Below are 72,089 nucleotides of genomic sequence, written 5' to 3' on the forward strand. Positions count from 1 at the left end.
GAGAGACTGTCTCCCCATAAACGACCCCATGGGGTATTCTGTTATGAGTTATTCTTGGGGGGGGGGGGGGGGCATATCCCATCTGGAAATGACTCAGAATGCATGACTGAGGAGAAATGAGTTACATTCACCAGGTTTTTATTTCATATTATTGATGTAACAATTAATTACTTTAACAGAAAGGCTGAAAATGTGGTTTTAATGATAAATTAAATACACATTTACGTCTAAAAGGAGCCAAAGTGCATTATGGGAAGTGCATTGTGCAAGGGGAGACGAGCAGATGATTTATTGAGTAAAAACCCGCTGATGTGACCTTGTCGTCCATCTGTAAGAGTCATGAACTTCTTTTCTGCAGCGCCATCACGCTGCAGCTCTCTGGTTTCACTGCCGCAGCAGCGCCAACCAAAACAAGTCTGCCACTCAATTCAGCCTCAAAGGAGAGAGAAGTGGCCTCCGGCCGATTTAACCAGGTTCACCCCCCGTTTCAGCCGGTAAATAAAAGATAAAACAGACTTCGGCTGAGGAGGATGAAGACGTTGGACCGGTTTTCTCTGGAGTCTCTGATATAAAGAAGAAGTAAAGAAGGAGGAGAAAGGAGGACAGAGGGATAAACCGATGGAGGTGAAAAACAGCAAAAATAACAGTCTGACAGAGAGAAAACAGGATTTCTGATCATTTCTGCAGCAACAAGGAGATTCCAAAAGAGCTGTTAGCTGAAAACTTGGCATATCTTAGCATGGTGTGCAGTGTGTAAAAAACACAAAATAAAACAAATAAAACACAAAATAAAACAAAAAACACAAAATAAAACATAAAATAAACACAAAACTGAAAAAACAAAACAAAACAAACAACAACAAAAAAATAAATAAAAAAAAACACAAAACAAAACAGAAAAAACACAAAATAAAACAGTCCTGATCAATAACATAACAGACAACTTAGCAAAGAAGCCATGCTGCTCCGCCCACACATCACACATGGCTCCGTCCACACGGCTCCACCCACAATAATAATCCTGATCAATAACATAACAGACAACTTAGCATCACACAAGGCTCCGCCCACACGGCTCCGCCCACACATCACACACAGCTCCGCCCACACATCACACTCGGCTCCGCCCACACATCACACACAGCTCCGCCCACACATCACACTCGGCTCCGCCCACACATCACACACAGCTCCGCCTACACATCACACTCGGCTCCACCCACACATCACACACAGCTCCGCCCACACATCACACTCGGCTCCGCCCACACATCACACACAGCTCCGCCCACACATCACACACAGCTCCGCCCACACATCACACTCGGCTCCGCCCACACATCACACACAGCTCCGCCCACACATCACACTCGGCTCCGCCCACACATCACACACAGCTCCGCCCACACATCACACTCGTTTCCGCCCACACATCACACACGGCTCCACCCACACTTCAAACTCGGCTCCGCCCACATATCACACACAGCTCCGCCCACACCTCACACTCGGCTCCGCCCACTCATCACACACAGCTCCGCCCACACAACAAACTCGGCTCCGCCCACACTTCAAACTCGGCTCCGCCCACACATCACACTCGGCCCCGCCCACACATTACACACGGCTCCGCCCACATATCACACACAGCTCCGCCCACACATCACACACAGCTCCGCCCACACATCATACTCGGCTCCGTCCACACCTCACACTCAGCTCCGCCCACACATCACACACAGCTCCGCCCACACATCACACACAACTCCGCCCACACATCACACTCGTTTCCGCCCACACATCACACAAGGCTCCGCCTACACTTCAAACTCGGCTCCGCCCACACATCACACACGGCTCCGCCCACACATCACACACAGCTCCGCCCACACATCACACTTGGCTCCGCCCACACATCACACACGGCTCCGCCCACACATCACACACAGCTCCGCCCACACATCACACTTGGCTCCGCCCACACAACACACTCGGCTCCGCCCACACTTCAAACTCGGCTCCGCCCACACATCACACTCGGCCCCGTCCACACATTACACACGGCTCCGCCCACACATCACACACAGCTCCGCCCACACATCACACACAGCTCCGCCCACACATCACACACAGCTCCGCTCACACATCATACTCGGCTCCGCCCACACCTCACACTTGGCTCCGCCCACACATCACACACAGCTCCGCCCACACATCACACTCGGCCCCGCCCACACATCACACTCGTTTCCGCCCACACATCACACTCGGCTCCGCCCACACTTCAAACTCGGCTCCGCCCACACATCACACACAGCTCCGCCCACACATCACACTCGGCTCCGCCCACACTTCAAACTCGAATCCGCCCACACATCACACACGGCTCCGCCCACACTTCACACACGGCTCCGCCCACACATCACACTCGTTTCCGCCCACACATCACACACAGCTCCGCCCACACATCACACTCGGCTCCGCCCACACTTCAAACTCGAATCCGCCCACACATCACACACGGCTCCGCCCACACCTCACACACAGCTCCGCCCACACATCACACTCGGCTCCGCCCACACTTCAAACTCGGCTCCGCCCACACATCACAATCGGCTCCGCCCACACATCACACTTGGCCCCGCCCACACATCACACACAGCTCCGCCCACACATCACACTCGGCCCTGCCCACACATCACACTCGGCTCCGCCCACACATCACACACAGCTCCGCCCACACATCAAACTTGGCCCCGCCCACACATCACACACAGCTCCGCCCACACATCACACTCGGCACCTGCACACAGTCTGAGGAGGACCTCTGCTGGTTGGTGGTTCCAAACCAACCAATCACAGGCTTCCTCAGGTCCTTCAGGCTCTTCCCAGACAGACTCCTCGATGCTGAGGTCGGGGCCAAAGCTCATTTCTTTTCAGAACCCGACCTGCTGACCACGAGCGGAGGTGGGTAGAGTAGCCAAAAACTGTACTCAAGTAAAAGTACTGTTACTTCATAATAATATTACTCAAGTAAAAGTACTGTTGCTTCAGAATAATATGACTCAAGTAAAAGTACTGTTGCTTCATAATAATATTACTCAAGTAAAAGTACTGTTGCTTCAGAATAATATGACTCAAGTAAAAGTAAAAAGTAGTCATCCAAATAATTACTTGAGTAAGAGTAAAAAAGTTCTTGGTGAAAAAACTGTTGAGTAACGTCTGATTTATTTATTAACACAAGCATTCAATCAGACAGACAAAAATACTAAATAATCATCTTTAGGCCAATTGGAGATCATCCATTCGATAAAATAAATTAAAATTAATTCATTAGTTACAAAATAGCTTAAATTTAAATAATCCAGGTAAATTCAAGAACTTCAATAAAAAATAAAAGAGACTTAGGAAATGTTTAAAACATATGGAACCCATATGTAACCTAAAAAAAAAATTCATCTATCCATGGGGGAAAAAACGAGTTTAGGAAACTTAGCGCTACATGTTTCCTCAAGTTAGATGTTGAGTTTCTGCTGAAATGTGCGTTTGTTTTGGTTGCCACAGAAGACACATAATGTAGCTGCTGTTTCTCACTCTTTGTAAGGTAAACATGCTTTCAGTATGAGGCCTCGTCTGCGTCTTCATTTCCCACCGTTGGTTCTGACATTTTTCATCTGTTTCTCTGTTTGTTTGCTACGACTGCTAATGCTAAAGCTAACCCGTCCCGCCGCTGAGATCGAGTACGGTCACGTGACCAGACTGCACGGCTGCATCTGATTGGTGGAACACAGTCAGGTGGTAGAGCCTTTGGAGGAAGTCTCTCTCTCTGTCAGAATAAAACATTAAAATGAGGCGTACGCGGGGGGGAAACTCATAAGCAGTATGAGTACAGGGCAGCCATGTTGGCTCTGCCCTCATAAGCAGTATGAGTACAGGGCAGCCATGTTGGCTCTGCCCTCATAAGCAGTATGAGTACAGGGCAGCCATGTTGGCTTTGCCCTCATAAGCAGTATGAGTAGAGGGCAGCCATGTTGGCTCTGCCCTCATAAGCAGTATGAGTACAGGGCAGCCATGTTGGCTCCGCCCCCATAAGCAGTGTGAGTACAGGGCAGCCATGTTGGCTCCGCCCTCATAAGCAGTGTGAGTACAGGGCAGCCATGTTGGCTCTGCCCTCATAAGCAGTATGAGTACAGGGCAGCCATGTTGGCTCTGCCCTCATAAGCAGTGTGAGTACAGGGCAGCCATGTTGGCTCTGCCCTCATAAGCAGTATGAGTACAGGGCAGCCATGTTGGCTCTGCTCTCATAAGCAGTATGAGTACAGGGCAGCCATGTTGGCTCTGCTCTCATAAGCAGTATGAGTACAGGGCAGCCATGTTGGCTCTGCCCTCATAAGCAGTATGAGTACAAGGCAGCCATGTTGGCTCTGCCCTCATAAGCAGTGTGAGTACAGGGCAGCCATGTTGGCTCTGCCCTCATAAGCAGTATGAGTACAGGGCAGCCATGTTGGCTCTGCTCTCATAAGCAGTGTGAGTACAGGGCAGCCATGTTGGCTCCGCCCTCATAAGCAGTATGAGTACAGGGCAGCCATGTTGGCTCTGCTCTCATAAGCAGTGTGAGTACAGGGCAGCCATGTTGGCTCTGCCCTCATAAGCAGTATGAGTACAGGGCAGCCATGTTGGCTCTGCTCTCATAAGACAGCGGTGTAATTCTTATTTTGCTCCTATATGTGGCTTGTTCTTTATGGCATTTTTAAAATGAGTTTTGACATTGATTTTGACGATTTAGGCTGTTTATAATGGGCAGAATGTCAGTTGGGGTGCGCTCCCTCTCTGCGCTCGGAGGTGATTTGTGAGAAATTTGTCAGGCTCAATGAGGGTTACTTTGTGTGAAAGAGGACAGAAATACCTACGTTTTGAGGTAAAACTTGTCCAGATCGGGCAGATATTTTGGACGTGAGAGGCATTTGTTCCAGGATTTATTTTTAATGAATTCAGAGTGAGAAGTTTTTTAGTTTTTGTCCTAAAACTTCTTCCTAAAACGTAAACTGCCGTTGTGTCAAAGCTGTATAATACATCAACAAACCCTTTAGTTCAGTTAAAGTTGAGGGTTTCCCGTCACATTTAAACTTTGAATGATGTCTCTGTGATGCCGTATGGCTGAGTTATGAGGCCTCCAAAATAGGTAGTTTTTTTTTCAAACTGCCCTATTTTTTTCATTTCCCATGCATTTTCCTATTGACAATTTTCCCAGTTTTTCCCATTTTGCCGGAATTCCTTTCGATTAATGAGAGAGAAAAGTCATAGCTCACTATTCCCGGTCGGTGCGCACGCGGCGATGTGCTTTTTGTGTCGGTCGGACCATCGGTGCTAGACTAGGAGCGCGCCGAAATACGAGTCTGGCACAAGAGTAAGACGTGTGCCTCGCCTGTGGCCCCATAATGAGGCGTAGAATACCAGAGAGGTCAGAAAAGCAACCGGTAAGAGGACAGTTTCTTCTGCACAAAACTACTCGAGTAAAAGTAAAAAGTATAGAGATTTAAAACTACTCCTAGAAGTAGAGTGTTTTCCCGCCCCTGACAACACATAATATTATATTATTATATAAGATTTAGACTTTTCTTCTGAACCATTCTTGGTGTTTCTGAGCGGCTGCCTGGAACTTTTACAGTGTGAGAATACGACCCAAACATGAAGAAACCTGAAATGTTCTTGTTGTTTCAACCTTCATTCACCTCCATGTCTGCTGTCATCAGGTCGTCGTGGCGATGACGTTGACTGACAGGGAGATAATCCCCCATCGGCCCGCCCCCCCGACTTCCTCAGGTTTGTTGACCTCGGTCACATTCCTCAACCCGAGTGTTTTCTCTGCTCTCACAGGAGGAACCTTCCAGGTTCCAGGTTCCAGGTTCCAGGTTCCAGGTTCCAGGTTCCAGGTTCCAGGCTCCAGGTTCCAGGTTCCAGGCTCCAGGTTCCAGGTTCCAGGCTCCAGGTTCCAGGCTCCAGGTTCCAGGTTCCAGGTTCCAGGCTCCAGGTTCATTTCTACACATCAAAAAGAACCTTCCAGGCTCCAGGTTCCAGGTTCCAGGTTCCAGGTTCCAGGTTCCAGGCTCCAGGTTCCAGGCTCCAGGTTCCAGGTTCCAGGCTCATTTCTACACATCAAAAAGAACCTTCCAGGTTCCAGGTTCCAGGTTCCAGGCTCCAGGTTCCAGGTTCCAGGTTCTAGGCTCCAGGTTCTAGGTTCCAGGTTCTAGGTTCCAGGTTCCAGGCTCCAGGTTCCAGGTTCCAGGCTCCAGGTTCCAGGTTCCAGGCTCCAGGTTCCAGGCTCCAGGTTCCAGGTTCCAGGTTCCAGGCTCCAGGTTCATTTCTACACATCAAAAAGAACCTTCCAGGCTCCAGGTTCCAGGTTCCAGGTTCCAGGTTCCAGGTTCCAGGCTCCAGGTTCCAGGCTCCAGGTTCCAGGTTCCAGGCTCATTTCTACACATCAAAAAGAACCTTCCAGGTTCCAGGTTCCAGGTTCCAGGCTCCAGGTTCCAGGTTCCAGGTTCTAGGCTCCAGGTTCTAGGTTCCAGGTTCTAGGTTCCAGGTTCCAGGCTCCAGGTTCCAGGTTCCAGGTTCCAGGTTCCAGGCTCATTTCTACACATCAAACAGAAGCTTCCAGGTTCCAGGTTCCAGGTTCCAGGTTCCAGGCTCATTTTTACACATCAAACAGAAGCTTCCAGGTTCCAGGTTCCAGGTTCCAGGTTCCAGGCTCATTTTTACACATCAAACAGAAGCTTCCAGGTTCCAGGTTCTAGGTTCCAGGTTCCAGGTTCCAGGTTCCAGGTTCCAGGCTCATTTCTACACATCAAACAGAAGCTTCCAGGTTCCAGGTTCCAGGTTCCAGGTTCCAGGCTCCAGGCTCATTTTTACACATCAAACAGAAGCTTCCAGGTTCCAGGTTCCAGGTTCCAGGTTCCAGGTTCCAGGCTCATTTTTACACATCAAACAGAAGCTTCCAGGTTCCAGGTTCCAGGCTCCAGGTTCATTTCTACGCATCAAACAGAAGCTTCCAGGTTCCAGGTTCCAGGCTCCAGGTTCATTTCTACGCATCAAACAGAAGTTTCCAGGTGAGTTCAAGGAAAAATCTGTTTGTCTGATTCTTCTCTACTGGAATAAAATGTTGGGCGAGGACTGTAAAAAATATTGTTTTATTTTAGAAAAGTGTGACGCACTTATACATCATACTTTGTTTTTTCACTAAAATCAGGACAAAGCATAGAAAACACAATACAAAACACCAGCACACGTGTTCAGGTTTCCACCCGAGCACGAGGAGCCTTCCACACATTCAAAGCCATTAAAACTCTTCAGAGGAAAACAAACAGCACATTAAACACAGAACCACACACATCTACTGGCTCAACCAGAAACTCCAGAAACAGCTCCAGAGTTTCAGCAGAAATGATTCAAGGAAACACGACAAAGTAAAAACTGAGAAATCTTTTCTGAGGATGATCTTCCGTCTGCTTTTTATACTTTTATATCACATCATGTGACTTTTTCCTTTGAGCTTCCTGAAGATTTCATGTTGGTGCAACTTAAAGTTTCATTTAAACATCTTAAGAACCTGTCGGATAAGAACGAGATAAAAACCTAACAGCTAATCATGAACATCTAAAAGAAAAGAAAAAACATAGATCGTGTTTTCACAGATAACCTGACAGAACCCAGACTGGGCCTTGGAGGGAACCATATTTGTTGGACACCCTTTACCATATCTGCCTAAAGTCCGCAGAACCTTTCTGGAACCCGACAGAAGCTTGTCTGAACCAGGTAGTACCTTTCAGAGGAAGATAGACACGTAACGGAAACATCAGAAGTAAAAAAAGCACTTCCTGTTCATAAACATGTTATCCTCATATGATAATATATATCATACATATAAGAACAGCTCCACATTTTGTCCTTTAGGCTAAAAACACTGAATCAGGGCTTTGATAAAAACTCTCTTCTTCAACAGGTGAACGGGATCTCCTGCACAAACCAGGATCCAGATATTTTAGGTGCAAACTGATGAAGTTTTGTCTGCACTTCACAATCTCTGGGGGAGTCTCATGTGCTTTGTTTGAGCTGATAAAAGAGGTTTTTATCCAACTCATTCTTAAGGAAAGCATGCAAACCCTCTCTCTGACTGGACACGAGGATTTTCAGATACTGTCCTGATTCATCAGTCGGATCTTCTGAAAAACACCACACGAGACAGACTACACATATAGTACGATGCACTAAATAATTACACTCAGGAGAGAAATGTAAACATGTGTGGATATGAAACAGAAGAGAAAGCAGGATGTGTATGATCTGTGCATGTATAGAAAAGCATTTAAATCAAGGGCTCTGAGATTCTACGCCCGACATCCCAGAAGAGCTAACAGAGCAGTGAAGGCACTGATGGGAACGAGCGCTGGAAAACACCAACGTAGCCTCAGGTTACACCACAAACCAAACCTGAGGAGCTTCCTCTGACAGCGTCAGGACACAAACAGAAACCCTTGAATTCAGGATGAAGATGAAATTCACCAAAAAAGTGTAAGATAGAGGTACTCAGCAGTGAAAATGTCCAGAGGTCAGAAAAGCAGGAACTGAAGAGATTGTCCAGAACAAGAAGTAAGGATAAAAACAAAAACAACAAAAAAAAAGACAATGAAAAAGATCAAAAAGTCAAAGTTCACTTCAGGGCCACTCCAAGAGGAAAAAGCAGAAAACATCCTTAAAAATAGACTTCCACGTCTGTCAGCATCTGATCGCCTCCACCTCCAACTGAGCCGGCGGAAGCCACGAGGTGAAAAACTCCTCCTCCTTCCACAAGTCTACGACAAAGGCAGGTTTCTGTGAAGAAACAAAGGCATCAGGGACACTGAGTGGAGTCATCAGTCTGTAAATACCTCAAATTATCCCTTCAGTAAGCCAGTCCAAGTTTAGCCACTGCAAAAAGTACAAAAGATCCCGGACAAGCCCCCAATAATCTTACAACTCAGCTTAACTGAACACAGTTAGTTTGTTTCAATACACAGCTCAGTTGAGCTATAACTAGGCAGTTTAATAGACATTTGTGGTGCCATGTTGTGCAGTGCAGTAAATATAATCTGTGCTGAATGCTTTACTTGTTTTACACATGACATACGTGCTATTCTCTTCAAAAGGACTGGCTGCAGACAAACGTGTCAACTCGCATTTTAACTAAAAGCTCCATTTAATGTTTTTGTAAAAAGAAGACATGTAAATAAATGGGCTTGAAAGGGGAAATGACAGAGAACTCAGAAACTAAAAGTGAAAGAAATTACAAAACGTAAACTGAAAGAATGTTCGGTGAAATCAAAATAATCAAACTTTATCTGCTATAAACTCAACGTCCCATCATCACGGGCCACAGGAACATAGCCCAGTGTTCAATAGAAGCACAAATGTCTTTATAACCATTTTACAGGAGTCGCTCAGGAAGTGTTACCTGGAGGTCAGCGGCTGGAGGTCAGCGGCTGCCGGCGGTTATGTGGTGGAGCTGCCCCTCCTCTCCAGGATTCTGCTCCAACAAACAACAGCAAATTGGATTAGTTTGATGGTCGCGGCTGCGGACTTTCAACGACCACAAACAGCTTCAAACTGACTCTGAAAATCTCTTTATCTCCCAGGGTTTAAGCTCCATCTTTGTCTGCTCGTCACAGGTTAGACTTCCTACAAAATAAAGTTTATAGATAAATGACTGTGTAAATAACCGTTTGAGTGTGCTGCGTCGGAACATGAACAGAGAAATTATCTCACTGTATCTTTTAAATTCTTATTTTTCAGTTCATCAGTTTATTTAGTATAATTTATCTGTATTTCCTTTAAATTTAAACACATTTTATTTAAAGAATAAATAAGAAACACATTCATGTTCATCTTTTAATTTTATTTTATATAATAAATCTTATTTTGTTCTTTTCTGACGTCACATAATACTTTAAAGTTTATCTTTTTGATCATATTTATTTTGAAATCTTTTAAAGAATAAACCTGCCACACAATATTTATATTTTATCCCCTTAACGCCTGAATTTATATAGCTGTATATAAACAAATGTTTTGTGTGTGTTTTAGCCTTTAAGTAGATGGTAAATAATGCTGACATTATTAATTTCACTTTTGTACAAAAAATAAATAGAAATTTTGGTATGTTGCAAATTTGCGACAACAGGCATAATGGTCAATAATAAGATAACAACAACACAGTAATATAACAGAGAAAAAACAATGTTTTTTTATCCACCTTTTTTTTTTTTTTACATATTTATTTATATGAATCTGCAACAGGAAATAAGTCCGTCACTTTGCGGTCGTAGTGAATATGGACTAACCGGCATTGGGGGAATAAAGATGCTATCTCAGCTGGTTGATTGAGTTTGTAGCATATATGCGACAATAGGCGTTAAGGGGTTATTCATATCATTTCTAATTATTTGTATTTTAATGTTTATAATTTGGATTTAAAAGCTGTTTTGTGGTTAAATATTTTTGTTTTTTACACTAATTCTATATAATATAAACTTTGAATGTTAGATCTTGTCAACCAATCCCAGATATTTCCATATATTCTCTGTGATGCTGTGGTATTAAACACGATATTAAACCAGTTTCCTGCAGATTATGGAAGCAGGTGAGATAAAAACCTGCAGCTGGTTTCATGTTTACTTCACAAACAGGAATTAAAGGAACGATACTCACACTTGAGTCTGTCGCACAAAGTCGGCAAAGTGCTGATCTCTGGAGCACAGCTCGATTATTCTGAGACGCTCCTGGACCTCCTGCAGAGAGGTGACAGCATGGTTATGTAAGAGTCCGGGAGGTAAAAATACATAGTATCAGTCTGCGTAGTACACACTGCTGCTGCTGAGCCGAGGAGCTCCGAGCCAAAGAAACGTCACAACAGTCTGAGCTCCAAAGGTCACCTGATCAACACGTTTCCTCCTCCAACAACTGACTCAGCTATCACTTTAACTAGTCCTCCCAGCCTGGTCATCTGCTTGTTATAATCTAAAACCAGTTTCATGCAAACCAGACTTTCAAGGCAAGGCAAGGCAATTTTATTTGTAGAGCACAATTCGTACACAAGGTAATTCAAAGTGCTTTACAGCTAAATCACAAGAAGGCAATAAAATCATTAAAAAGAAATAAAAAATAAAAAACCCATTAAAAATAATCATTAATTCATTCATTTAAAAGTGAAGAGTGCAGATAAAACACTTTCAGGTGTCATATGCACAGCATGCAGACCTTGTTGGGTTGGAGGCTTTGCTGACGCTGTGACGCTTTGCGGTAAGACGTGTTGCATCACTTCCTGTTACCTTGCTCGTGCACTTTGGAATTTCTTGCTCCGCTTGGAGTACTGATAATCACTTTATTTCGATCTATAACTTACACAATTTTGCATAGTTAAACTCTATAGCTTACCGTTCTGTTCTAACACACTCCTACAGATCTTTAATCTTTATTCTCACTTTTTAGCGGTGTGTCTGGTTCTCTAGCATAGCATGGCTACCGGTTCTCTTCCTCCTTCTCCTGCTTTCACCTGCTCCGTGTGTCAGATGTTTAGTTACTCCTCTGCCTCCTTTAGCGATAATGGTACATGTAACAAATGTAGTCTTTTTGTAGTTTTGGAGGCGATGTTATCTGAATTGGAAGCTCGGCTCTGCACTGTTGAAAATCAACCGATAGTGAGCCAGGCCCCTTTTGCCAGTGTGGAGCCACCTAGCGTAGCTAGGTCCATTAGCCGCCCCCAGGCAGAACCCGAGCAGCCGGGATTACATCGTGGCTGGGTGACTGTCAGGAAGAGGCATAGCTCTAAAGTCAAGCCCGTTGTTCACCATCGACCTGTCCACGCTTCTAACAGATTTTCCCCACTCAGCGACACACCCGCTGAGGACAAAACCCTGGTAATTGGCAGCTCTATAGTCAGAAACGTGGCATTAGAGGCACCAGCGGCCATAGTCAAATGCATTCCAGGGGCCAGAGCGGGCGACATAGAATCCTATTTAAAACTGCTGGCTAAGGATAAACGTAAATATGGTAAAATAGTTATTCACGTCGGCGTTAATGACACCCGGTTACGCCAATCGGAGGTCACTAAAATTAATGTTGCATCGGTGTGTGATTTTGCCAAAACAATGTCGGACTCCGTAGTTTTCTCTGGACCCCTGCCAAATCTGACCAGTGATGACATGTTTAGCCGCATGTCGTCCTACAATCGCTGGTTGTCTAGATGGTGTCCAGCAAACAACGTGGGCTACATAGATAATTGGCAATCTTTCTGGAGAAAACCTGGTCTGATGAGGAGAGACGGCATCCATCCCACTTTGGAAGGAGCAGCTCTCATTTCTAGAAATATGGATGAATTTATTTGCCACCCTAAAACATGACATCCCAGGGCTCAGACCAGGATGCAGAGTTGTAGTCTTACACACTTCTCTGCAGCTTCCCACCTACTGCTACCCACCCAATCAATTAACACAAAAGGAGCAAATCCTCTTGTGCAAAAAGAAATTATTAAAACAAAAACTTTAACTGAACAAAAACATCAAACTATTAAATGTGGTTTGCTGAATATCAGATCTCTCCTTTCGAAGTCTCTGTTAGTGAATGAGTTGATTTGTGATCATCATATTGATATATTTTGTCTTACAGAAACCTGGCTGCAGCAGGAGGATCATGTTAGCATCATGTTAGCATCATGTTAGCATTAATGAAGCAACTCCCTCTGACTGTTTAAATGTTCACGTTCCTGGAACCACAGGCAGAGGAGGAGGAGTGGCAGCTATTTTCAGATCAGGGTTACTCATCAGTCCCAGACCCAAGATTAGTTTGAGCTCTTTTGAATCTGTGATTCTCAGTTTTTCCCACGCAAAGTGGAAATCCCAGAAACCTCTTGTGTTTGTTGTTGTGTATCGTCCACCTGGCCCTTATTCTGAGTTTCTGTCTGAATTCTCAGAGTTTTTATCCCAGTTAGTGCTGAGTACAGATAAAGTCATTGTAGTGGGTGACTTTAATATTCATGTAGATGTTGAAAATGACTGCCTGAATATGAACTTTAATTCTATATTAGACTCTATTGGATTTTCTCAGAGTGTTCACAGACCGACTCACTGCCTTAATCACACCTTTGATCTTGTGCTGACTTATGGCATTGAGAGTGAACAGTTAACAGTGTTCCCTCATAACCCTGTCTTATCTGACCATTTTCTGATAACCTTTGAGTTTACATTACTTGACTATACAGTTTCTGAGAAGAAATTTACATATAGAAGGTGTCTATCAGAGGATGCTGTAACCAGATTTAAAGAATTAATTCCATCATCCTTTTCTTCACTGCCATGTGCAGATATGACAGAGGACGACTACCTAAACTTTACTCCAGCAGCACTTGACTCTCTTGTTGACAGCACTATAGTTTCAATGCGTACAGCACTGGACAATGTTGCCCCTCTGAAAAGGAAGGTAATCAGTCAGAAGAGGTTGGCTCCTTGGTATAATTCACAGCTGCGTGCTTTAAAGCAGACTGCAAGAAAGCTGGAGAGACAGTGGCGTTCCTCTAATTTAGAAGAGTCTCAGTTAGTCTGGAAAGATAGTTTAACAATGTATAAGAAAGCCCTTCGTAAAGCTAGAACTGCTTATTATTCATCATTGATAGAAGAGAATAAGAATAATCCCAGGTTTCTCTTCAGCGCTGTAGCCAGTCTGACTAAGAGTCCGAGCTCTGCTGAGCCAGTTATTCCTTTAACTCTCAGCAGTGATGATTTCATGAGCTTCTTTATTAATAAAATTGTTTCTATCAGAGAGAAGATTGATGGAGTCCTTCCCACTATTATCAGTGATGTATCATCAAGTACAGCAGCTTTAGAAGTATCTTTAGAACCTGATTTATATTTAGACGGCTTCTGCCCAGTTGATCTCTCTGAACTAACAACAGCAATAGTCTCTTCTAAACCATCAACTTGTGTTTTAGACCCAATCCCAACCAGACTGTTCAAGGAGGTTTTCCCCTTAATTGACACTTCCATATTGGATTTGATCAATCTGTCTTTGTTGACAGGATATGTACCTCAGACTTTTAAGGTTGCTGTAATTAAACCTTTACTTAAAAAACCTACTCTTGATTCAGAAGTGTTGGCTCATTATAGACCTATATCCAATCTCCCTTTTATGTCTAAAGTTCTTGAAAAAATAGTTGCAGCTCAGCTTTGTGATCATTTCCACAGATATAATCTGTTTGAAGCGTTTCAGTCAGGATTCAGAGTGCATCATAGCACAGAAACTGCACTGCTGAAAGTTACCAATGATCTCCTCTTAGCCTCTGATAGCGGACTTGTGTCTGTGCTTGTCCTGTTGGATCTCAGTGCTGCATTTGATACGGTCGATCACAGTATCTTATTACACAGACTTGAACATGTTATTGGGATTAAAGGAACTGCATTAGGCTGGTTTAAATCATATTTATCTGATAGATTTCAGTTTGTTCTTGTAAATGAAGAATCTTCCTCACACACCAGAGTAAGTCATGGAGTTCCCCAGGGTTCTGTGCTTGGACCGATTCTTTTTACTTTATACATGCTTCCATTAGGTAACATTATTAGACAGCATGGCATAAATTTCCATTGCTATGCTGATGATACTCAGCTGTACTTATCTATAAAACCAGATGAACCCAATAGGTTGGTCAGACTACAAGCATGTCTTAAAGACATAAAGACCTGGATGACTCAGAACTGTCTGCTTCTAAATTCAGACAAACTGAAGTCGTTATCTTTGGACCCGAGCGCTTCAGGGAGAAATTGTCTAGCTATATAGTTACTCTAGATGGTATTTCCTTGGCTTCTAGTTCTACAGTGAGGAACCTTGGAGTTATTTTTGACCAGAACTTATCATTTGACTCGCATATAAAACAGGTTTCTAGGACTGCCTTCTTTCACCTTCGTAATATTGTTAAAATCAGGAACATCTTGTCTCAGAGTGATGCAGAAAAACTAATTCATGCATTTGTTACTTCAAGATGTGACTACTGTAATTCTTTATTATTGGGCTGTCCTACATATTCTCTGAAAAGCCTTCAGTTGATCCAAAATGCTGCAGCCAGAGTTTTGATGAGAACTAACAGCAGAGATCATATTTCTCCAGTTTTAGCTTCTCTTCATTGGCTCCCTGTTAAATTCAGAATAGAATTTAAGATTCTTCTCCTCACATATAAAGCTCTTAATGACCGAGCTCCATCATATCTTACAGATCTCATTGTAAGATATTTTCCTAACAGAGCACTTCGTTCCCAAACTGCAGGTTTACTTGAGGTTCCCAGAGTTTCTAAAAGTAGAATGGGAGGCAGAGCCTTCAGTTATCAGGCCCCTCAATTGTGGAATAAGCTGCCAGTAAATGTCCGGGAAGCAGACACCCTTTCCACTTTTAAGACCAGGCTTAAAACTTTCCTTTCTGATAAAGCTTATAGTTAGGGATGGCTCAGGTAATCCTGAAACATCCCATAGTTAAGCTGCTATAGGCCTAGACTGCTGGGGGGCCTCATCTGTCACACCTTTCCTCACTTTACTCTCTTTATGTATATGTGATATTATTGTGGTCATTAACTCGTGTTTCCCTGTTCCAACAGATATCCTTTGAATGGTGTTACAGTGCCGCCGTCGCGGTGGCCCCCTGCCCCCCTCCCCCCCCCTTTTTCTGTCTTCTCAAACCCCAGCTGGTGGAGGCGGATGGCCACCCTTTCTGAGTCTGGTTCTGCCAGAGGTTCCTTCCTGTTAAAAGGGAGTCGTTTCTCTCCACAGTCGCCTCAGGCACGCCGCTCAGGCCGGGAGATTGGACCGAAAAACAAAAAGTTTTCAGTGCAATCTGTTGGTTTTCTTAGCTAGGAAATTGTTTTTGAATTGGCTCTATATGAACGAATTGGATTATTTTATGAATTATGATTATTATTAATTAATTGAATTCCAATTGGCTTGAATTGGACTTACTATCTAAGTGCCTTGAGATGACATTTGTTGTATTTGGCGCTATATAAATAAAAATGAATTGAATTGAATTGAATTAAATAGAACTGTTTTCAGCCTGGATTTAAACGTTGTCAGGAGAGAATATGAGCCGATGGCTCACCGAACATGTTGAAGAAACTCAAATCTGGGCTAAAAGTTTTACAGAACTGGATCATCAGGACCTTTGCAAACGAACAAGGACTTAAAACGCCCACTTTAAAAGTGGCTTCATCCGTCCAGCAGGGTGGATGTGAGTGGGCAGGACCTAGCAGAGGGGGCGGAGCCAACTTAAGGAGTTATGTACTTTAGAAATGAAAATCAGAAAGGCTCGTTAAATGAGGAACTTTTGTGTTTTTGGGGAGTTTTACACCCTGATATCTGCTCACAGGAACAGGAAGAAAGGATTTTTACTGAATATGTCCCCCTAAGGATCCTTTTCTATCATTACTTTAGGGCTCTTTGTGGTGTTCCACATGGTTCAGTGTTGGGGCCACATTTGTTTCCTTCAAGATTCAAAGGTTTATTATCATATGTGCAGTTAGAAACGTGTTTCCCTGTACAATGAAATTCTTTGCTTTGCTGCCCGCACTGGATGTCCAAATGTAATAAAGATAAGATAAAATAAGCATGCAACAACAATATTATAACAGGGTATTCTTAAAGGAGCCATGGCATGAAATTTTCCCTTTTTAAGGTTGTTTAACATTAATATGAGTTCCCCTAGCCCGCCTGCGGCCCCCAGTGGCTAAAAATGACGATAGACCTAAACCATGCACTGGAAATTATTCTCTGCCTTTGGTAATGTGACCATGCAGATGGCCTGATCGGGAAAGCCGCCGCTTATGATGTGGAGGTTGTTTCCCCCCAGAGCCCATATATGGCTATGCAAAAACTGCCTTTCCCCGCTCACAGCTCTTTGGCCAGCTCATTGCGCTGTACATGGATGTAAAAAATCTGTTTAGAGCTCCTGCATCAGAACCTCTAAAGAGCCAGTGGACAGATTTAGTTTTTTTCTGGAAAAGTGACGACAGAACCGAAGAGATTTGTGTATGTGTGCGCCAAACATTTCACCGACCAATGTTTCCAGAACTTGGGCCAATACCGAGCTGGCCTTGCCGAACGTCTGAAAATGAACCCTGGATCAGTACCAACTCTCTTTGGCCCAACTACAGACCTCGGACAAATAAGTAATTTAACGCTCTATAATTGTGTTGCTTTTCTGTATGTACAGTATAGTTACATAGCTTGTTACCACAAGAAAGGGTTTGTATCGTTAGCTATGCAGCTAATAGCATCTCCAAGCTCTTATCTCTGCCAACTGGGCTGTAGGAGGTGTTTGCATGCCCATGAGATGGTTAGCTCGCTCATTTTAGACCAAAACCCCCGACTTCAAGCTTCCTGAAGAACAATGAATCCGCAAATTCAGTGCATTTCATCAGGATAATGATTCATTCATGGTTCTAGCGCTAGCACTACGTGCATCTTTGGAAACCAGAGCAATCAGCTGAGAATGTCAAAATCCTCACTCCTGCTTTCCCCTTCACGCACCCCTTTTTTTGCTGTGTCTTGTGTAGCACTTGCTTGATGTTTGACTGTGTTAGGAGAGTTGTTCACTAACTAGTTCGTCATATTGTCAAAGTAAGCTCATTTCAACAGGTTTCGCTAGTTTTACTGCATAGGGCTGCCGTGCCATCTACGTGCCATAGCGATTCACAAAACATTTGCGCAAGGTACCATGGGCATAAGTAAGGCCAAACCCCCACCCTCCGCTTTGGATTTAAAGCTGCCGACCCTAAACAGCTCATTCTGGGGATCCTAAGGAAAGCTCATTTTTGGGACTGGCTGTAATTCTGCACCAAGGCAGAATTTTGGGGGAAAAAAACTCAGATACGGTATTAGGGGACCACTAAAGCCTATAAAAATATATAGAAGCCTCCATTTATTTTCATGCCATGGCACCTTTAAAAGTGGCTTCATCCGTCCAGCAGGGTGGATGTGAGTGGGCCGGGCCTAACAGAGGAGGTGGAGCCAACTTAAGGAGTGACGTACTTTAGAAATAAAATCAGAACGGCTTGTTAAATGAGGAACTTTCAAACAAAGGGGAACTAAATAAACACCAGGGTTGTGTTTTTGGGGAGTTTTACACCCTGACATCTGCTCACAGGAACAGGAAGAAGGGATTTTTACTGAATATATCCCCCTAAGGATCCTTTTCTATCATTATTTTAGGGGTGTTCCACATGGTTCAGTGTTGGGGCCACATTTGTTTCCTTCAAGATTCAAAGGTTTATCGTCATATGTGCAGTTAGAAACGTGTTTCCCTGTACAATGAAATTCTTTGCTTTGCTGCCCGCACTGGATGTCCAAATATAATAAAAAGATAAGATAAAATAAGCATGCAACAACAATATTATAACAGGGTATTCTTAAGTAAAATAGAAATATAGAAATAAAAAATAAAGAAATATAACCTACGTACATAAATGTGCAGTATTTTCATATCTTTTCATATCCATCAGCTTGGATGCAACATTAAGATAAAGCAGACGATGCAAAGCTTTGCCCTTTCTTTAAGAAACGATCTGCTCTTTAATCGTCTCACCTCTTTGAAATAAGAACAATAGATAAAATCAGGAGTTAAAATGTGATTAAGTTTGGAGCTTGATTCAAACGCAGCTGAAAATAGGTGTGACTTCAACCTGGACTTAAATCCACTGAGTGTTTCAGCTGATCTGAGGCATTCTGGGAGTTTGTTCCAGACATGTGGAGCATAGAAGCTGAATGCAGCTTCTCCATGTCTGGTTCTGACTCTGGGAACTGATAGAAGACCGGATCCAGATGAGCTGAGGGGTCTGGAAGGTTCATACTGGGTCAGGAGGTGTAATTTGGTCCTAGACCATTCAGAGCTTTATAGACTTCTATCATTACTTTCGGGCTCTTTGTGGTGTTCCACATGGTTCAGTGTTGGGGCCACATTTGTTTCCTCTTCATATCCATCAGGTTGGATGCAACATTAAGATAAATTTGCCCTTTCTCTAAGAAACAATCTGCTCTTTAATGGTCTTACCTCTTTGGTTAGCGTTGTGTTTTGGTAGATGTTTCGTATCTCTTCGCTGTTCGGGTCTCCGGAGGCGTGCAGTGGCGGGGCGGCATAATCACAGCACTGGTGATTCTGCGGCACGCTGCCGTCGTAGTGACGGTAATACTGGGCGCCGACGGGGTCGCTGTCGAACATGGGGTTGAACTTAGCGGTGTCCTGCAGATCTGGAACACTCTCGCCCCTCCTGGAAGGTAAGGAGGTCAAATTCAAATGTTAAAGTCGACCTGTTCATGAGAATTCAGATTCGATACGTCGTTCACACCCAAAGCTGCTGTTTACCGTAGTGGGTCCTCCGTGTCCTCCCCATCGTACTGCTCTCTGAGCGTCCTCGCCAGGAAGAAGATGATCCCGGCGGCCACCACGAGGAAACCAGCCACCGAGGCGATGGCGATGCCCACCACCAACGGCTCCGAGACGTATTCCTCACAGTGCTCACCGCGATACCACCAGTTCTCTCCAACTCGGCACCTGCAGCCAACATCTCAGGTTCATTCACAAGTTTAGTCACAGCTGATAGATGGATAGATAGATAGATAGATAGATAGATAGATAGATAGAAAGATAGATAGATAGATAGATAGATAGATAGATAGATAGATAGATAGATAGATAGATAGATAGATAGATAGATAGATAGATAGATAGATAGATAGATAGATAGATAGATAGATAGATAGATACTTTATTCATCCCAATTTGGGAAATTATTGTGTTGCAACAGCGTACAGAAAAACAAGCAAATAGAATAGAATAAAAATAGAGCGTAAACATCAGCTATAACAGCTGATGTTACTTTACCTTTTTTATTTTGAAAAAATCTGTTCAGGAGCCAAAAACTGAAAATATATCCAATAACTGGTGCCATTTAAAGCTCAATTAGAGTCCTAAACCTGATTATTTAGACACATTTAATCAGAAATGTAATACAATATTGTCAAATATGTAAATGTTACCACAAAAACACTTGATTTTACTTTTTAGTTTGAACATAAGCACTGTGAGTGCTCTGAAGTGATAGTATTTTCAACGCTCTCCCACCTGCAGATGGCGCCCTTTCCGGGGAGGATATCACATTTTCCATCATTGAGGCAGAAGTCGTGTTGGACGTCACAGATACTCTGACATGGCAGCCCGTCCACGCTCAAATAGCCAGCGTCGCACACGCACTCGACCTCGCCCGACCACTTATTCACCATACACCTGGAAAACTCGTTACAGGCCTGGAACTTACAGGGATCTGCCCGGTCACCTGCCAAGAAATACACAATGTTTCAGAGGAAAGTTCAAAACAACGTTTCAGAGGAAAGTTCAAAACAACGTTTCAGAGGAAAGTTATAAACAACGTTTCAGAGGAAAGTTATAAACAACGTTTCAGAGGAAAGTTATAAACAACGTTTCAGAGGAAAGTTATAAACAACGTTTCAGAGGAAAGTTATAAACAACGTTTCAGAGGAAAGTTCAAAACAACGTTTCGGAGGAAAGTTATAAACAACGTTTCAGAGGAAAGTTATAAACAACGTTTCGGAGGAAAGTTATAAACAACGTTTAAGAGGAAAGTTATAAACAACGTTTTGGAGGAAAGTTATAAACAACGTTTCAGAGGACAGTTATAAACAACGTTTAAGAGGAAAGTTATAAACAACGTTTCAGAGGAAAGTTATAAACAACGTTTCAGAGGAAAGTTATAAACAACGTTTTGGAGGAAAGTTATAAACAACGTTTCAGAGGACAGTTATAAACAACGTTTAAGAGGAAAGTTATAAACAACGTTTCAGAGGAAAGTTATAAACAACGTTTCAGAGGAAAGTTATAAACAACGTTTCAGAGGAAAGTTATAAACAACGTTTCAGAGGAAAGTTATAAACAATGTTTCGAAAGAAAGTTTAAAATATTTCAGAGTAAAGTTCTAAACAACGTTTTGGAGGAAAATTATAAACAATGTTTCAAAAGAAAGTTTAAAATGTTTCAGAGGAAAGTTTAAAACAACGTTCCGGAGGAAAATTGATTTTTATGAACATTTCCAAATGTGAATAATCTGTTGTCAAGACACACCAGTTGATTACATTTTTCTGTCATAGAACTGGTCCCAGTCTGCTGTCAGTCTGCAGGGATGACCTACACTCAGAGTTCAAAGAAGGGACTGACCATGAACCAGCCAAAGGGTGTTTAAGGATTAATGAACTGCATCTGAACACAGCAGCTCCCAAACTACAGCACCCGGATGATAACAGTATAAGATTCTAGAGAAAAGCTAGCCTTCTGGGACAGATGACATAATGTCTTGGCCTTATTTTTTAAATTAATCTCCACTTTGGAAGAAATAAGCCCCAGAAAGGGGTAGTTTGCCTGCAGAGAACGCTGAAGATGAGCAAACTGATTACCGTGAGTTCAGACCGCAGTGACTCACTGCTGTAGATTAGCTTTATCGGGCTGTCAGGAGCGCCTATGATTGGCTCAGACAGATTAAAGAGCTACAGCTCAGCAGAGATGCAGAAAAGATGAAGTCATTCCTCAGATGATACAGGACAGAATGTCTATTTTCATCCTAAAGTACCTCCAGCTTCACATGGTGTCAGTGTGTGTCGTTCTTTGGCCTCTCGGGGCTGTAATGCAAGATTTTAAAACAATATGTGACCAATTATTCCCCAATAAAAACCGTAGGCACATCTAGCAGTGTCAATAATTAATAAAGGAGGTTGAGTCTAGGTCGTGAACTCATCATATTTCTTGTTTACGAGTGAAAAACCATCAAAATGTTGACATTAGTCATGTTCAGCAAAGGTTCCTGTGATTTAACATGTATATATTCAAGTTTAAGACTGTAAACATCTGCCAAACGGCACCATCATCCAATCAGAATTATTCTTAATTACATGCAGAGTTCATCGAGGTTTTATTTTCTCTGTCTTTTCATTTGCTAAAACCTCCATTTCCTGATTTTATTCTGACGGCAGCTGAGCATGCTTAGATTTCTGATGGTTTCTGATGGTTTCTGATGATTTCTGATGATTTCTGATGATTTTTGATGGTTTCTGATGATTTTTGATGGTTTCTGATGGTTTCTGATGGTTTCTGATGATTTTTGATGGTTTCTGATGATTTCTGATGATTTCTGATGGTTTCTGATGGTTTCTGTTGGTTTCTGATGGTTTCTGATGATTTCTGATGGTTTCTGATGGTTTCTGATAATTTCTTCTGATGGTTTCTGATGATTTCTGATAGTTTCTGATGGTTTCTGATGGTTTCTGTTGGTTTCTGATGGTTTCTGATGATTTCTGATGGTTTCTGATGGTTTCTGATAATTTCTTCTGTTGGTTTCTGATGGTTTCTGATGATTTCTGATGGTTTCTGATGGTTTCTGATGGTTTCTGATGATTTCTGATGATTTCTGATAGTTTCTGATAGTTTCTGATGGTTTCTGATAATTTCTGATGGTTTCTGATAATTTCTGATGATTTCTGATGATTTCTGATGGTTTCTGTTGGTTTCTGTTGGTTTCTGATGGTTTCTGATGATTTCTGATGATTTCTGATGGTTTCTGATGGTTTCTGATGATTTCTGTTGGTTTCTGATGGTTTCTGATGATTTCTTCTGATGGTTTCTGATGATTTCTGATGATATCTGTTGGTTTCTGATGGTTTCTGATGGTTTCTGATAATTTCTTCTGATGTTTCTGATGATTTCTGATGATTTCTGTTGGTTTCTGATGGTTTCTGATGGTTTCTGATCATTTCTTCTGATGGTTTCTGATGATTTCTGATAGTTTCTGATGGTTTCTGATGATTTCTGATGATTTCTGATGGTTTCTGATGGTTTCTGATGGTTTCTGATAATTTCTTCTGATGGTTTCTGATGATTTCTGATGATATCTGTTGGTTTCTGATGGTTTCTGATGGTTTCTGATAATTTCTTCTGATGGTTTCTGATGATTTCTGATGATTTCTGTTGGTTTCTGATGGTTTCTGATGGTTTCTGATAATTTCTTCTGATGGTTTCTGATGATTTCTGATGATTTCTGTTGGTTTCTGATGGTTTCTGATGGTTTCTGATGATTTCTGATGGTTTCCCATCTCATCACAGACCTGTTGATGCTCCGCTGCCCGGCCCAGCTGAGCTCATTCCTGAAACCTATTTAACTCGCCCTGCAGTGAACACTTAGTGTCAGTGCAGACATGTGGACATGATGTTGATTCAACAGAGCGAGTCACCGTGGGCGGCTGCTCACGTTCCTCCCAGACAGATTATCTGAGGTATTAGATCAGAGTCCTAACGGGCGAAAGGCTGCCGAGACGCTGAAAGGATTTAACCGAGTCTGAGCAGCTCTTTTATGTCTCGTAGTTGGAGCTCCTCGTTTTTTATTCGTTACTGTTTTATGGAGGAAGGCAAAATAATCAGGTTAAGGTGATAAAAGAGTTCTCTTAATGTTAGGGTTACTTAACTCTTGTGCGGCCTTAAGGCGAGACACGGCCGGCCAAAACAGGGATTTTTCATGCAGTGGTTCAATTCTTAGATTTTGGGCCAGTCTACTCCTTCAATATGTGTTATTTCAAAACATAAATTAAAATGTTTATTTCATCACATTTTGTTTAATCGCGTGCGGCCGTACATTTCACCCAAATTGACCAAATTGAATTCCCCTATTTAAATCTTTAAATGCCGTTTTCTCAAAATCAGTTTTTTGTATTTTTCCAGTATCAATATCTCAGCCTATGGAGCACCTACTAACACCAAACTTTCCAGTTATACACTTCTTCAGTAGAAGAATTCTGTATTCTGCAGATATTTACAGAAGGATTTGTTGACAAATCATTCCTGGCCTGATTTATGTGACATTATAATAAAACAATATGGCGAAAATCGATGTTTTTTAGACTATGGGCAGTATATTTTGATTTCCTAGGAAATGAAAGGAGATATCCTGAAATCCCTTTGTAATTTTCTTTTCATTTAGTGTGTAAACAAAATGAAAAAAAGAATTTTGCACCTGGCTTTATCACATGTTCAGATCTATCTTCCGGAAATATATGCAAATGTGCGCATACTTAATGAGACAATGCCTAATTTGCATAATTAAACATACAAATTTCTAAAACTTGTAATACATTTTCTTTTCATACTTGTATAAGTAATCAACTGAGGAGGTTTCATGGTGATATCTATTATCTTAAAATATTACCCTATTCACCTGTAGTGTCTCGCCTTAACGGGTCAGAAATGAGCCGCCCTACCAAAGCCCCAAAATAAAGCAACTTAATTGAATTTTAAATCCAAAATCTATTTTGTATGATGAAACCACCTGTTATTGATCTATTCAACTCAATTCAATACATTTTTATCATGTATTTTTTGTTACACAATACAAAAAGACAATCACCAGTTTTCAGGATTACACTTTTAAAAATTTTTTTTTACCACAAACCAACTGTCAGTTGGACTAACAGTTTTCTTGTTTTCTCAGTTTTCTTTTACATAATGAAGGTTTATTATTGCTATTATATAAATGTGAACTAATTACTTCTGAATTAATTATATTGAAAGGGAAAAAAAACTGAACTTTTTTTTGGTGTTTAAATGTTTTTATAATTCACGGGTCAGAAATGACCCATAAGACAATCTTTGTACCCTAGTGGTGTACAGCCCACATGGAAACATAAACAAAAATAAAGTGTGACTTTTTCTAATGATGGGGTCCCTTTAGGAAAAGTCATAACATTTCAAGTTGGAAAAAGATAGTTTAAGGTATTTTTTCTACAGCTAAACATGGTGGTGGCTCACTTTGGACCCCAGGACAACAGGAAGGGTTAACAAAACTATTCAGATGAGCAGTTTCTGCATAAAGCTCATCGTCTTTGGGACTGAAATACATCAATGTTGCATCAGTCTCAGTGGAATGCTCTGAACACAGAACCATTTCACCAGTTATAGAACAGTCGTTCTGCTTTCTAATTCTTTACTGATGCAGCTTTTACTCACAACAAGACCTCAACTGTCTGGGCAGTTAGTTCAAATGGAGTCAAATGAAGACCGAAGAGCGACTTCTGCTCATACAATCAGTTCGTCTTTCAAAGGTCACATGAAAAAGAACGACTCTTAAAGTCAGTTCAAGCCATTCACCCTGAAAACCTTTCAGTAGGAAGGTCGACCTTTTGTTTTATCCACACAATAATTCAGGGGTCCCCAAACTTTTCCATGCCAAGGCCCCCCAAACAGTATCAGCTTCTGGCCCCCTTTGCAAACCACAGACAATGCTACAAATATGTAAAGAAACATCAACTTTTAGAAGGTATTTTCTTTTTTATTCACGGACAGCAGCTCGCTGTGTGAATGCAGCCTGACTAAATGCTCTTCTTTACGTCTGAAGAAGTCGACCGTTTTTTCGGACTCTGCCGGATGTTTTTGTATCGAGTGACGCTGAAGTTTCGAAGGTTTTGAACACTCATTTGAGAGGGTCTCCAGACAGAGGACGCCATTTTTCTGTACGGCTGTAAAGCCAAACTTAATGTATGCTGCCTCATACTTTCTGATTTTAGTCGGCCAGTTCTTTCAGTCTCTTCCTAGTCAGAAATCTGTCCATTTTGGCTAAGCTAGCTACATGCTAGCTTGAGGAGCAGAGCAGCTTCAGAACAGGCGCAAACCGCCAGGTCTACGATGTTTTGACTGGCAGCCAATCAGAAAGACAAGCATGGCAAATAACATTTCCATATGATATATTATTATAAATTGTATTTTACAATACTGATTAAAAAATGTGACAATATTTTATAATGATGTTTAAAAAAATTTGAATTCTATTTTTGCATTTTTTCCTCATCTTCACTCCAATTTTCTGAGGCCCCCTAGCGCCCCCTGGTGGCCCCCACTTTGAAAACCACTGCAATAATTCATTTTTCAAGAACCCACAGCATGTTCCATGAGGTCTTATCAGTGTGAAAAGGTGACGGATGCAGCTCCACTCTACCTGATTCCACATCCAGAGAATACTTGTCGATAGCCAGGTTCATGGTCTGATAGGCGTTGTTGGCAAAGTCCTCCAGGATCAGGTAGACGACATTGGTGACCCCTTTGGGAACCGGTTTACCAAAGCGCATCCTGCTGTTCACAACGATGCTGCCGTTCCTGAAGTTGAGGATCTCCAGGTTCTGGAAGTTGTTCAGGTTGGACTCCAGGTGTGGTACCAGCTGCAGGGAAAAGACAGACATGTCAGGAGCATGTGGATCTCATAGAATCATGTACCGGGGACCATACAGCAAGATGATTTCACCTTTTTGAATTTTCAATGACCAAATAAAGTTTTAACAAATCATAAAATATGTTTTAACGTCTCTGTACCCTCTTTAGAATAATTCCATCCAGATTTGAGCAGTGTAACTAATGTAGTTTCCATACAGGATCTAGTTTAGGGCGATACGGGCGGCCGTGGCTCAGTGGTTAGAGTTGGTCGTCCAATAACCGGAAGGTTGGCGGTTCGATTCCCACTCTCACCACTCAAAAAAAAAAAAAGACTGGTGGAACTGATAGCTGGAGGGGTGTCAGTCCACCTCCTTGTCACGGCTGAGGTGCCCTTGAGCAAGGCACCGTACCCCCATGCTCCCCGGGTGCTTCATGGCTGCCCAGCGCTCCAGGTTGGCATGTGCATGTGCGTGTCAAATAGGTGCCAACCTGGATGGGTTAAAAGCGGAGGACAAATTTTGTGTGTATGCATGTATGACAATAAATCTGATCTTAAAGATCTTGAATCAAAATGCAGTGAAATGGCCCTTTATGCCCATCCATTTAATTCGCGAATCGGATGCCAACTTCAGCGTCGTGTCTATGGGCTTAATGTGGCGCTCATGTGCCCCCCCTGTAACACCCCCACATTTAAAATCACTGCTCCACCCCTAACCGGGACCAGTTTCTACGAGTTCTCACCAGCTGTAGGAACCGCTGTTCCAGGGCTTTGTACTCTGTGGAGCTCTTGTTGAAGAGGTCCATGGAGAACGCCATGTTGGTCACCCTCAGGCTGAAGAAAACCGTCAGTGCTCTGCCCGGCCGGGTTGGTGATCCAATGGCGTCCGGGTCTGAACCCTGAGCTCCACTGTAGAAGCCACTGGTGTCACCTTCAGTCGCCATGCCGCCATACTGGAACATATCAATACTGACGTCGATGCTTGGCATGTCCGCGAAATCAAGTTGGAAAGGTTGGAGCTCAACCGCAGAAGTGCTGTCATTGACTTTCAGTGGTGAGGAAGTCATTGTGTCAGCCAAGTCCCTGCCGACTTCCCCTACCGAAGGTACCAGTTCCCCTACCGAAGGTTCGACTTCCCCTACCGAAGGTACCAGTTCTCCTCCGGAAGGTTTGACTTCCCCTACCGAAGGTACCAGTTCTCCTCCGGAAGGTTTGACTTCCCCTACCGAAGGTACCAGTTCTCCTCCAGAAGGTTCGACTTCCCCTACCGTAGGTACCAGTTCCTCTACCGAAGGTTCGACTTCCCCTACCGAAGGTACCAGTTCCTCTACCGAAGGTACCAGTTCTCCTCCGGAAGGTTCGACTTCCCCTACCGAAGGTACCAGTTCCCCTACTGACGGTTTGACTTCCCCTACCGAAGGTACCAGTTCCTCTACCGAAGGTACCAGTTCTCCTCCGGAAGGTTCGACGTCCCCTACCGAAGGTACCAGTTCCCCTACTGAAGGTTTGACTTCCCCTACTGAAGGTACCAGTTCCTCTACCGAAGGTACCAGTTCTCCTCCGGAAGGTTCGACTTCCCCTACCGAAGGTACCAGTTCCTCTACCGAAGGTACCAGTTCCTCTTCCGAAGGTACCAGTTCCCCTACCGAAGGTACCAGTTCCCCTCCGGAAGGTTCAACTTCCCCTACCGAAGGTACCAGTTCCTCTACCGAAGGTACCAGTTCCTCTACTGAAGGTACCAGTTCCTCTACCGAAGGTACCAATTCCCCTCCGGTAGGTTCGACTTCCCCTACTGAAGGTTCGACTTCCCCTACCGAAGGTTCTACTTCCCCTACCGAAGGTTCTACTTCCCCTACCGAAGGTACCAGTTCCCCTACCGAAGGTTCTACTTCCCCTCCAGAAGGTACCAGTTCCCCTACTGAAGGTTCTATTTCTCCTCCGGAAGGTACCAGTTCCTCTCCAGAGGACTTTACATCCCCTTCAGGAGATTCTTCTTCCACTTCCAAAGCTTCTACTCCAGCTCCCTGAGGTTCTACTTCCCCACCAGAGGGTTCTACCGACACCTCTGAAGGTTCCAGTTCTACTTCCAAAGCTTGTACTTTGCTTCCAATTCCAGGGGGTTCCATTTCAGCTCCGGAAGCTTCTACTTTGACCCCAGAAGGTTCACCTTCCTCTCTCAAAGGTTCCACTTCAGCTACTTGACCTTCCACAGGTCTTATTTCCTCTCTTGAAGGCTGTAGATCGACTCCCGCAGGTGTTGGTCTTTGGTCTGGTAATGGAGCACCTGGGGCAGCATCAGTTGGACCACTTTCTGCCCCCCCCGGCACAGAGACTTCTGAGGATGGAGGGCTGATTGGGACTTCAGTCCCATCGTCGTGGTTCTGGTGCTCATGATGAAACAGATCTTCGTCCTCTGGTGCAGAATCCGACACTCGAGTGAACGGCGAGTCCTTTTCAGGAGAGAGCTCGATGCTGCTGCTGTGGTCTGACGTTACAGCTGAGGTCGGGACCGGCGTGGCGGTTACCATGGTGACAACCATGACCTGGTCCACAACCATGTCAGGGTCAAGGACTTCAACCGCTGGTGCTGCAGTCGTTGCGGTAAAAGTAGTGCCTAAATGCTGCTCCTCCAAAACCTCGATCTGGTTTTGGGTTTTGGTTTGGTCTGGGGTTTGGTCTGGGGTTTGGTCTGGGGTCTGGTCTGGGGTTTGGTCTGGGGTCTGGTCTGGGGTTTGGTCTGGGGTTTGGTCTGGGGTTTGGTCTGGGGTTTGGTCTGGGGTCTGGTCTGGGGTTTGGTGTTTGGTTTGGTCTGGGGTTTGGTGTTTGGTTTGGTCTGGGGTTTGGTCTTGGGTTTTGGTTTGGTCTGGGGTTTGGTCTGGGGTTTGGTCTGGGGTTTGGTCTGGGGTCTGGTCTGGGGTTTGGTCTGGGGTTTGGTGTTTGGTTTGGTCTGGGGTTTGGTCAGGGGTCTGGTCTGGGGTTTGGTCTGGGGTTTGGTCTGGGGTTTGGTCTGGGGTTTGGTCTGGGGTTTGGTGTTTGGTTTGGTCTGGGGTTTGGTCAGGGGTCTGGTCTGGGGTTTGGTCTGGGGTCTGGTCTGGGGTCTGGTCTGGGGTCTGGTCTGGGGTCTGGTCTGGGGTCTGGTCTGGGGTTTGGTCTTGGGTTTTGGTTTGGTCTGGGGTTTGGTCTGGGGTTTGGTCAGGGGTCTGGTCTGGGGTTTGGTTTGGGGTTTGGTCTGGGGTTTGGTCTGGGGTTTGGTCTGGGGTCTGGTCTGGGGTTTGGTCTGGGGTTTGGTCTGGGGTCTGGTGTGGGGTTTGGTCTGGGGTTTGGTCTGGGGTTTGGTCTGGGGTCTGGTGTGGGGTTTGGTCTGGGGTTTGGTCTGGGGTTTGGTCTGGGGTCTGGTCTGGGGTTTGGTCTGGGGTCTGGTGTGGGGTTTGGTCTGGGGTTTGGTCTGGGGTTTGGTCTGGGGTCTGGTCTGGGGTTTGGTCTGGGGTTTGGTCTGGGGTTTGGTCTGGGGTTTGGTCTGGGGTCTGGTCTAGGGTTTGGTCTGGGGTCTGGTCTGAGGTCTGGTCTGGGGTTTGGTCTGGGGTTTGGTCTGGGGTTTGGTCTGGGGTTTGGTCTGGGGTTTGGTCTGGGGTTTGGTCTGGGGTTTGGTCTGGGGTCTGGTCTGGGGTTTGGTCTGGGGTTTGGTCTGGGGTTTGGTCTGGGGTTTGATCTGGGGTCTGGTCTGGGGTTTGGTCTGGGGTCTGGTCTGGGGTCTGGTCTGGGGTCTGGTCTGGGGTTTGGTCTGGGGTTTGGTCTGGGGTTTCTGATGGCTCATCAGCGGTAGGGCCAAATCCAGAATCCCTGACTGTGATCGTCGGGACTTCTACAGAAGTAGCCGACTCTTCAGGCGGTCCAGGTGCACCAGGGACTTCTTTCTCCTCCTTTTCTTGCACATCTTCTGCTGACTGTGATGTAACCACAACTCTCGTCTCCGTGGTTACGTCCTCATCCTCAGTAGCTTCTCGAAGCTTGCTGCCTGATTCGGTTGGACCTGCAAAAACAGCCGCCTCCTGAGTCCCGGTCTCAGGTTCTGGGGAACCTGGTTCTGGAGAACCTGGTTCTGGGGAACCTGTGGCTGGCACTGCGTATGGCCCGGTCAGGGAGTGGTGCTCATAGGGTCCAGAAGCCTCCACTGTGTGCACAGAAAGCTCCACAGTCAGGGTCTCCTTGGGGGAGAACACGGGGGATTGAGCGGTGGTGGAATAACGGGGATCTGTGCTGAAGTGCGGCGTCACCAGGTCCAGATCCAGCAAAAGTTCCTCGATGAATCCGTCCGATGAGGATTCTTCGACAGCATGAACTTTAGTCATCTGTGAAGTTTCTCTGAATTCTTCGCCTTTTCCAACCGAGCCCTCTTGTTTAGTGTTTGGTGTTTCCATAGGGACCAGGTACTCGTCGGTGTCCACCTCCAGATCAGGTGGCGGGAGAACCTCAAGGCTGCCGTCCCCCCTGCTATAGGTGACGTCCGGCGATGCCGAAGTCTGCCAGAGGTCCGCTTCCTCGTCGTCTCCAGAGAAACCCGAGGAGCCGGATCGGTCCTCAGAGGGCTGAGGTTCGGCAGGTACGCTCGCCGGGGGGGGGTCCTCAGGACGGAGGGCGGGGTCTCCTGGCTCTATGCTGGGAGCGTTGCTGAGGAGAAATCCCTCGTCCTCCATGTTTCCTCGCCCTGTGGAGCAGAGAAGCACATGGTCAGGTTCATGGTTGGGATGAGAAGAACCAGCCTGAGATTAACCGTGTTCACAGGAAACCTGATAGGTTTTAGCTCGGCTTCATTACATCCATCACCTGCTGGAACAGGCGGCAAAGTTCATGGATTTTAAACAGCCATCCAACCAACCAACCATCCAACCAACCATCCAACCAACCATCCAACCAACCAACCATCCAACCAACCAACCATCCATCCAACCAACCAACCAACCAACCAACCAACCAACCATCCAACCAACCAACCAACCATCCAACCATCCAACCAACCAACCAACCAACCAACCATCCAACCAACCAACCATCCAACCAACCAACCATCCATCCATCCAACCATCCATCCAACCAACCAACCATCCAACCAACCATCCAACCAACCAACCATCCAACCAACCAACCAACCAACCAACCAACCATCCATCCATCCAACCAACCATCCAACCAACCAACCATCCATCCATCCAACCATCCAACCAACCATCCAGCCATCCAACCAACCATCCAACCAACCAACCATCCATCCAACCAACCAACCATCCAACCAACCATCCAACCAACCATCCAACCAACCAACCAACCAACCAACCAACCAACCATCCAACCAACCAACCATCCATCCAACCAACCAACCAACCAACCAACCATCCAACCAACCAACCAACCATCCAACCATCCAACCAACCAACCAACCAACCAACCATCCAACCAACCAACCATCCAACCAACCAACCATCCATCCATCCAACCATCCATCCAACCAACCAACCATCCAACCAACCATCCAACCAACCAACCATCCAACCAACCATCCAACCAACCAACCAACCAACCAACCAACCATCCAACCAACCATCCAACCAACCAACCAACCAACCAACCATCCATCCATCCAACCAACCATCCAACCAACCAACCATCCATCCAACCAACCAACCAACCAACCATCTAACCATCCAACCAACCATCCAACCATCCAACCAACCATCCAACCAACCATCCAACCAACCATCCATCCAACCAACCAACCAACCAACCAACCAACCAACCAACCAACCAACCAACCATCCATCCAACCAACCATCCAACCAACCAACCAACCAACCAACCAACCAACCATCCAACCAACCAACCAACCATCCAACCATCCAACCAACCAACCATCCAACCAACCATCCAACCAACCATCCAACCATTAAACCAACCAACCATCCAACCAACCAACCAACCGTGTTCACAGGAAACCTGACGGGTTTTAGCTCAGCTTCATTACATCCATAAAGTTCATGTACTTTAAACAGGACCTTCGTAAAAATGACAGAACTGTCAGCAGACCTGTCTTCTCCATTTTGAGACTCGCAGAGGCCCAAAATTCAATGACTGTCCTTCAGGCTTGATCACCTAAGGCGCTGCCACAGCGGAGGGCGTATGGTGATAAACAGCTGAAACGCCTGCTGATGTTGTGTGACACCACTGATGAATTAGTTCTGAAATTATTAAAGGGGAACTCCGGTATTTTCAATTCAATTTCAACTCATCGGAGTGGTTACTGGTGTGCACTGGTAATCCATATCAAATTTCGTGGCGAAAAGTTGCTTCTGTCGTGTTTTATTTGGCAGCTTGTTCATGCTCGCACTATTTTCTTACCGGTGGCGGAGTAATATCAACGAACATCCAGTACAAAATGTCAAATAAAACACGACAGAAGCAACTTTTCGCCACGAAATATGATATGGATTACCAGTGCACACCAGTAACCACTCCGGTGAGTTGATGATTTTGAAAACGGACGTTTATGGTGCTTTTACGGACCTTTTTGGACATGCGCATGACTTGCCGTTCTGAAGCAGGTTGAGAAGAATCAAAATTAGGCAAATACCGGAGACAGCAGTAAACATCAAAAAAGCGGTGAGGGGGGTTCTAAAACACTGCAGACGACTCAGAAAAGAGGCTTAATGTTGAAAATACCTCAGTTCCCCTTTAATAATAACTAGCTTAGCTTCCTGGTAGAATGGAAATGCAGCTAGCATCTCCAGGCTAACAGCGTTACAAAACCTCAACAAAAGGCCACAATACAGAATTCCAGATTTATGAAGAGGGATTAATCGCTCTCCCAGTGTGCATGCTCACAATCCTGCAAGATAACTGGCTGCTGGTTTCTATGTTCTCATGATACAGGATTACATCACAGGAATGACTTCAGCGACGGGTTCATCCACAGCCAAATGGAAATGACTGACCTACAGTTATCAGATTAAAAAGCTTGTGTGAAAAATGATGACACCTTGGACACTTTTCCACTTTTGACACAGGACCCAGAGGCTTCCAGTTTATTGAGTCAACTGTTTAATAAGTTAATAACTGCAACCAGAATGGTGTACATACATAACCTTTCCCTTTCACTGAACCCTAAGGTAACAGGAACATGTTGGATCACAGGACTACACGCCCAAATTGGGGTACGAGCCCCATTTTGAAAAATGAATTTTGAATTAATATTTTTTAATAAATTCATAATCCCAACAATTGTTGGGATGTATATAATGTATATAACCTTTCCCTGTCACTGAACTCTAACCCTAAAGTAACAGGACCAGGCTTTGTCACAGGACTGCACGCCGAACCATAAGTCGGGATGTACAAGCCACACCAAACTCCATGGTGACTGAACAGGAGTCTGAACTGAAAAGTCATGTAGGAGGGGAGCCACTGAGTTATAAACTCCTAATACCTAACCCTAACCCTAACCCACTGAGTTATAAACTCCTCATACCTAACCCTAACCCTAACCCACTGAGTTATAAACTCCTAATACCTAACCCTAACCCGCTGAGTTATAAACTCCTAATACCTAACCCTAACCCTAACCCACTGAGTTATAAACTCCTCATACCTAACCCTAACCCACTGAGTTATAAACTCCTAATACCTAACCCTAACCCTAACCCACTGAGTTATAAACTCCTAATACCTAACCCTAACCCGCTGAGTTATAAACTCCTAATACCTAACCCTAACCCTACTTTTAAAGTCAGGTAACCCAGAAAGAAATATTTGTAATTTTTTATCTAATTGCATTTCTGGAATCTGATGCAACGCAACCATATGAAGCTCTTTAGTTGTTAAACTGTTTATTATCTTAATGCTTCAGAGCTGGAATACTGGCTGAGACCTTGTGCCGCAGCATTAAACTGAATCCTGTTTAACACTTTGGTTCAGCCGACTCTCACCTGGAGAATATTTCCAGGATTAAAAGACTCTGAGAGGTTCAGAAAAGCTGCTCCGGGCAGTTATCTCCAGCAGACCTGGCGACTGGAACAGAGTATTTCCTGCTCAGGTTCTACAGTTTTTAAAGCTTCAAACGGCTTCTGAACCTTCAGGAACAGCTTTACGTTCTGTCCTCAGAGTCAGAGCCAAACCCGGAGAAGCTGCTTTCAGCTTTCAGGGAGCAGCTAAAGAGGAACAAACTCAGATAACTGCAGGTCGGACTCAACTCTTCTGCCTTTAAATCAAGCCTGAAGACCTCCTTTCTGCCACAGAACGGTTCTTAATGCCTTTATCACTCTGAATCCCTGTGTTGTTGGACTGTGCAGCACAGATTAATCTGTCTGGCCTCAGGCTCACAGCCAGCGGAGCTGAGATGCTGACTGTTTTATAACAGGATGCAGGTGCTGCTCATGACTTCATGGCTTTTCTTTACAGGGAGGTATTATTCACCGTCTTTAGCCGCTGGCTCCAGGCTGAGGGTCTTTTCCGGGAACTCGGCTGAAGGCGGCGGAGCCGTCCTCTCCTCCAACATGAAGACGTCGTTTTCGCTGACATCTTCGCTCTGAGGACCTTTCAACTGGTTCAAGGTGTCGAAGAGAAAGTCTTCCTTCTTCAAGAAGACGTCGCCGGCCTCCGCCTCGTGGCTCGGAGCGTCGGGAGGCTTCTCTGACGCCAGGATGTTACCCTGAAAACAGGGAGGTTACTGGCTTTGTGCCCATTTCACATGGAAGACCACATGTTGGGCTCCTCTTTAATAATCTGACAGTTTTCTGAGGTCTTATTGAGATTTTTGAGACAGACTTTGATCTAAATACCTGTTGGTTCTCTCTGTTGATCCCCGAGGGAAATAGTTTAGCATGTAGCTGTAAGCTAGCAGCAGATGCTATCTTACAGCTACATGCTAAACTGTTGATCCCAGAGGGAAACAGGTTAGCATGTAGCTGTAAGCTAGCAGCAGATGCTATCTTACAGCTACATGCTAAACTATTGATCCCAGAGGGAAATACATAGATAGATTTTATTAAAGACTCGTAGTCCAGATCACATAGAAAAACAATCAATAATAAAAGTACATAAAAAAGAATAAAACAAAATATATAATAATAATAAAAAACACTTTTAGGAGACAATCATACCAATGATAAACTATTGATCCCAGAGGGAAACAGGTTAGCATGTAGCTGGAAGCTAGCAGCAGATGCTAGCTTACAGCTACATGCTAAACTATTGATCCCAGAGGAAAACAGGTTAGCATGAAGCCGTAAGCTAGCAGCAGTTGCTAGCTAGCAGCAGATGCTAGCTTACAGCTACATGCTAAACTATTGATCCCAGAGGAAAACAGGTTAGCATGTAGCTGTAAGCTAGCAGCAGATGCTAGCAAACAATGCTTTCTCATCAGCAGTGATGGACCAAGCCGGAGATGTACGCAGCTCGTAGCATGTGTTAGCATGTGTTAACGTTAATTACTGTGTCAGACACCCTGATAAATGCTCCCAGGAACAGGGAAAAGGCTTCTTTTTTTTTACAGAATACTCCAACCCTCACCTTTAATCTGGATTAAACTTCCATCCATTCAGAGTCGGACAGACCTTTGGAACCCTAAAATCTACTGAAACTACTTTTAGTTTGAATGAATTCTAACATATTAGATCGGTGCCTTTACGGTGGACTCTGCATCAAATCTGTCCAGATGTTTCAGGCTCTTTTGTCTGCTGCAGAAATCGGCCTTTTTTCATGCCGTTTCACTGGGAAAAGGAATCTCTGTGAAGCCGTTAAACAGCTGAGCCTCACCAGGTCCTCGTAGGCGTCGGCCGGCTGACTCGTGGGCTTCACCGGAGGCAACACGTTCTCATCTGTGGAAGGAGGACAGACATGTTGTGGTAATCATTGTGAGGAACATCTGGATGTTGTGGTAATCATTGTGAGGAACATCTGGATGTTGTGGTAATCATTGTGATGAACATCTGGATGTTGTGGTAATCATTGTGAGGAACATCTGGATGTTGTGGTAATCATTGTGATGAACATCTGGATGTTGTGGTAATCATTGTGATGAACATCTGGATGTTGTGGTAATCAGTGTGATGAACAGCTGGTAATCATTGTGATGAACATCTGGATGTTGTGGTAATCAGTGTGATGAACATCTGGATGTTGTGGTAATCATTGTGATGAACATCTGGATGTTGTGGTAATCATTGTGATGAACATCTGGATGTTGTGGTAATCAGTGTGATGAACATCTGGATGTTGTGGTAATCAGTGTGATGAACATCTGGATGTTGTATTAATCATTGTGAGGAACATCTGGATGTGGTAATCAGTGTGATGAACAGCTGGTAATCATTGTGATGAACATCTGGATGTTGTGGTAATCATTGTGAGGAACATCTGGATGTTGTGGTAATCATTGTGATGAACATCTGGTAATCAGTGCGATGAACATCTGGATGTTGTATTAATCATTGTGAGGAACATCTGGATGTTGTGGCAATCAGTGTGATGAACATCTGGATGTTGTGGTAATCAGTGTGAGGAACATCTGGATGTTGTGGCAATCAGTGTGATGAACATCTGGATGTTGTGGTAATCAGTGTGAGGAACATCTGGATGTTGTGGCAATCAGTGTGATGAACATCTGGATGTTGTGGTAATCAGTGTGATGAACATCTGGATGTTGTGGTAATCAGTGTGATGAACATCTGGATGTTGTGGTAATCATTGTGATGAACATCTGGATGTTGTGGTAATCATTGTGATGAACATCTGGATGTTGTGGCAATCAGTGTGATGAACATCTGGATGTTGTGGTAATCAGTGTGAGGAACATCTGGATGTTGTGGCAATCAGTGTGATGAACATCTGGATGTTGTGGTAATCAGTGTGATGAACATCTGGATGTTGTGGTAATCAGTGTGATGAACATCTGGATGTTGTGGTAATCAGTGTGATGAACATCTGGTAATCATTTCGAGGAACATCTGGATGTTGTAGTAATCAGTGTGATGAACATCTGGATGTTGTTGTAATCAGTGTGATGAACATCTGGATGTTGTGGTAATTAGTGTGATGAACATCTGGATGTTGTGGTAATCAGTGTGATGAACATCTGGATGTTGTGGTAATCATTGTGAGGAACATCTGGATGTTGTGGTAATCATTGTGATGAACATCTGGATGTTGTAGTAATCATTGTGAGGAACATCTGGATGTTGTGGTAATCATTGTGATGAACATCTGGTAATCATTGTGATGAACATCTGGATGTTGTGGTAATCAGTGTGATGAACATCTGGATGTTGTGGTAATCATTGTGAGGAACATCTGGATGTTGTGGTAATCAGTGTGAGGAACATCTGGATGTTGTGGTAATCAGTGTGATGAACATCTGGATGTGTGCGGGGCGGGGTTAACGCACCGGTGTCCAGGCTGCTGTTGCTCAGGAAGCCGTCCCTGTGCAGCGCCTCAGTGATGTAGTTACGGAAGTCGGTGATGGTGTAGATGACGGTGGGCTGCTCGGCCGGCCCGGCGTAGTTCCGCTCCACCAGGTTGTTCTGCAGGGTGATGAAGTCCAGCGTGTCGTTGGCCACGCCCCCGCCGCCCACCTCCACCTCCAGAGTGATGGCGTAGTGCACCTGCACCACCAGGCCGCTGGGGGGCAGAGGGGCAGTTAGGGGGCAGTTTGTTTCAGGGGGGAGCAGCAGAGGGGCAGTTAGCTTCAGGACTTTAGGAAAAGGGATCCATGAAAGACCCGATAACAATAATCAGAGAAATGATCAGAGAAATGATCAGAGAAATGATCAGTGAAATAATCAGTGAAATAATTAGAGAAATGATCAGAGAAATGATCAGAGAAATAATCAGGAAAACAACGTGAAGGACCAAAAACTGTGGAAAATAACACAGAAACACTTTTATCAGGACACGATGAAGAAAGAATGGAACGAATAATCTGGAAATAATCAAGAGTTCATTCACAAAATGTAAAGAATCATCTAAAATATTAAGAGATTTAAATATTAAGGAAATAATTAAATAATTCAGAAATAATCCACCAGTTATACGGAAGCCAAAAAGAAGTCCTGAAATCTGATTAATTAAACTGGTTCCAGGAGGCCAGCTGCTGTTCTGATCCCAGCTGCTGTTCTGATCCCAGCTGCTGTTCTGATCCCAGCTGCTGTTCTGATCCCAGCTGCTGTTCTGATCCCAGCAGCTGTTCTGATCCCAGCTGCTGTTCTGATCCCAGCAGCTGTTCTGATCCCAGCTGTTCTGAGCCCAGCTGCTGTTCTGATCCCAGCTGCTGTTCTGATCCCAGCTGCTGTTCTGATCCCAGCTGTTCTGAGCCCAGCTGCTGTTCTGATCCCAGCTGCTGTTCTGATCCCAGCTGCTGTTCTGATCCCAGCTGCTGTTCTGAGCCCAGCTGCTGTTCTGATCCCAGCTGCTGTTCTGAGCCCAGCTGCTGTTCTGATCCCAGCTGCTGTTCTGATCCCAGCTGTTCTGAGGCCAGCTGCTGTTCTGATCCCAGCTGCTGTTCTGATCCCAGCTGCTGTTCTGATCCCAGCTGTTCTGAGCCCAGCTGCTGTTCTGATCCCAGCTGCTGTTCTGATCCCAGCTGTTCTGAGCCCAGCTGCTGTTCTGAGCCCAGCTGCTGTTCTGATCCCAGCTGCTCTGATCCCAGCTGCTGTTCTGATCCCAGCTGCTGTTCTGATCCCAGCTGTTCTGATCCCAGCTGATGTTCTGATCCCAGCTGCTGTTCTGATCCCAGCTGCTGTTCTGATCCCAGCTGTTCTGATCCCAGCTGCTGTTCTGATCCCAGCTGTTCTGAGCCCAGCTGCTGTTCTGATCCCAGCTGCTGTTCTGAGCCCAGCTGCTGTTCTGATCCCAGCTGCTGTTCTGATCCCAGCTGTTCTGATCCCAGCTGATGTTCTGATCCCAGCTGCTGTTCTGATCCCAGCTGCTGTTCTGATCCCAGCTGTTCTGATCCCAGCTGCTGTTCTGATCCCAGCTGCTGTTCTGAGCCCAGCTGCTGTTCTGATCCCAGCTGCTGTTCTGATCCCAGCTGCTGTTCTGATCCCAGCTGCTGTTCTGATCCCAGCTGCTGTTCTGATCCCAGCTGTTCTGATCCCAGCTGTTGTTCTGATCCCAGCTGCTGTTCTGATCCCAGCTGCTGTTCTGAGCCCAGCTGCTGTTCTGATCCCAGCTGCTGTTCTGATCCCAGCTGCTGTTCTGAGCCCAGCTGCTGTTCTGATCCCAGCTGCTGTTCTGATCCCAGCTGTTGTTCTGATCCCAGCTGCTGTTCTGATCCCAGCTGATGTTCTGATCCCAGCTGCTGTTCTGATCCCAGCTGCTGTTCTGATCCCAGCTGTTCTGATCCCAGCTGCTGTTCTGATCCCAGCTGCTGTTCTGAGCCCAGCTGCTGTTCTGATCCCAGCTGTTCTGATCCCAGCTGCTGTTCTGATCCCAGCTGCTGTTCTGATCCCAGCTGCTGTTCTGAGCCCAGCTGCTGTTCTGAGCCCAGCTGCTGTTCTGAGCCCAGCTGCTGTTCTGATCCCAGCTGCTGTTCTGATCCCAGCTGTTCTGATCCCAGCTGATGTTCTGATCCCAGCTGCTGTTCTGATCCCAGCTGCTGTTCTGATCCCAGCTGTTCTGATCCCAGCTGCTGTTCTGATCCCAGCTGCTGTTCTGAGCCCAGCTGCTGTTCTGAGCCCAGCTGCTGTTCTGATCCCAGCTGCTGTTCTGATCCCAGCTGCTGTTCTGATCCCAGCTGTTCTGATCCCAGCTGCTGTTCTGATCCCAGCTGTTCTGATCCCAGCTGCTGTTCTGATCCCAGCTGTTCTGATCCCAGCTGCTGTTCTGATCCCAGCTGCTGTTCTGATCCCAGCTGCTGTTCTGATCCCAGCTGCTGTTCTGATCCCAGCTGCTGTTCTGATCCCAGCTGTTCTGATCCCAGCTGCTGTTCTGATCCCAGCTGTTCTGATCCCAGCTGCTGTTCTGATCCCAGCTGCTGTTCTGATCCCAGCTGCTGTTCTGATCCCAGCTGCTGTTCTGAGCCCAGCTGCTGTTCTGATCCCAGCTGCTGTTCTGATCCCAGCTGTTCTGATCCCAGCTGCTGTTCTGATCCCAGCTGCTGTTCTGAGCCCAGCTGCTGTTCTGATCCCAGCTGCTGTTCTGATCCCAGCTGATGTTCTGATCCCAGCTGCTGTTCTGATCCCAGCTGCTGTTCTGATCCCAGCTGATGTTCTGATCCCAGCTGCTGTTCTGATCCCAGCTGCTGTTCTGAGCCAGGCTGCTGTTCTGATCCCAGCTGTTCTGATCCCAGCTGCTGTTCTGATCCCAGCTGTTCTGATCCCAGCTGATGTTCTGATCCCAGCTGCTGTTCTGATCCCAGCTGCTGTTCTGATCCCAGCTGTTCTGATCCCAGCTGCTGTTCTGATCCCAGCTGCTGTTCTGAGCCCAGCTGCTGTTCTGATCCCAGCTGCTGTTCTGATCCCAGCTGCTGTTCTGATCCCAGCTGATGTTCTGATCCCAGCTGCTGTTCTGATCCCAGCTGCTGTTCTGAGCCAGGCTGCTGTTCTGATCCCAGCTGTTCTGATCCCAGCTGCTGTTCTGATCCCAGCTGTTCTGAGCCCAGCTGCTGTTCTGATCCCAGCTGCTGTTCTGATCCCAGCTGCTGTTCTGAGCCCAGCTGCTGTTCTGATCCCAGCTGTTCTGATCCCAGCTGTTGTTCTGATCCCAGCTGCTGTTCTGATCCCAGCTGCTGTTCTGAGCCCAGCTGCTGTTCTGATCCCAGCTGCTGTTCTGATCCCAGCTGCTGTTCTGAGCCCAGCTGCTGTTCTGATCCCAGCTGCTGTTCTGATCCCAGCTGTTGTTCTGATCCCAGCTGCTGTTCTGATCCCAGCTGATGTTCTGATCCCAGCTGCTGTTCTGATCCCAGCTGCTGTTCTGATCCCAGCTGTTCTGATCCCAGCTGCTGTTCTGATCCCAGCTGCTGTTCTGAGCCCAGCTGCTGTTCTGATCCCAGCTGTTCTGATCCCAGCTGCTGTTCTGATCCCAGCTGCTGTTCTGATCCCAGCTGCTGTTCTGAGCCCAGCTGCTGTTCTGAGCCCAGCTGCTGTTCTGAGCCCAGCTGCTGTTCTGATCCCAGCTGCTGTTCTGATCCCAGCTGTTCTGATCCCAGCTGATGTTCTGATCCCAGCTGCTGTTCTGATCCCAGCTGCTGTTCTGATCCCAGCTGTTCTGATCCCAGCTGCTGTTCTGATCCCAGCTGCTGTTCTGAGCCCAGCTGCTGTTCTGAGCCCAGCTGCTGTTCTGATCCCAGCTGCTGTTCTGATCCCAGCTGCTGTTCTGATCCCAGCTGTTCTGATCCCAGCTGCTGTTCTGATCCCAGCTGTTCTGATCCCAGCTGCTGTTCTGATCCCAGCTGTTCTGATCCCAGCTGCTGTTCTGATCCCAGCTGCTGTTCTGATCCCAGCTGCTGTTCTGATCCCAGCTGCTGTTCTGATCCCAGCTGCTGTTCTGATCCCAGCTGTTCTGATCCCAGCTGCTGTTCTGATCCCAGCTGTTCTGATCCCAGCTGCTGTTCTGATCCCAGCTGCTGTTCTGATCCCAGCTGCTGTTCTGATCCCAGCTGCTGTTCTGAGCCCAGCTGCTGTTCTGATCCCAGCTGCTGTTCTGATCCCAGCTGTTCTGATCCCAGCTGCTGTTCTGATCCCAGCTGCTGTTCTGAGCCCAGCTGCTGTTCTGATCCCAGCTGCTGTTCTGATCCCAGCTGATGTTCTGATCCCAGCTGCTGTTCTGATCCCAGCTGCTGTTCTGATCCCAGCTGATGTTCTGATCCCAGCTGCTGTTCTGATCCCAGCTGCTGTTCTGAGCCAGGCTGCTGTTCTGATCCCAGCTGTTCTGATCCCAGCTGCTGTTCTGATCCCAGCTGTTCTGATCCCAGCTGATGTTCTGATCCCAGCTGCTGTTCTGATCCCAGCTGCTGTTCTGATCCCAGCTGTTCTGATCCCAGCTGCTGTTCTGATCCCAGCTGCTGTTCTGATCCCAGCTGCTGTTCTGATCCCAGCTGCTGTTCTGATCCCAGCTGATGTTCTGATCCCAGCTGCTGTTCTGATCCCAGCTGCTGTTCTGAGCCAGGCTGCTGTTCTGATCCCAGCTGTTCTGATCCCAGCTGCTGTTCTGATCCCAGCTGTTCTGAGCCCAGCTGCTGTTCTGATCCCAGCTGCTGTTCTGATCCCAGCTGCTGTTCTGAGCCCAGCTGCTGTTCTGATCCCAGCTGTTCTGATCCCAGCTGCTGTTCTGATCCCAGCTGATGTTCTGATCCCAGCTGCTGTTCTGATCCCAGCTGCTGTTCTGAGCCAGGCTGCTGTTCTGATCCCAGCTGTTCTGAGCCAGGCTGCTGTTCTGATCCCAGCTGTTCTGATCCCAGCTGCTGTTCTGAGCCCAGCTGCTGTTCTGATCCCAGCTGCTGTTCTGATCCCAGCTGCTGTTCTGATCCCAGCTGTTCTGATCCCAGCTGCTGTTCTGAGCCCAGCTGCTGTTCTGAGCCCAGCTGCTGTTCTGATCCCAGCTGCTGTTCTGATCCCAGCTGCTGTTCTGAGCCCAGCTGCTGTTCTGATCCCAGCTGCTGTTCTGAGCCCAGCTGCTGTTCTGAGCCCAGCTGCTGTTCTGAGCCCAGCTGCTGTTCTGAGCCCAGCTGCTGTTCTGATCCCAGCTGCTGTTCTGAGCCCAGCTGCTGTTCTGAGCCCAGCTGCTGTTCTGATCCCAGCTGCTGTTCTGATCCCAGCTGCTGTTCTGAGCCCAGCTGCTGTTCTGATCCCAGCTGCTGTTCTGATCCCAGCTGCTGTTCTGATCCCAGCTGCTGTTCTGATCCCAGCTGCTGTTCTGATCCCAGCTGCTGTTCTGATCCCAGCTGCTGTTCTGAGCCCAGCTGCTGTTCTGATCCCAGCTGCTGTTCTGAGCCCAGCTGCTGTTCTGATCCCAGCTGTTCTGATCCCAGCTGCTGTTCTGAGCCCAGCTGCTGTTCTGATCCCAGCTGCTGTTCTGAGCCCAGCTGCTGTTCTGAGCCCAGCTGCTGTTCTGAGCCCAGCTGCTGTTCTGATCCCAGCTGCTGTTCTGAACCCAGCTGCTGTTCTGAGCCCAGCTGCTGTTCTGAGCCCAGCTGCTGTTCTGAGCCCAGCTGTTCTGAGCCCAGCTGTTCTGATCCCAGCTGCTGTTCTGAGCCCAGCTGTTCTGAGCCCAGCTGTTCTGAGCCCAGCTGCTGTTCTGATCCCAGCTGCTGTTCTGATCCCAGCTGTTCTGATCCCAGCTGCTGTTCTGATCCCAGCTGCTGTTCTGATCCCAGCTGTTCTGATCCCAGCTGATGTTCTGATCCCAGCTGCTGTTCTGATCCCAGCTGCTGTTCTGATCCCAGCTGCTGTTCTGAGCCCAGCTGCTGTTCTGAGCCCAGCTGCTGTTCTGATCCCAGCTGCTGTTCTGATCCCAGCTGTTCTGATCCCAGCTGATGTTCTGATCCCAGCTGCTGTTCTGATCCCAGCTGCTGTTCTGATCCCAGCTGTTCTGATCCCAGCTGCTGTTCTGATCCCAGCTGCTGTTCTGAGCCCAGCTGCTGTTCTGAGCCCAGCTGCTGTTCTGATCCCAGCTGCTGTTCTGATCCCAGCTGATGTTCTGATCCCAGCTGCTGTTCTGATCCCAGCTGCTGTTCTGATCCCAGCTGTTCTGATCCCAGCTGCTGTTCTGATCCCAGCTGCTGTTCTGATCCCAGCTGATGTTCTGATCCCAGCTGCTGTTCTGATCCCAGCTGCTGTTCTGATCCCAGCTGTTCTGATCCCAGCTGCTGTTCTGATCCCAGCTGCTGTTCTGATCCCAGCTGCTGTTCTGAGCCCAGCTGCTGTTCTGATCCCAGCTGCTGTTCTGATCCCAGCTGTTGTTCTGATCCCAGCTGTTCTGATCCCAGCTGCTGTTCTGATCCCAGCTGCTGTTCTGATCCCAGCTGCTGTTCTGATCCCAGCTGATGTTCTGATCCCAGCTGCTGTTCTGATCCCAGCTGCTGTTCTGATCCCAGCTGTTCTGATCCCAGCTGCTGTTCTGATCCCAGCTGCTGTTCTGAGCCCAGCTGCTGTTCTGATCCCAGCTGTTCTGATCCCAGCTGCTGTTCTGATCCCAGCTGCTGTTCTGATCCCAGCTGCTGTTCTGAGCCCAGCTGCTGTTCTGATCCCAGCTGCTGTTCTGATCCCAGCTGTTCTGATCCCAGCTGATGTTCTGATCCCAGCTGCTGTTCTGATCCCAGCTGCTGTTCTGATCCCAGCTGTTCTGATCCCAGCTGCTGTTCTGATCCCAGCTGCTGTTCTGAGCCCAGCTGCTGTTCTGAGCCCAGCTGCTGTTCTGATCCCAGCTGCTGTTCTGATCCCAGCTGCTGTTCTGATCCCAGCTGTTCTGATCCCAGCTGCTGTTCTGATCCCAGCTGTTCTGATCCCAGCTGCTGTTCTGATCCCAGCTGTTCTGATCCCAGCTGCTGTTCTGATCCCAGCTGCTGTTCTGAGCCCAGCTGCTGTTCTGAGCCCAGCTGCTGTTCTGATCCCAGCTGCTGTTCTGATCCCAGCTGCTGTTCTGAGCCCAGCTGCTGTTCTGATCCCAGCTGCTGTTCTGATCCCAGCTGCTGTTCTGATCCCAGCTGCTGTTCTGATCCCAGCTGTTCTGATCCCAGCTGCTGTTCTGATCCCAGCTGTTCTGATCCCAGCTGCTGTTCTGATCCCAGCTGCTGTTCTGATCCCAGCTGTTCTGATCCCAGCTGCTGTTCTGATCCCAGCTGCTGTTCTGATCCCAGCTGCTGTTCTGATCCCAGCTGCTGTTCTGATCCCAGCTGCTGTTCTGAGCCCAGCTGCTGTTCTGATCCCAGCTGCTGTTCTGATCCCAGCTGATGTTCTGATCCCAGCTGCTGTTCTGATCCCAGCTGCTGTTCTGATCCCAGCTGATGTTCTGATCCCAGCTGCTGTTCTGATCCCAGCTGCTGTTCTGAGCCAGGCTGCTGTTCTGATCCCAGCTGTTCTGATCCCAGCTGCTGTTCTGATCCCAGCTGTTCTGATCCCAGCTGCTGTTCTGAGCCCAGCTGCTGTTCTGATCCCAGCTGCTGTTCTGATCCCAGCTGTTCTGATCCCAGCTGCTGTTCTGATCCCAGCTGCTGTTCTGATCCCAGCTGTTCTGATCCCAGCTGCTGTTCTGATCCCAGCTGCTGTTCTGAGCCCAGCTGCTGTTCTGATCCCAGCTGCTGTTCTGATCCCAGCTGCTGTTCTGATCCCAGCTGATGTTCTGATCCCAGCTGCTGTTCTGATCCCAGCTGCTGTTCTGAGCCAGGCTGCTGTTCTGATCCCAGCTGTTCTGATCCCAGCTGCTGTTCTGATCCCAGCTGTTCTGAGCCCAGCTGCTGTTCTGATCCCAGCTGCTGTTCTGATCCCAGCTGCTGTTCTGAGCCCAGCTGCTGTTCTGATCCCAGCTGTTCTGATCCCAGCTGCTGTTCTGATCCCAGCTGATGTTCTGATCCCAGCTGCTGTTCTGATCCCAGCTGCTGTTCTGAGCCAGGCTGCTGTTCTGATCCCAGCTGTTCTGAGCCAGGCTGCTGTTCTGATCCCAGCTGTTCTGATCCCAGCTGCTGTTCTGAGCCCAGCTGCTGTTCTGATCCCAGCTGTTCTGATCCCAGCTGCTGTTCTGAGCCCAGCTGCTGTTCTGATCCCAGCTGCTGTTCTGATCCCAGCTGCTGTTCTGATCCCAGCTGCTGTTCTGATCCCAGCTGCTGTTCTGATCCCAGCTGTTCTGAGCCCAGCTGTTCTGATCCCAGCTGCTGTTCTGATCCCAGCTGCTGTTCTGAGCCCAGCTGCTGTTCTGAGCCCAGCTGCTGTTCTGAGCCCAGCTGTTCTGATCCCAGCTGCTGTTCTGATCCCAGCTGTTCTGATCCCAGCTGCTGTTCTGATCCCAGCTGCTGTTCTGAGCCCAGCTGCTGTTCTGAGCCCAGCTGCTGTTCTGAGCCCAGCTGCTGTTCTGATCCCAGCTGCTGTTCTGATCCCAGCTGCTGTTCTGAGCCCAGCTGTTCTGAGCCCAGCTGCTGTTCTGAGCCCAGCTGTTCTGATCCCAGCTGCTGTTCTGATCCCAGCTGCTGTTCTGATCCCAGCTGCTGTTCTGATCCCAGCTGCTGTTCTGAGCCCAGCTGCTGTTCTGAGCCCAGCTGCTGTTCTGAGCCCAGCTGCTGTTCTGAGCCCAGCTGTTCTGATCCCAGCTGCTGTTCTGATCCCAGCTGCTGTTCTTATCCCAGCTGCTGTTCTGATCCCAGCTGCTGTTCTGATCCCAGCTGCTGTTCTGAACCCAGCTGCTGTTCTGATCCCAGCTGCTGTTCTGAACCCAGCTGCTGTTCTGAGCCCAGCTGCTGTTCTGAGCCAGGCTGCTGTTCTGATCCCAGCTGCTGTTCTGATCCCAGCTGCTGTTCTGAACCCAGCTGCTGTTCTGATCCCAGCTGCTGTTCTGAGCCCAGCTGCTGTTCTGATCCCAGCTGCTGTTCTGAGCCCAGCTGGTTTGCTTCTGAACTCTCCTGAAACAAACCAAACCTGCAGCTCTGAGCTCTGCTCGGGTCAGCAGGTTTTAAAAGGTCGAAGTGAATCTGACACGCAGGGTTAGCGGGTCTGTGGGGGTGTTCCTATCGGGAGGCTTTAACAGTAATCCTGCGGCTGACTTATCTCATTTAAGAGTTGATTAACCATTGTTAAGGACTTAATGCAGAGAGACGGGCAGCAGGCGGGTGGAAGGGCGACAGGATCCCAGCCATGTGGTGGATCCCAACCAGCAGATCTGTGCTGGATCCCAACCACCAGATATGTGGTTTTCAATAAAACCTCCTGAAAACCAGTAAAACCTACAGAAAAGCTTCCTGAAAAACAGTAAAACCTTCTGAAAACCAGTAAAACGTCCTGTAAACCAGTAAAACCTCCAGAAAAGCTTCCTGAAAACCAGTAAAAACCTACAGAAAAGCTTCCTGAAAACCAGTAAAACCTCCAGAAAAGCCTCCTGTAAACCAGTAAAACCTACAGAAAAGCCTCCTGAAAACCAGTAAAACCTCCAGAAAAGCCTCCTGAAAACCAGTAAAAACCTACAGAAAAGCTTCCTGAAAACCAGTAAAAACCTACAGAAAAGCTTCCTGAAAACCAGTAAAAACCTACAGAAAAGCCTCCTGAAAACCTCCTGAAAACCAGTAAAAACCTACAGAAAAGCCTCCTGAAAACCAGTAAAAACCTACAGAAAAGCTTCCTGAAAACCAGTAAAAACCTACAGAAAAGCTTCCTGAAAACCAGTAAAAACCTACAGAAAAGCCTCCTGAAAACCTCCTGAAAACCAGTAAAAACCTACAGAAAAGCCTCCTGAAAAACCTCCTGTAAACCAGTAAAACTTCCTGTAAACCAGTAAAACCTCCTGTAAACCAGTAGAACCAGTAGGAAAGCTGGCAGAACTTACCGCTCCAGGTCCTTCTGGGGCCTGAAAACACAAAGAAAACAGAACATGAATGAATAGTAATCTGTTTGGGAGAAACTATGAACTTTTTAATCCCTTTGACAAACATTTAGGACTAAACGGCCAAAGTTTATCATGAATTTACATAAAGCAGGACAACAAAAACCTTTTAAGGTCCCTTAAAGATCTCTGAACTCTGTCTAAATGGATCTGTACCTGAATTCAATGATATATACGTTCTTGAAGCCCGGCAGCCTCTCGAAGGCGTCTTCAGCCTGGAAGCAAAGCCAGAGAAGAGAAAGTCTTTAGTTTAACCTCTGGAGCTCTGCGGTTTGACTCCACCAAACCGGAAAATATCTCAGAAGGGTTAGGGTTGGGTTGGGTTGGGTTAGGGTTAGGGTTGGGTTGGGTAGGTTAGGGTAGGGTTGGGTTGGGTAGGTTAGGGTTAGGGTTAGGGTTGGGTTGGGTAGGTTAGGGTAGGGTTGGGTTGGGTTAGGGTAGGGTAGGGTAGGGTAGGGTAGGGTTGGGTTGGGTTGGGTTAGGGTTAGGGTTAGGTTAAGGTTAGGTTAGGTTGGGTTGGGTAGGTTGGGGTAGGGTAGGGTTGGGTTAGGGTAGGGTTGGGTTGGGTTAGGGTTAGGGTTAGGTTAAGGTTAGGTTAGGTTGGGTTGGGTTGGGTTGGGTTGGGTAGGGTTGGGTTGGGTAGGGTTGGGTTGGGTTGGGTTGGGTTAGGTAGGGTAGGGTAGGGTGGGGTGGGGTGGGGTGGGGTGGGGTAGGGTAGGGTAGGGTTGGGTTGGGTTGGGTAGGGTTGGGTTGGGTTGGGTTGGGTAGGGTTGGGTTGGGTTGGGTTAGGTTAGGTAGGGTAGGGTAGGTTAGGGTAGGGTGGGGTGGGGTGGGGTGGGGTGGGGTAGGGTTGGGTTGGGTTGGGTTGGGTTGGGTAGGGTAGGGTAGGGTGGGGTGGGGTGGGGTGGGGTGGGGTAGGGTAGGGTTGGGTTGGGTTGGGTTGGGTAGGGTTGGGTTGGGTTGGGTTGGGTAGGGTAGGGTTGGGTTGGGTTGGGTAGGGTGGGGTGGGGTGGGGTTGGGTAGGGTTGGGTTGGGTTGGGTTGGGTTGGGTTAGGTTAGGTTAGGGTTAGGGTTAACCCTAGGAGTCACACAGGTTCAGAGTCAGAGATGTTTTATCTCGTTTGGTTTACAAATCCCAGAACGGTTTAGGGCCAAAATACATCTGTGATATGTTCAGAGAATATAAAGCCAGCAGAGCTCTTAGATCCAAGGACTCAGGTCAGCTGGTCCAGTCCAGAGTCCAGACTAAACATGGAGAAGCAGCATTTAGCTGTTATGCTGCAAACAAGTGGAACAAACTGCCAGTGGAGATTAAACTTTCACCCAATGGAGACATTTTTAAATCCAGGTTAAAAACATTTCTGTTCTCATGTGTCTATGCATGAAATCTTCACGATATCTTTGAACTTATCTGGACTGTTGCTTGTTTTCAAATTCATTTAAAGGACGTTTTTTTGACATTGGGCCCTTGATTTCACATTATAACATGATGTTCTACTCACCCCTGCTTGTTGTTGAACATTTGGAGCTGTTCCGAAGATATTCGAGAGGCGTCTGGCTGCTCTCTTGAGATATTCGGCCATGAAACGGTTTCCTATGGGCAACGTTATACAGGCACAAACTATGCTGTTTACAATTTATTAATTACTGTACACTAGCATTGATAACGTGGAGGTGCGTCGCTTACTTAAAAAAATCCGGGTTACTGTAATTTTGAATTTTTGTCGTAAAGTGGGTGTTACTGACGTCATCGTCGTGCTACTACCACAGACGGCCCACAGACCTGCTGCCTATTTATTCATTCGGCTAAAATTCAAAATTACAGTAACCCGGATTTTTTTAAGTAAGCGACGCACCTCCACGTTATCAGTGCTAGTGTACAGTAATTAATAAATTGTAAACAGCATAGTTTGTGCCTGTACAACGTTGCCCATAGGAAACCGTTTCATGGCCGAATATCTCAAGAGAGCAGCCAGACGCCTCTCGAATATCTTCGGAACAGCTCCAAATGACCAACAACAAGCAGGGGTGAGTAGAACATCATGTTCTAATGTGAAATCAAGGGCCCAATGTCAAAAAAACGGTCTTGTCCTTTAAATGATTTTATTTGTTTCTCTTTATGTTCTTTTATGTATTTTTAATGCTTCTTACACTCCTTGCTGCAATGCTTTTATTTTATGTGAAGCACTTTGAATTGTTTGTACATGAAATGTGCTACAAATAAATTTGATTTGATTTGATATGATTTAGTTTCGGAGTCATGATGGTTGAGAGATGGTTCTGGGTCAGGATCAGAGACCAACATGTCGGGACGCTGCAGCTCCAGCTGTTGGACTCGGTAACGTGTGCTGCTGAAATCTGTGATGTGGAATAAAAACCAGCCTTTGTGGCCTGTGGCTGCACTCTTCCTCTCCTCCTGCTGTTTCTATTAGTGCTGTAATCCACTTCATACTGCCTCATTAAAGAGCCTGACCTCTACTCTCAGACCATAAACCGGCTTCCCGCGTCACCACCATGGAGCCGAGCACGAGAACCTCCCAGCGGTTCGGAAACACACCGGCTTTCCTGGCAGGCTGGAGGTGAGTCACTGCTGTGCTGCGTCTCTGAGTCTCGTATAGCTGCTGGCTGGCAGCAGCTCTGAGCTGCCATGTTGGTTTCTGTCTGTCAGACACTGGCTCTGTTCCAAACCGCCTACTTCTCCTACTACTCCCACTACTCATCCTAACTTTAACTTTTTTTAAGTTCCCGGATGCATACTAGATTCTCCGAAATGTTGGGTATGCATCATGAGGTTACTACTCATAGTCAAACTACCCAAGATGCAACGTAACGTGACGTCGCCGATCGTCATTTCCTGTCAAAACGGCAGTTTCAAGCTAGCTACAACGAGGGTAGGTTCACTTCCTGTTTTCAAAACAAAAGCACCAATTGTATGGTAATGGCTTTCCCTATGATAAAAGGCAACGGGTATTTTATTTTGTGAAAATAACCGGAAGTGCGTTAGCTCACTGCGGCTAGCTTTAGTAGCGCCGAATTCGTGGGAACAAAATTGTAAACAGCCGGTATTTTGTCAGGTTTTCAACACGTTGGGGATCTAAACGACTACTTTCTCTCCTGAAAATGTTTCAAATGTTGCTAAAGTTTACAGAGTTTAGAGCTTAAGGGAAATCAGCTTCAGGCCGGCTGATTTCAGCTCGGGCAGGAGCGAAATGCATTGTGGGTAAATGCCCTGCATACTGTCTGATCAATCAGTATGCAGTATGCAGTATGTAGTATGAAGTATCCAGTATGCAGTATGCAGTATGTAGTATGTAGTAAGCAGTATGTAGTATGTAGTATGAAGTATGCAGTATGTAGTATGCAGTATGTAGTATGAAGTATCCAGTATGCAGTATGCAGTGTGTAGTATGCAGTATGCAGTATGTAGTATGTAGTAAGCAGTATGCAGTATGTAGTATGAAGTATGCAGTATGTAGTATGAAGTATGCAGTATGTAGTATGCAGTATGTAGTATGCAGTATGTAGTATGCAGTAAGCAGTATGCAGTATGCAGTATGCAGTATGTAGTATGAAGTATGCAGTATGTAGTATGCAGTATGTAGTATGGAATAAGTAGTATGCAGTCTGCAGCATGCAGTATGCAGCATGCAGTATGCAGTATGTAGTATGAAGTATGCAGTATGTAGTATGCAGTATGTAGTATGTAGTATGTAGTAAGCAGTATACAGTATGTAGTATGAAGTATGCAGTATGCAGTATGCAGTATGTAGTATGTAGTAAGCAGTATGCAGTATGCAGTATGAAGTATGCAGTATGTAGTATGAAGTATGCAGTATGCAGTATGCAGTATGTAGTATGCACTATGTAGTATGTAGTATGTAGTATGAAGTATGCAGTATGAAGTATGCAGTATGTAGTATGCAGTATGTAGTATGCAGTATGTAGTATGTAGTAAGCAGTATGCAGTATGCAGTATGTAGTATGAAGTATCCAGTATGCAGTATGCAGTATGTAGTATGTAGTAAGCAGTATGCAGTATGTAGTATGAAGTATGCAGTATGAAGTATGCAGTATGTAGTATGCAGTATGTAGTATGCAGTATGTAGTATGTAGTAAGCAGTATGCAGTATGCAGTATGTAGTATGAAGTATGCAGTATGTAGTATGCAGTATGTAGTATGGAATAAGTAGTATGCAGTCTGCAGCATGCAGTATGCAGCATGCAGTATGCAGTATGTAGTATGAAGTATGCAGTATGTAGTATGCAGTATGTAGTATGCAGTATGTAGTATGGAATAAGTAGTATGCAGTCTGCAGCATGCAGTATGCAGCATGCAGTATGCAGTATGTAGTATGAAGTATGTAGTATGAAGTATGCAGTATGTAGTATGCAGTATGTAGTATGTAGTATGTAGTAAGCAGTATGCAGTATGTAGTATGAAGTATGCAGTATGCAGTATGCAGTATGTAGTATGTAGTAAGCAGTATGCAGTATGCAGTATGAAGTATGCAGTATGTAGTATGAAGTATGCAGTATGTAGTATGCAGTATGTAGTGTGTAGTATGCAGTATGCACTATGTAGTATGTAGTAAGCAGTATGCAGTATGCAGTATGAAGTATGTAGTATGAAGTATGCAGTATGTAGTATGAAGTATGTAGTATGGAATAAGCAGTATGCAGTATGCAGTATGTAGTATGAAGTATGCAGTATGCAGTATGCAGTATGTAGTATGAAGTATGTAGTATGGAATAAGCAGTATGCAGTATGCAGTATGTAGTATGAAGTATGCAGTATGCAGTATGCAGTATGTAGTATGAAGTATGTAGTATGAAGTATGCAGTATGCAGTATGCAGTATGCAGTATGAAGTATGTAGTATGGAATAAGCAGTATGCAGTATGTAGTATGTAGTATGAAGTATGCAGTATGCAGTATGCAGTATGTAGTATGCAGTATGCAGTATGTAGTATGAAGTATGCAGTATGCAGTATGTAGTATGCAGTATGCAGTATGTAGTATGAAGTATGTAGTATGGAATAAGCAGTATGCAGTATGTAGTATGCAGTATGCAGTATGTAGTATGCAGTATGCAGTATGTAGTATGAAGTATGTAGTATGGAATAAGCAGTATGCAGTATGTAGTATGTAGTATGCAGTATGCAGTATGCAGTATGTAGTATGCAGTATGCAGTATGCAGTATGCAGTATGTAGTATGAAGTATGCAGTATGCAGTATGCAGTATGTAGTATGAAGTATGTAGTATGGAATAAGCAGTATGCAGTATGTAGTATGAAGTATGAAGTATGCAGTATGCAGTATGCAGTATGCAGTATGTAGTATGAAGTATGCAGTATGCAGTATGCAGTATGCAGTATGAAGTATGCAGTATGCAGTATGCAGTATGTAGTATGAAGTATGTAGTATGGAATAAGCAGTATGCAGTATGTAGTATGAAGTATGAAGTATGCAGTATGCAGTATGAAGTATGCAGTATGTAGTATGCAGTATGTAGTATGAAGTATGTAGTATGGAATGAGCAGTATGCAGTATGCAGTATGAAGTATGCAGTATGCAGTATGCAGTATGTAGTATGAAGTATGTAGTATGCAGTATGCAGTATGCAGTATGCAGTATGTAGTATGAAGTATGCAGTATGCAGTATGCAGTATGCAGTATGCAGTATGCAGTATGTAGTATGCAGTATGTAGTATGCAGTATGCAGTATGCAGTATGTAGTATGCAGTATGCAGTATGCAGTATGCAGTATGCAGTATGCAGTATGTAGTATGCAGTATGCAGTATGTAGTATGAAGTATGCAGTATGCAGTATGCAGTATGCAGTATGTAGTATGCAGTATGCAGTATGTAGTATGAAGTATGCAGTATGCAGTATGCAGTATGCAGTATGAAGTATGCAGTATGCAGTATGTAGTATGAAGTATGCAGTATGCAGTATGCAGTATGCAGTATGCAGTATGTAGTATGAAGTATGCAGTATGCAGTATGCAGTATGCAGTATGTAGTATGAAGTATGCAGTATGTAGTATGAAGTATGCAGTATGCAGTATGCAGTATGCAGTATGTAGTATGAAGTATGCAGTATGCAGTATGCAGTATGTAGTATGAAGTATGCAGTATGCAGTATGCAGTATGTAGTATGTAGTATGCAGTATGCAGTATGCAGTATGTAGTATGAAGTATGCAGTATGCAGTATGCAGTATGCAGTATGTAGTATGAAGTATGCAGTATGTAGTATGCAGTATGCAGTATGCAGTATGTAGTATGCAGTATGCAGTATGTAGTATGAAGTATGCAGTATGCAGTATGCAGTATGTAGTATGTAGTATGTAGTTAAACATTGAGGACGTTTCAGAACAGTCAGTGTTGGACCCACTCGGACAGGTTCTGCTGTGATATTTGTCTCAGTACAAAGAAACACTGAATAATAACTGGTGTGTTTCTCAGGTAATAACTGACCTTGTGTCGTTAACTGCTGGATCAAAGAATAAGTCTACCTCCTGAAACCTGCCCAACACAACTGAACCGTAGGAAATGATCACAGAGAACCGTCCTCCGTCCTCACCCTTCGTTTGAAGAGTCGGACCAGCTGCTGGTACTCGAAGCTGCTGGGGTCCCTCAGAGCATCGTTGTAGGTTTCCCCTTTCAGCTTGATCCTCAGCTCCACCACCTGGTCCTTCAGGGACTGCGGCGGCCTCAGCAACGCTTCGTCGACCTCGTTACCGATCTGAGCGGGAAGGAGACACGGACACGGTTTAGGTTTGGGGAGGACAGACATGGTTTAGGTTTGGGGAGGACAGTCGGGAATTAGTGATGGGTCATGCGCACAAGCATCGGCTCTGAGAGCCGGCTCTTTGTAGTGAATCAGAAGAGCCGGCTCGCATCAAGTGAGAGCCGACTCCAAGTTTATTTCCATTCGCTGCTTCGGTTTACTTTCAGTGCTCAGTCCCAGCTCTGGTTACACAGAGCTTTGTTATGATTGGCCAGCATGGAACCAGGATGCGGTATTCATGTGAGAATTAAGGAGTTTGGTTCTGCTTTTGGTTCTGTGGATTTGCCTGAAATGTTCTGGTTCATTTGTCCAATAAAAAAGTTTAATTGAGGACATTATTAATGTTAGCTTGAGTTTGGTTCTGTTCTGTGGATGTGTTTGAAGTTTATTGTTAATTTGTGCAATAAAAAAGTTTAATTGAAATAAACAAATGTAAAAGGTTTTGTCACAGAATAAATGCAAAGAATTAGGCAATTATAAGGTCTCTCATAAAAACACTGAAAGCAAAAGGGTTTTCAACACATAAACCATGATTTTTTTTTTGCAAAGTTAAGGTAAAATATAGGCTACAAAAGATCCTAAATAAAGAGCAGTTCGGGAGTCGAAAGAGCCGGCTCTTCTTTGGGAGCCGAGTCAAAATCAATCAATCAATCAATCAATTATACTTTATTAATCCCCAAGGGGAAATTCCAGTTTCGGTCATGACAGACAACACAGAAACAGACAGGGAGAGAGAGTGTGACCAAGGCATCGCAGCCCGCGGGCTCACGGCCACGCAGGCGCCGCCAGATAAGAAGGAAGGGGAACAACATTGGGTGAGGGGAGGGAAAAAAATCATACTTCACACTATACCCTTATCAGGATACGGTCTGAGATCGCAAAAAAAAACCTCAGCACAGAAAAAGCATCACATACACCTAACAACACCTTAAGCAATGGGACAGTGAAGAGGTGAGGAGTTGCATGTGTTATAAATGAGCATGTATGTGTGTGCGTGTGTGTTTGTTCAATAAGTCTGCACAGAGTGTTGGATCAGGCAAATTGTCCTTGACAGTTCGAATATGTCAGCCAGTTCCACAACAAATCTCACAGGAGTGTCAGGAAGGGAGGGGGGGGAGCACATGGGAAAGAGCATCATGTTATCATAACAAGCGTGGAGAATGATTATACTTGAATTCGTCTGATATGTAAAAAGATGCTCAAAAGACACAGACACAGACACGCTGAGCAGGGCAAAAAAAGAGAGGGAGGAGCAGAGAGAAATGCAACCTCTTCCACCGAGAGCCAAGACAGAGAGCCGGCTCTCGGAAAAGAGCCGAACTTCCCATCACTATCGGGAATCTCATCGGCACTAATCGATGGGCCCAGGCAGCTCCCTCAGCCACAAAGCGCATTGGCTCACTTCACAATGAAGCACTCAAAATTGTGGACAGAAAACCAATCCGTTATCACCATTGTCAAATCCTCTACAAACATAATTTGTTGAGCTTTGACAGTTTTAGCAATTTGTGTTTTCTCAGATTATTTTTTAAATGCTTAAATCACAATTTGGCTCCAGAACCACTCAGGGAATTTATAAAAAAAAAGACCAAACAGCAGCAGCTCCAACCACAACTGTACAATCCCTAAGTGCAGAACATCGTTTGGACAGTCGGTCTTTTCTTACAAAAGCTGTAAACTCTGGAACTCACTGCCCACAGATATTTACAAGTTTACAAGTTTATTTATTTAACAAAGGGACAGCATATATTACGAGCATTTAAAACAAAATGCAAAATATACAAGATTGTAGCCATAAGGCTAATTTCCATCTTTAGTCCCTTGACAGGTTTGATGTTCCTTAAAAAAGAAATAAAAAAACAAGTATTCCACACAATTGTAAAATAAAAAAGTCAAAGATTTCTCACTCATTATAAAATAAATAATACAAAATACAAATACAAAGTTCAATACAACAATAAGTTAAGAACAACTGCCAGTACCAACTATATTGAATTATGTTGACAGTATTGTTTATCCAGTAGCCATGATTTTACCTGTTTACTAAATGAATTTAATGTTGGCAATTCTCTAATTGTGCTGGTAATTATGTTCCAGGTGTGAAATACTCTATACCCTATATATTAAGTCCATCAGTGAGTTTAAATTGTTCACCTTTAAACTTAAATTTTGGCTTAAAACAAACCAAAACTGTACTCACTTGTAAAAATGTGAGAGTGAATGAATGAGATGAAAGTTTGAACTGCACTGTTGTATTTATAGATTAATGTTCTTATGTAGATTAATGTCTGTTTTAGGTCTCGTGTCAGCATAGAAAAGCCTAACCAGGGACGGGAGTTGTAAATTAGCACTTGTTGTTATACTCTGTATGCAAATCACATCAGCTACAAGCAATTACAACTAGAAATTTGCTGTTCCTGCGAAACAGCAGTGAGAATGTATATGAGCTGAATTACCATGCTAAAAAAATCTGAAGAAGCTAAAAAAAGCTAAAACAGCTGAAGAAGCTAAAGCTGAAGGAGCTGAAGAAGCTAAAAAAAGCTAAAACAGCTGAAGAAGCTAAAGCTAAAACAGCTGAAGAAGCTGAAGAAGCTAAAAAAAAGCTAAAACAGCTGAAGAAGCTAAAGCTAAAACAGCTGAAGAAGCTGAAGAAGCTAAAAAAGCTAAAACAGCTAAAGAAGCTAAAGAAGCTAAAGAAGCGAAAAGCTGAAGGAGCTGAAGAAGCTAAAAAAAAGCTAAAACAGCTGAAGAAGCTAAAGCTGAAGGAGCTAAAGAAGCTAAAAAAAGCTAAAACAGCTGAAGAAGCTAAAGCTAAAACAGCTGAAGAAGCTGAAGAAGCTAAAAAAAAGCTAAAACAGCTGAAGAAGCTAAAGCTAAAACAGCTGAAGAAGCTGAAGAAGCTAAAAAAGCTAAAACAGCTAAAGAAGCTAAAGAAGCGAAAAGCTGAAGGACCTGAAGAAGCTAAAAAAAAGCTAAAACAGCTGAAGAAGCTAAAGCTGAAGGAGCTAAAGAAGCTAAAAGAAGCTAAAACCTGAAGAAGCTGAATAAGCTAAAAGAAGTTAAAAGCTGAAGGAGCTATAAAAGCTAAAAAAAGGCTGAGAAGAAACAGGAGTTTGAAGTTGAAATGACATTTAAAAGACGAGAGTGGAATGATTTGATTTGTAACTATGTCTGATTGTATTGTCCCTGTCAAATAAACTAAATAATTTTTTTTTTTAAATAAAAAAAATGTCTGCTTACGGAGTTTTCCTGCTCGTCCTCAAAGAAGAAGCCGTTGTTCCCGAGCAGGTTGTCTTCCACCTCGTACGGCCGCTCCACCGGCTCTGGGAAGTTGCCATTGTTGGTTTCCACCATATGTTTGGTGGTGGCCTCTTCAGCAGAACCTGCCGCTGTGGCCTCCACGCCGGTTTCTGGAGGGATTTCATCGGGCGTGACCTCTACCGGACCTAAAACTGGCTGGGTGACCTCTTCCTCTGTGGGACGCTCCACAGGAGGCTCAGGGGGGACTTCCTTGGGGGTTTCTACCTCTAAACTCAGCCCTGGAAGGGCTTCAGTCCCAGTTTCTGTAGATGTTTCATTTGGACCTTCTGAGACCAAGGCTACCTCAGCTGCAGGATCATATTCTGGGTCTTTGCTTTCGGGCGGAGCCATGTGGACTTCCAGCCCTCTCTCAGGTGCTACTGTTCCCTCTGGACCTTGATCTATGTCTTCTGGAAAAATGGGGGGGCTCTCTGGTGCTCCCACCTCCTCAGGAACCTCTGGTGTAGTTCCTTCTTTGTCTTCCTGAACATCGGTTCTGTCCTGATCAGGTACTAAATCGGGTCCTGTGGGTTCCTTTTTACTTTCAGGTTCTTCTACAGATATGGGTTCCAGTTTTTCAGCTGGTGTTTTCACATCTTCTTCGGTTTCTGGTTCCTTTGCTGGTTCTGTGGGGAGTTCTAGATCGTTACTTGGTTCTCTTTCTGCCGGTTTTCTTGTGAGTTCTGGTTCTCCCTGTAGTTCTCTAGCAGGTTCTGTTTCTTGTGGTGGTTCTTTAGTGGATTCTGATGTTTCTACACCATCTTGTAAAAGTTCTCCTCCTTGTTCTGGTTCTTCTTCAGGTTCAAGTAGTGCTTCAGTTTCTCTGGTGGGTTCTGGTTGTTCTTCTTCAGGTTTAAGCAGTCCTTCAGTTTCTCTGGTGGGTTCTAGTTGTTCTTCTTCAGGTTCAAGTAGTCCTGCAGTTTCTCTGGTGGGTTCTGGTTCTTCTTCAGGTTCAAGTAGTCCTGCAGTTTCTCTGGTGGGTTCTGGTTGTTCTTCTTCAGGTTTAAGCAGTCCTTCAGTTTCTCTGATGGGTTCTAGTTGTTCTTCTACAGGTTCAAGTAGTCCTTCAGTTTCTCTGGTGGGTTCTAGTTGTTCTTCTTCAGGTTCAAGTAGTCCTGCAGTTTCTCTGATGGGTTCTAGTTGTTCTTCTACAGGTTTAAGTAGTCCTGCAGTTTCTCTGGTGGGTTCTAGTTGTTCTTCTACAGGTTCAAGTAGTCCTTCAGTTTCTCTGGTGGGTTCTAGTTGTTCTTCTACAGGTTCAAGTAGTCCTTCAGTTTCTCTGGTGGGTTCTAGTTGTTCTTCTACAGGTTCAAGTAGTCCTGCAGTTTCTCTCATGGGTTCTAGTTGTTCTTCTACAGGTTCAAGTAGTCCTTCAGTTTCTCTGGTGGGTTCCAGTTGTTCTTCTACAGGTTCAAGTAGTCCTGCAGTTTCTCTGGTGGGTTCCAGTTGTTCTTCTACAGGTTCAAGTAGTCCTTCAGTTTCTCTGGTGGGTTCTAGTTGTTCTTCTACAGGTTCAAGTAGTCCTGCAGTTTCTCTGGTGGGTTCTAGTTGTTCTTCTACAGGTTCAAGTAGTCCTGCAGTTTCTCTGGTGGGTTCTAGTTGTTCTTCTTCAAGTTTAAGTAGTCCTTCAGTTTCTCTGGTGGGTTCTAGTTGTTCTTCTTCAGGTTTAAGTAGTCCTGCAGTTTCTCTGGTGGGTTCTAGTTGTTCTTCGACAGGTTTAAGTAGTCCTTCAGTTTCTCTGGTGGGTTCTAGTTGTTCTTCTTCAGGTTTAAGTAGTCCTGCAGTATCCCTGGTGGGTTCTAGTTGTTCTTCTTCAGGTTTAAGTAGTCCTGCAGTTTCTCTGGTGGGTTCTAGTTGTTCTTCTTCAGGTTTAAGTAGTCCTGCAGTTTCTCTGGTGAGTTCTTCTCGTTTCTCGGGTTCTGTTGGTGTCTCAGATGAATCTGGCTCTCCTGTAGCTTTGGTTATTTCCTCTGCGGTTCTTACCGGCTCTTCCTCAGGGACCGTTAGTTCTCCTGGTTCGACCCGTTCTTTGCCTGCTTCTTCCTCGGTCTGTAAACTGGCTTCTGTTGGAGCTTCAGCAGCTTCTTCAGAGATAACTGTAGCTTCACCATCTTTGACCTCCTCTGGTTTTGCAGTTGACACTTCCACGCTTTCTTCTTTGGGAGTTTCCTCAGGTTTGGAAGCCACCTCAACCATTGGCGTTGGTTTGTCCTCTCCGGTGTCTTCACCAACTTCTGCTTCCACCTGACTCAGGATGGAGGCCTGAGAGGGAACTTCTGTTTCTGTGACCGATCCTTGTTCTGGACCCACATTTATAGATGTTTCGGCCTCCTCTTCTGGATCCATTAACAGAACTACGGTTGGAGTTAGGTGTTGGCTGACCTCGGTTCCATCTCGGCTAATCTCTACGGTTGCTGCTTCGGTTGCAGGTGAAGTTCCAGCCGTGGTTTCTGATGAGACCTCAGCAGGTTGCTCAACAACCTCTTCAGTCAAAGGAGTGAAAGCCAAAGAATTATCTGGACTTTCTTCATCTTTCGGTTCCATCAAAACCTCTTGGGGAGCCTTTGGAAGTACCTCGTACCCCGATTCCACCACAGTGACAGTTTCTACAGGAGATGTTATGGTGGGCTTTGTAAGAACCACCTCATCGGCCTCTGTGGGGACTTCCTTATCTGCACCGTCTGGCTTTACCATGTGAATCTCCTCTGAATCCTCAGGGCTGATTTCCAGGATCTTGTCACTTTCACGTCCCCCAACGTCCTGATCCTTCTCGATAAAGGGCTCGAGCGTAACCTCTGGAGAATCCTCGGCAATGACGCCAACGTTTACAGCGTCTGTGTTAACGATGACCCCGGCTGGCCTCTGTGAAGTAACATCCTGAACATCGTCTGAGTCTTCTGGCGTGGCGTCAGCAGCAGAGTCAGAGGTTAAATCCACAGGAATCCCAATTAGAGACGTTAGAGCCGCGTCTCCGAGCAGACCTTCGGTCACAGAGAGCGTAGGGGCCCAAGATGTGGCTTCAAATCCCGGAGGAAGCCGGTCTTCATCGACTGGGATAGTTTCAGGTCCGATGATGATGGCGTCCTCCGCTGTAGAAAGACACAAGCACAAAATGTTCTTTAACCCTTGTGCGGTCTTAACATTGTGTTTACTCCCTTTGTCCTACGGGTCAGAAATGAGCCGCCCTACCAAAGCCCCAAAATAAAGCAACTTCATTGAATTTTAAATCCAATATCTATTTTGTATGCTGAAACCACCTGTTATTGATCTATTCAACTCAATTCAATACATTTTTTATCATTTATTTTTTGTTACACAATACAGAAAGACAATCACCAGTTTTCAGGATTACACTTTTTTTTTTTTTTTACTGTCAGTTGGACCAACAGTTTTCTTGTTTTCTCAGTTTTCTTTTACATAATAAAGGTTTATTATTGCTATTATATAAATGTGAAGTAATTACTTCTGAATTAATTATATTGAAAGGGAAAAAAACAGTGAACTTTTTTCTGCTGTTTAAATGTTTTTATAATTCACGGGTCAGAAATGACCCATAAGACAATCTTTGTACCCTAGTGGTGTACAGCCCACATGGAAACATAAACAAAAATAAAGTGTGACTTTTTCTAATGATGGGGTCCCTTTAGGAAAAGTCATAACATTTCAAGTTGGAAAAAGATAGTTTAAGGTTTTTTTTCTACAGCTAAACATGGTGGTGGCTCACTTTGGACCCGCAGGACAACAGGAGGGTTAATACATTATCTCTACATCAGCATGAGTCCATAAAAGGCTACTTTTCAGGTAAACCTTCTTCAGCTGTTCCAACACAAGCCCTAAAAGCCCCAGACACATCGCGCTGTTCGGAGGTATCAGGGTTCGTTCCCTAACGAGTTTATTTCCTTAACGACATGTGAGGCTAACTGTTGCGTAACCTGTGCTGTACAGTTGTATGGCGTTAGCTAACCGGACCTCCTGCTAGCTTAAAACTCCAACTGGACGTCTGCCACGTTGGCACAGAAACCTCTGAGCTCATGAAAGAAGCGCGTGTTTGAAATGTTATGTGAAGAGGACGATTAGGGGAGTTCTTCGGCGTGATTCTGGAGCCCTTTTTCAGGAGGTCTGGATGATAAAACTGAAATCTGAAAGACGTAAAAGACTCTTTGCTGCTGCCTCAGCTCAGGTGTCTGCAGACGCTGTGATCTCACTAACCCTGACGGTTACCTGCAGTAACTCAGTCACATCTTTATCTCCGCCTCTCTCCATTGTCCAGACTGCTCGTAAATAGGCTTACAGATCTATTCTGAGAGCTCAGAGCTGTGACGGGAATCAGCCTCCTGGACCCGATCCCCCCTCGCATAAGACAGATCGGGGTGTAAGGTGAGCAGGGACACCTGTGCAAAACCCAGAGCGGTTCCACCTGTCAGGGGCGAGGAAGCCTTACGGGGTCACCAAGGGGTCACCAACATAATCTCTATGAACGCCCAGCCCCTCCAGCTTATTCACGAAGGTCTCAAAATCAAAATGTGCAGAAGCTGCCTGAATATGATGTCTGAAGGGGGTGTTTTCCATCTGAAGTCCAACCAGGAATCATTCAATAATTATGATTACAATGAATTGAATTCCAATTGGCTTGAATTGGACTTTATTATCTAAGTGCCTTGAGATGACATTTGTTGTATTTGGCGCTATATAAATAAAAATGAATTGAATTGAATTGAATTCAGTCTGCTGATTGTTTGTTCAGAGATGCTAAATCTGCCGTGAAACAAAGGCAACGTGTCAGCCATCTTTGAGTCCGTGGCTTTAACCCCTTAACGCCTGAATTTATATAGCTGTATATAAAAAAATGTTTTGTGTGTGTTTTAGCCTTTAAGTAGATGGTAAATAATGCCGAGATTATTAATTTCACTTTTGCACAAAAAATAAATAGAAATTTTGGTATGTTGCAAATTTGCGACAACAGGCATCCTGGTCAATTTGGAGTCAATTTGGTATGTTTGGTATGTAATTTGGTATGTTTGGTATGTAATTTGGTATGTTTGGTATGTAATTAACCCTAACCCGTAACAATGTTTTTTTATTCACCCTTTTTTTTTACATATTTATTTATATAAAGGTTCCTAGGTCTGTAGTGAATATGGACTAACCGGCATTGGGGGAATAAAGATGCTATCTCAGCTGGTTGACTTTGAGTCAAACGGTTTGTAGCATATATGCGACAATAGGAGTTAAGGGGATAAGACAGATAACACAAAGGAGTGAGGTTGGTCCAAAAGGTGTTTACTTCACCTGTTTCCCAGCTAGAAGATTTTAATCTCTTCCTCTTCTTAAAAATAGAAGCCAAAGCTGCACTTTCAGACCAAAGAGACTCAACTCTATATCTGACCAACAACCCGACGTAAACAGGTTTTCATGGCCCAGCTCAGTGGGTGAAGAGAGAAGTTCTGGGCCCATATTTACCAGGAGGCGAAGGTGAGCTCCTGCCTGGCAGAGCCTCCGTCGCAGGGTCTCCGGTCGTTGTTTCAGAGCTGCGGAACCAACAGGATAGAGTTTAAAAAACAGAATATGGATACCTAACATTTCAGGTGGAAAATGATCAGTTATCATGGTGGGAACTAGAGTTTATTCTAACCCACTGGAAAACACAAACTGCTCCAAAAATGAAGGAATGGGCTAATAAAATGACAAAAATGGCTTCTTATGAATGCATGCTCAACAAGCTTAAAAATAGGGACAAAACTATAGTATCAGTACGGGATCATTTCTGGTCATATATCACAATAAATAGCTATTAGATTGGAAAATAAGCCTAACAAAATGTTAAATATGTGTTGAATATATTGTTACTGGTACCTGAGAGGTGTATTTAATGATGTATGCTTTTTTTTTTTTGTTTTTTTGGACATGCATACACTTGGTTTTTCATGCGGCAGCCCCAGGTCCAACTGACTTTTTCCTTTTCATCTTCAGAATGTAAACATGTGGTCTGTGATACTGTATTTGTCTTGTACCAACTAAAACACTAATAAATATTTTAATTAAAAAAAAACAAAAAAAAAACAGAATGAGGCTCCATGTCACGACTTTAAAGAGGAATTCCACCTTTTATAAGGTCTCCTACACGCTCTTAAAGAACATGGAGAAAAACACGTTTGAATTCTGGTATTTATGCCCAATATGGAAGAACAAACACTGACCGTCAATGCATATGTGGGTCATTAAAATAGTTGAAATTCCCCTCTGAATTCATGAAAGTGGAGCCAGACTCACACAGCTTTTATGAGCAACAACCATATCATAAAACAACAACAAGCATCTCACGAACAGACACTCCAGTTTCTCTCCTCCAAACAGACGTCGTTCGGCTCATCAGCGTAAAAAAGCAGCAAAGCTCAGTTTCTCTTTCAGGGCTGGAGTCAGCATCACTTTCAGTCTGCAGTTTCACACCTTTAAGTCACTTTGTTTGAGTCTGCGGGGTGTTTCTGTCAGTTATAGGTTGTACTAACAGCGCTAACAGTGCTAACAGTGCTAACAGCGCTAACAGCGCTAACAAAACTAGCTTCCCTGCCTGTAAAAGTATCATCATCCAGGTTAGGATGAGGAACTCTGCTGTGTGAAATTTAGCAGTTTGTCTAGTTAATGTCGATGTACCTAATGTTTATTCACTATTTTTATTTTATTTTATTTTATTTTATTTTATTTTATTTGCTTGTTTTCACTTTAATTGTTTACATTTATTTTACTGTACGCTGCTGCAACACAACAATTTCCCAAATTGGGATGAATAAAGTACTTATCTATCTATCTATCTATGTTAAAGGAGAAGTTCGTGTTTTTTTTTAAACCTGGACCTTATTTCTGCCATAAAATACCTTCATCTGCTCACCGATAACAGTTTGGTGAAAGTCTAGCACGTTGTTCTTAATTAAAAGCAGAACGTTTCTGATGACAAAGTAAATGTTTGTAAAACTAATTCCTGTAACGTGTGACGGCACTTTTCTGCTCCTGCAATCATTTGACAGAAGCTCGTCGCCAGTTTCTTTCATACAACTGGGCTGTGTTCGAAATCGCCTACTACTCCCACTACTCCTACTAACTAACTTTTTTTAAGTTCCCGGATGCATACTAGATTCTCCTAAATGTTGGGTATGCATCATGAGGTTACTACTCATACTCAAACTACCCAAGATGCAACGTAACGTGATGTCGCCGATCCTCATTTCCTGTCAAAACGGCAGTTTCAAGCTAGCTACAACGAGGGTAGGTTCACTTCCTGTTTTCAGAACAAAAGCACCAATTGTATGGTAATGGCTTTCCCTATGATAAAAGGCAACGGGCATTTTATTTTGTGAAAATAACAGGAAGTGCGTTAGCTCACTGCGGCTAGCTTTAGTAGCGCCGAATTCGTGGGAACAAAATTGTAAACAGCCGGTATTTTGTCAGGTTTTCAACACGTTGGGGATCTAAACGACTACTTTCTCACCTGAAAATGTTTCAAATGTTGCTAAAGTTTACAGAGTTTAGAGCTTAAGGGAAATCAGCTTCAGGCCGGCTGATTTCGGCTCGGGCAGGAGCGAAATGCATTGTGGGTAAATGCCCTGCATACTGTCTGATCGATCAGTATGCAGTATGTAGTATGTAGTATGCAGTATGCAGTATGTAGTATGCAATATGCAGTATGTAGTATACAGTATGCAGTATGCAGTATGTAGTATGCAGTATGCAGTATGCAGTATGTAGTATGTAGTATGCAGTATGTAGTATGCAGTATGCAGTATGTAGTATGTAGTATGTAGTATGCAGTATGTAGTATGCAGTATGCAGTATGCAGTATGTAGTATGCAGTATGCAGTATGTAGTATGTAGTATGCAGTATGCAGTATGTAGTATGTAGTATGTAGTATGCAGTATGTAGTATGCAGTATGCAGTATGCAGTATGCAGTATGCAGTACGTAGTACGCAGTACGTAGTATACAGTATGCAGTATGCAGTATGTAGTATGCAGTATGCAGTATGCAGTATGTAGTATGCAGTATGTAGTATGCAGTATGCAGTATGCAGTATGTAGTATGTAGTATGCAGTATGTAGTATGCAGTATGCAGTATGTAGTATGTAGTATGTAGTATGCAGTATGTAGTATGCAGTATGCAGTATGCAGTATGTAGTATGCAGTATGCAGTATGTAGTATGTAGTATGCAGTATGCAGTATGTAGTATGTAGTATGTAGTATGCAGTATGTAGTATGCAGTATGCAGTATGCAGTATGCAGTATGTAGTATGCAGTATGTAGTATGTAGTATGCAGTATGTAGTATGCAGTATGTAGTATGTAGTATGCAGTATGCAGTATGCAGTATGCAGTATGTAGTATGCAGTATGCAGTATGTAGTATGCAGTATGTAGTATGTAGTATGCAGTATGCAGTATGCAGTATGTAGTATGCAGTATGTAGTATGCAGTATGCAGTATGCAGTATGTAGTATGCAGTATGCAGTATGTAGTATGCAGTATGTAGTATGTAGTATGCAGTATGCAGTATGCAGTATGTAGTATGCAGTATGTAGTATGCAGTATGCAGTATGTAGTATGTAGTATGCAGTATGTAGTATGCAGTATGCAGTACGGAGTACGCAGTATGCAGTATCCAGTATGCAGTATGCAGTATGCAGTACGTAGTACGCAGTACGTAGTATACAGTATGCAGTATGCAGTATGTAGTATGCAGTATGCAGTATGCAGTATGTAGTATGCAGTATGTAGTATGCAGTATGCAGTATGCAGTATGTAGTATGTAGTATGCAGTATGTAGTATGCAGTATGCAGTATGTAGTATGTAGTATGTAGTATGCAGTATGTAGTATGCAGTATGCAGTATGCAGTATGTAGTATGCAGTATGCAGTATGTAGTATGCAGTATGCAGTATGTAGTATGTAGTATGTAGTATGCAGTATGTAGTATGCAGTATGCAGTATGCAGTATGCAGTATGCAGTATGTAGTATGCAGTATGTAGTATGTAGTATGCAGTATGTAGTATGCAGTATGCAGTATGTAGTATGCAGTATACAGTATGCAGTATGCAGTATGCAGTATGTAGTATGCAGTATGTAGTATGCAGTATGCAGTATGTAGTATGTAGTATGCAGTATGTAGTATGCAGTATGCAGTACGGAGTACGCAGTATGTAGTATGTAGTATGCAGTATGTAGTATGCAGTATGCAGTATGTAGTATGTAGTATGCAGTATGTAGTATGTAGTATACAGTATGCAGTATGCAGTATGTAGTATGTAGTATGCAGTATGCAGTATGCAGTATGCAGTATGCAGTATGTAGTATGCAGTATGTAGTATGTAGTATGCAGTATGTAGTATGCAGTATGCAGTATGCAGTATGCAGTATGCAGTATGTAGTATGCAGTATGCAGTACGGAGTACGCAGTATGCAGTATGCAGTATGCAGTATGCAGTATGCAGTACGTAGTACGCAGTACGTAGTATACAGTATGCAGTATGCAGTATGTAGTATGCAGTATGCAGTATGCAGTATGCAGTATGCAGTATGCAGTATGTAGTATGTAGTATGCAGTATTCAGTATGCAGTATGCAGTATGCAGTATGCAGTACGTAGTACGCAGTACGTAGTATACAGTATGCAGTATGCAGTATGTAGTATGCAGTATGCAGTATGCAGTATGCAGTATGTAGTATGTAGTACGCAGTATGCAGTATGCAGTATGCAGTATGCAGTATGCAGTACGTAGTACGCAGTACGTAGTATACAGTATGCAGTATGCAGTATGTAGTATGCGGTTTCAAACACAGCCCTGGAGTTTGTTTCCAAAATGCAAGCAGGAAAGCGCAGGCTGCTGACCCTTTAAAGGCTGCCGGAGGTCGGCCAATCAGAGACGGGACGCGGGCATCTAGGGAGGGGGGCCTTAAAGGGGCCCCGCAGTCATTCTACTTCAGCCAGTTCCAAAAAGAGAATTAAATATCAAGCTGTAAATGAGTAAATGAGTAAATGAGGTGCCTTCTGTTCACAGTGGCTGACTCCAGCCCCCTTCTGCAGGTGGCGTTTCCACGGTTACGGGCCTACCTGCATGGAGGAGAGCCTGAGGAGGTGGGCACACTGCAGCAGGTGATGAAACACAGCACAGGAGTCAGAACACAAACACAAACCAACGCTGGGGCAACACGGCCTACAAAGGGCAACAAGCCATTTACTCAGTGTTCCATCTTCAGAAGATTGGATTTTTCTCAGAAGAATTAGAAAAAAACGACTGATTTTAGACCCTCGCTTTGCACCAGTTTTAAAAGCAGAAAAACAAAGCCACGTTTTTAACAGAAATCACGTATTTTACTATGTATTTAAACCCATTTCAGAGACATTCTGAGATGCAACACTTGTCTAAATGGTTGTTTGACCTCTGATCTCAACATGAAAAACACTGTGACATGTGACTGTGAGGCAGACCTGTTCATCTCAGCACTCAGAGCGACTCTCTGAAATAAAGAAACACATCGTCAGCATAGAACCGGAGAGAAATTCACAACAAACAAAAGCACCAGTTTGTGGGAGAAGCTAACGCTAATTCATCTTCCTCTACGTAACATATCATCACATAGTTCCTGTAAACGTCACCGTTCTGCTCAGGTTGTTCCCAGATGTTTCTTTAAATTGTGTTTATTGATAATTCTACGTAGCCTAGCGTCACCAGACCCGTACAGCAAAAAGCTGTCCAGGGGTCTGGTGCAGCTGGATAGCAGTGTGGGCGGGATAAACGGCTGTCTGTTAAGTTGCCTCTGCACTCAACGCCACGCAATAGGATGGCGCAACAACCAATCAGAGCGATGAAGAAGGATTACGTAGTCAGCGCGACGGAAAGTACATGGTGGAGTGTAGTCTAATGTCAGAGAGGAAAGAATATTATTTTTCTGTGTTTTCAGTACCGGCACTCCAATCTGTTAATGTAGAAACTGTACGCCAATAATGTGGAAGAATGGAACTAAACGACAGTTGCCGTTTTTGCAAAAAGAATATGAGGATTTCTGGCGTCCTTCTAAATTCAGTTCATATCTTCGAAAGACAGAAAGAAAAACAAACAATTGCCGAGAGATTAACGCAGGTTGGAGTGCCGGTATTGAAAACTCAGAAAACATCCTTTTTTTTCAAGAAAAACTTAAGTGCAGTTATCTGTTCGTCTCGCAAAGAAAAATGTAGATTTAAATCTTCTAGAGTCGCTGCCAAAGCCAAATGGAAAGCCTGTTGGCTGGTGCAGCCATTGTTTACCTCTCTGGAACTACACACTGAAACGTCGCACCTCTGTCGTCACCAGGTAGCCCCGCCTCCGACCCCGCTCCTCACCATTTGATTGGCCTGATTAAGTTTCGACCACAACTGACTAGACTGTGCCCGGAAGCAAATTCAATTTGCGGTCGATAGGGGCGTCTAGATTTCTAGGCTAAATTCTACGCTATATATCAGAGAATATTCTGTCTGTATCATGTGTGAAATAATCTGTCACATATCAGGCTGTGATAGAAACAAACACAAAGCGCTGAGCTTACACTCCTGATGAGGCTTTGGTGCTCCTCCGACTGGCTGAAGAAGCTGCCGATCTCGGCCACCCCGACGGAGCCGTCCATGCAGCGGTTCACCCAGTCCTGGTACATGTTCCGGTCCGGCGGACGCTCCCAGAACACCTTGAAGGCCTCCCAGACGGTCTCCTGACACACTGAAGCACATACAGACGTGTTAACAGCCTGAAAACTGAAGAGAATATCTGGCAGAAAGTGGAGTCGGAGCCCTGAAAGGGAACATCGGACACTTCAGTCCCCGTTAACCTCTGAGTTTCTGGTGTTTACCATTTAAACCAGGTTTAAACCAGATTTAACCCATTTAGGCCGGGAAAGCATTGCCGCATTTCTACCTTTAAAGCCGGGGGCGCTGTTGCGTTATTCTACCATTAAGGCCGGGAAAGCGTACACGTCTTTTTTCCTGTTTAAGGGTTGTTTTGCACCAATTATTGACCTCTGCGCCAATGAAATGCATTATAATAGACATGTGAGAGTGTCGTCATGTTCCTCGTGTCATTGTTTTGAAGTTAAGTTACATCGAACAAGCATGGAGGACTTTCAGTGGGAAGACATTTCAGACGGGAGCGATTTTGAGGAGTTTCTTGGCTTTGATGATGCTGATGAACGTGCCGACCCAACTGATGGAGATTTATGGCCAGCACATATGTTTGAAGATGACGATAACCACGAGGATGATTTTGAAGGGTTTGAATGTGAGTGGAAGACTGACAATTACCACCGTAATCGACGGAGAGAATTCAACCGCACACCAGGGGGGAAAGTCGATTTACCTGCAGATGCCACACCGTTGCAGGCATTTAATCATATTGAAAATAGTGCTGTTCCTGCACTTTACTTTTTATTTTATTTTATTACTGTTTTTTTTAATTGAAAATAGCGCTGTTCCTGCACTTTACTTTTTATTTTATTTTATTACTGTTTTTTTTATTGAAAATAGCGCTGTTCCTGCACTTTACTTTTTACATTTTCTATTTTCGTAAAGGTGTATGTAAATAAACTCAATTTCCAAAGAAAGCCACAGGTCTAAGCTCTCAAATACTTTTTGAATTTTGTTTCTATCTGCTACAGAGGCTGAGAAATCAATCATTTAGTAGGCGTTGACACAATTGCTGAATTTCCAGAAAAACTTCAGGTTTTAGGGAATCTTTCTGAAATCGCCCATCGGTTTTACAGGCATTCTTTTCCAGGCGTTTTAGGCCTAAATGGGTTAAACCAGATTTAAACCAGATTCTAACCCTAACCCTAACCAGATTTATCCCAACCAGGATCTTAAAAGCACATCTTTAGTCCTTAAACGTATTCTGTGAGCATTTTTCCATCATCAGAGGGTTATTTTATCTTTATTCGGATGATGAGTGAAACTGCAGCTTCAGCACATTTAAGGAGACCGGAGGGTTCGGGGTTGAACAGCTTTGAACAGCTTTGAACAGCTTTTCTGCTCTGTAGGCAGGTTAATTCAGGAAAACCAGCACAAAAATGTGCTGAAAGCTCAGAAATAGCTTGAGCTATGCCCCATTTGAGCTTACATCATCTGAGAGAACATAAAAGTTTGGGCGATGTCCATGAATCTGAAGGAAAATGGCCACATGGAAACAACCTGGAAAGGAAACCCGTGGATGATCTATGACGGGTCATTTAACCACAGCACAACTTTAATGAAGAAATAAACTTGAGTCAGTAGAGATGACGGTGATTAATGACACCGCTCGATAATTTCTTAAATCTAGAGGAAAACTTTACATTTCTGCTGATTTTTTGATAGTTTTAAGTGACTTTAAGCATATTTCTTGTTGGAAAACACCAACTGTTCCAATGACTGAGGGGAAACACTTTGTTTAGCCAGGTTTTCTGAGATATTTGAGGAGAACACAAACAGGGAAGCTGGATCTTGATGAAGTTCTTGGTTGAAATGCAGTGAAATCTGACTCCAACAGACCGACACAGAGAAAACCTGAAGGTAAAAAGCTCTAAAGCTGAAGAAAGCCTGAGGCTTATTGCTGTTCACGTTCAGATGAGCTCTCCACCAGCAGGAGGTCAAAGGTCGGTGTCCAGGTGCTGGTGGAGACCAGGAAGGTCTCAGTCCATCCTTCAACCATCTTTTCAATCATCTACATCCATCCATCCAACCCTAAACCATTAATCCAAACCTCCATCTCACCCTGTACCATCAATCCATGCTGTCTTCCCTCTATCCATCCACCATCTATCCCACAGTCCATCCACCATCTATCCCACAGTCCATCCACCATCTATCCACCATCTATCCCAGTCTATCCACCATCTATCCCAGTCTATCCACCATCTATCCCACAGTCTATCCACCATCTATCCCAGTCTATCCACCATCTATCCCACAGTCCATCCACCATCTATCCCACAGTCCATCCACCATCTATCCCAGTCTATCCATCATCTATCCCAGTCTATCCACCATCTATCCCAGTCTATCCACCATCTATCCCAGTCTATCCACCATCTATCCCACAGTCTATCCACCATCTATCCCAGTCTATCCATCATCTATCCCACAG

At 44.8% G+C, this 72,089-nt stretch overlaps 1 protein-coding gene across 1 annotated transcript; it reads right to left on the bottom strand.

The window, feature by feature from the left end:
- Positions 1-9,487: 9,487 nt before the first annotated feature.
- On the bottom strand, positions 9,488-27,352 carry LOC142391160 (interphotoreceptor matrix proteoglycan 2-like). The gene is made up of 7 exons (XM_075476935.1): positions 27,052-27,352; positions 26,099-26,318; positions 20,179-20,389; positions 19,420-19,608; positions 19,108-19,324; positions 10,741-10,820; positions 9,488-9,559 (listed from the first exon to the last, which is right to left on the bottom strand). The coding sequence occupies exons 1-7, from the start codon at positions 27,295-27,297 to the stop codon at positions 9,526-9,528; spliced, it is 1,197 nt and encodes a 398-aa protein (XP_075333050.1). The 5' UTR covers positions 27,298-27,352; the 3' UTR covers positions 9,488-9,525.
- Positions 27,353-72,089: the final 44,737 nt, after the last annotated feature.

The sequence above is a fragment of the Odontesthes bonariensis genome, chromosome 11 (assembly GCF_027942865.1).
Source record: "Odontesthes bonariensis isolate fOdoBon6 chromosome 11, fOdoBon6.hap1, whole genome shotgun sequence".
NCBI classification, from domain to species: Eukaryota; Metazoa; Chordata; class Actinopteri; order Atheriniformes; family Atherinopsidae; genus Odontesthes; species Odontesthes bonariensis.

Bases quoted from the DNA above. Each gene is read 5' to 3' on its own strand.
- LOC142391160 (XM_075476935.1), bottom strand. From the start codon at position 27,297: ATGCCAAGCATCGACGTCAGTATTGATATGTTCCAGTATGGCGGCATG. The intron at 20,390-26,098 runs GTAGAGTGGAGC...ATTTCTTGGCAG, and splicing joins TTCTCTGGATGTGGAATCAG to GTGACCGGGCAGATCCCTGT. The intron at 19,325-19,419 runs GTAAACAGCAGC...CTTACCTTCCAG, and splicing joins GACACGGAGGACCCACTACG to GAGGGGCGAGAGTGTTCCAG.